The 72089-nt window shown below is 34.4% G+C and overlaps 2 pseudogenes; both read left to right on the top strand.

The window, feature by feature from the left end:
• The first annotated feature begins 31876 nt into the window (after window positions 1-31876).
• Window positions 31877-59337, top strand: LOC149549161 (E3 ubiquitin ligase BIG BROTHER-related-like; annotated as a pseudogene).
• Window positions 59338-64166: 4829 nt separating this feature from the next.
• Window positions 64167-67570, top strand: LOC149549160 (E3 ubiquitin ligase BIG BROTHER-related-like; annotated as a pseudogene).
• Window positions 67571-72089: the final 4519 nt, after the last annotated feature.

Raw genomic sequence — 72089 nt, 5'->3', positions numbered from 1 at the left:
ACCTAAGTTTAATGGTTATTGCATTAATTGCAGCAAGTATGGACATCAAGAATATGAGTGTAGATCAAAGATTAATAAGACATTGGTTGCACCTAGATTTTAAGGTTATTGCTATACTTGTTATAAGTAAGGTGACAACACACAATATTGTAGACCTAATGTAAAAAATAGTTGGACACCTAAGAGTCAAAGCAATGCAACTAGGAAGGGTAATGCAATAAATTTGGATTACAACACTTAGGTCACTTGTCAGTTATGTGCAAGGTGTGGACATATTGCAAAAAAGATTGCAAGAACACATTTTAGAGGAAGGTCTAGAAATTGGAAGAACTTTGGTCTAGTATGCTTTCACTTTTAGAAGGTTGGTCATGTAAGAAGATATTGTAGGAACCGAGCATCAACACCCAATTATGAAAAGAACCATGGAAAAGTAAAACTAAATATTGAAGAAGTCAGAAGCCAAATGAATCAAACCTGGAAGAATAAATGTGAAGGAAGCATCAGTTCAAATTAAGTAGTTGTGATCACCCAATCCAATGGATCAAGTGATTCTAGCACCACAAACTAAAATAAATAAGTAATTATGCAACTATATATTAAACTATCAAATTATACAATAAGTTCATAAGGTTGAAAGTGTAAAAGTCCAAATTACCATAAGACTATATGCATAAGGATAGATTTGTAGTATCAACCAAGTGAATATGTTTGAGTACTAAGCTGCAAAGTCAGTAATGGCTGAGTGTCAGTATTGAAGGATAAAATTGTTAAGTGATTGAGTAAACTGTTTAATAATGACTGAGTCACGGTATTGGCCAATTATAAATTGAAGTCTTACTATTAAGTTTTGTAGTTTTGGCTAAGACAACTTGTATTTCACTCACTATAGGTATAGAACATTAGTAGGCCCTAAAGTCACATTTTTGACCCATATATCAAAGTTTATTCCACATGTTGATCAGTTTACATTCAATTTTTCAAAATAGAATTAATTATGGGCTATTTTTATTTATGGTTGAGCAAGTGTGATAAGATCATAGTGTGTGCCATCAACATTGGAAGCATATTCATGAGAAGTTGTGTTGAAGCCAAGTGAAGAAGAATTTTGTGAGATCAAACCCTAAGAGATATTACATCATCTAGTTTGTTAGTTGTAGAGAATAAGATGGAATCAATGGAAGAAAATATTAATAATATTGAATTGATTAGAAATAAAGTATGTAAGCCACCAAAATTTAAGGCATATCTTGAGATTATAGCAAAGGGAGATTCTACTGGATCCCTCTCCTTGTTCTCGTCAAGAGTTATTTTGATCTATGATGTGTGATCATGTTATGTGTTCAATATTAAAGAGGTTGGAGATTTTAAATTGAGAAATATGCATCTGACACAAGGAGGGTCTAAAAATCTAGGGCCAGAGGCACACCTAACTTTCCAAACACCTTGTTGAGTAAACACAATGAAAGAAAACAACACAGAGAAAAACACCAAAGAGAGAAGGAATGACAAAAAATTTATTCATTCATCCAATTATTAGCATACATTCCCAACTATAAGGCCTTCTGGTTTATAGCCAAATACAAAATATAACTTCAAATTCATGATCCAACTTTAAACTTGCTCCTCCAGGAACATATTCCTAAACTCTTTAAGTCCTACAAAACCTAATCCTAAAAACCCTTATTTATACTTTCTAAAACATCTTACAAAAGATTCTCGATCATTACATAATAGAAAGGTCAACCTTAAAATTGTCTATACACATCCTAAGACAAGATCCTAACATTAAATTCATGATACAAATTAAATACATAAGTCATCTCAAACTAAGAACCAATCATAGAAAAACTCAGTCAAAGAAGGAATCAAGCATCATCAAATATCAGGTTTACTCAGCACATGAAAGAACACTTAGCCAACACTAGACAACTCGATACATACAAGAACTCGACAAAGATTGCAACTTGGTAGCAAGTGGAACTCAACAATAACTAGCAATCAGTAGTAACTAATAGAATGAACAAAATTAGTAGGATTACAAGGCAACCTAGGATGTTCCTACATCAGACAACCTTAGATGAATCCAACTCAGATTGAGAAATCCATGTAGCATCTTCAACTGGCATGTTCATCCACTTCACTAAATATTCATAGTAATCTTTTCCTCTTGTGCTTTTACCAACTCTCGAATCCAATATATGTTGAACCTCTTCAATCTATTTCTTCGGATAATAATCTAGTACAACAACTTCATCATCTAACTCATGATGCTTATTTAAATCAGAAACATTGAATATAGGAGATATATCCATGTCATCAAGAAACTTAATTTCATAAGCATTACCAATGTCAAACTTCCTCAAGATCTTACAAGGTCCAAACTTCTTCATTATCAACTTATTGTATGTTCCAACTAGAAATCTTCCTTTCTTCAAATGATCCATCACCTCATCACCAACATCAAAAATATGATGTCTCTTAGACTTATCAGTATTGTCCTTACACTTTTGATTACTTTGTTCCAACCTCAACTTCACTTCATCATGTAAATACTTCATAAAACTAGAAAATTCTTCCCCTTTAGCACTTTTCTTCTCTTCACTAGAAACATCCCTCAAATTTGATAGTCCTCTAGGTTGCATTCCAATAACATTCTTAAAAGATGTTTTTCTCATACTCCTAGTCACAAAATTATTATATGAAAACTCAGCTCAGCGATACCATATCCCAATTACTCAACTTATCTCCAACTAAACATCTCAACAAATTACCCAAGCTTCTATTCACAACCATTGTCTATCCATCTTTCTATGAATGGAATGTAGAACTAAACTTCAAATCAGTATCATGTTCTTCTACAAAGTTCTCCAAAAGTAACCAACAAACTTCTTGTCTTTGTCAAAAATAACAATTCTTGGGAATCCATGCAATCTAACAATCTCTTTGAAGAAAATCTTAGCAACACAAACAACATTTGATGTCATCTTACATGGTATGAAATGTGTCATTTTATGAAATCTATCCACAATAAAAAAATATGGAATCATACTCTCTTTCTATCTTAGGTAATCCAAGAACAAAATCCATACGAATGTCACTCCAAGGTTTCTTGAGAATAGAAATAGGTGTATATAATCTAGTATCCTAACTTATTCCTTTTGAAACTTGACAATTTCCAAAACTCCTTAAAAAATTTTGAACATCCTTATATGTATGTGGCAAATAGTACTTATCCTTAAGAAAACTCAATGTCTTATCAATTCTAAAATGTCCATCTAATTCACCACAATGCTTTTCCTTGATCAAATTAACTCTCATAACCTCTTGGTATACACAACTGAATTCCTTTGAAAAACATATCTTCTTGAATGAAATATTCATCATAATTACTCATTTGACTTCATAGATTTGGTGCTCTTCACTCTCTCCATGCCTCAAAAATGCCAGGTTCAATATCATACAACTCCTTCATTTCATCAAAACCAAGAACTTCAACCATCATCTTGGTCAACAAAGAACATCTTTTTCTGAATGCATCAACAACTTGGTTAGTAACTCCATTTATCACACATGTGAAAATCTACAAGTATTCTACCCACTTCATATGTCTCTAATTAAAATTATGTTGAATTCCCAAATACTGTAAAGCTTTATGATCAGTATACAACACAAACTCCTTAAGGATCAAATAATTTCTTCACTTCTTCAAGGCATAAACAATAACATAAAATTCTTGGAAATACACGAATACTTCATGTTAGCATCATTCAACTTCTTGGTAAAGAAAGCAACAGGTTTCCCTTCTTAACTCAACACAACTCCTAGTGCACTACCACTTGCATCACATTCAACTTGAGATACCTTATTGAAATCAAGAAACAAGCTAAACCATGAAATGATCTTACCTCACTCATTCTCAAGTGTAGACCATTCCAAAATTTCTTTGACCTTATCAAGATCCATTCTCAAACCATTAGTTGAGATCACAAATCCAAAATACACAATCTCCTCTTGCATAAAGGAACAATTTTTCAAATTAATTAGTAGTTTTTCCTCTTTTAATTTCTAAAATACTTGACTAACATGCTCAAGATGTTCATTCTTATTCTTACTGAATATCATAATATCATCCAAGTAAACAATCACAAACTTACCCAAAACTCTCTTGAGACCTTCATTCATCAACCTCATGAAAGTAATAGGTGCATTAATCAAACCAAAAGGCATAACCAACCATTCATACAAACCATCTTTTTTCTTGAAAGTAGTCCTCCCTTCATCACCTTCTCTGATTTTAATCTGATGATAATCACTCTTCAAATCAATCTTGGTAAAGTAGTTTTCTCCACCCAAACAATCCATTATGCCATCCATCCTTGGCATAAGAAACCTATGTTTCACTATGATCTTGTTAATAGCTCTAGAATCAGTGCACATTCTCCATTATCCATTCTTCTTAGGTACCAATACAGAAGGTATAGCACATGGACTCAAACTTTCTCTGATCAAACCTTTTTGCAACAACTCTTGCACTTGTCTATTAAATTATTCATTCGCTATAGGTATCAACCTATATGGTGCTTTATTCTATAAAATATATCCAGGAATTAGATCCATACAAGACTTATACTCCTTGCTAGTGGTTAATCATCGTGTATATCCTCTAAAACAATCTCTTTATACTCATTTAGAAAGCTTTCAATTTTTTCTAGCATTCAACTAATACTATCAATTTCTATTGTCACTCGGCATTAAACATTTTCTTCTACTTGACTACTATCTATCACTAAATTATCAGTATACTCTATAATTTTTCCATTACTACCATAACTTGGCCCTCTAATAATTATTAAAAAACAAACTTGGTTCTTTTTTATTTCCTTCTTGATTTTATTTCCACTGACCATGCAAAGTCTTACAACAGTACAATTGATCTCATCAAGAGACCGAATCAAAGGTGTCAATGTATCCATATCTTCATTCATCCAAATAATATATTGATTTGATCTTCCATCATACATAGAATGTTTATCATATTTCCAAGGTTTTCCCAACAAAATATGACAACAATCCATAGGCATAATATCACACAAAACTTCATCAGAATAATATCCAAATTTAATTTCACAACACATTGTTCACTTACCAATATCTTATGCTCATCCCTAATCCATGAAACATGATAGGGTTTAGGATGCTTCAGTCTCTACAACCACAACTTTGTAACCAATTCCTTTGATGCCAAATTTTCTAAACTTCTACTATTAATGATCACTTTTTATTATTTCCTAGCTATCTTATATTGGGTCTTGAAAAGACTTCTCCTATGAATAGGTTCTTATCCTCAATTTTCTCACTACACAAAGTTCTTCTCACCATCAAATTTTATCCAACCTTAGGATCACTCTGAGGGTGCATAGATTCACCTTGTGTCACAAAATTTGTGTTACCACTTTAATTTTCACCAAACTATCTACATATAAAGGATCTATGCCCTTCTTTTCCACATCTAAAACAATTACCATGAAATCCTCCTCTAGAATAAGAATTACCTTTTCCTCGATAAGAACTAGTACCTCCTCGATAAGAATTGCCACCTTTCCTCTTGGTCTTGCCTTTGTCATCACTTTTCTACTCAGTTTTTCCCTTATCTTGCACAAGATTATCAGATCTACCACTTTCTCTATAAGATTTGCCTATGAATCTCTATAATATACCACCCACTAGTACATTAGGCCCCCATTTTTTACCAAATTTTTTGACCAAAGGCCTATTTGGGTTGTTAAATTCTTTTTTTTTGAAAAAATGGGCCTGATATGGTCGAAATTTTGACCAAATTTTGACAATGGTAAAATTGTTTAAATTTCGACCTTCAGAACATAAGAACAAAGGTCACGACAATATTAATTTTGTTTTGGGGTGCAGCATGACTGCAATGGGTGGGAGTTTGGTGCAAGGTCAATAGGAGAGGAAAAAGGAGGTAAGAATCTAGTCATTAGATATCATTCCAAGTTTGTTATCTATCAAAAAGTTGCAGAGGTAGATTCCAAAGCTATTCAATGCTTTTACATTTTCTCTTTCTCTTCTACTCATCGCAATTTTAAAAATGGAGCCACTGTTAATTCGTTCAGGTCACAAAGTTGTTTTATAGATGATGTTTAGGTTTAGGGTTAGCATATATTTAAGTGCAAGGATAAAGCTATGGAAAATTTATATTTCTGATATAATGCACTATTCATTTTTTGTATTTCTTTTGCATGCAAGGAATCTTGAGATGTCTTGGTGTTGGAAAACTCTGGATCGGAAACAAAGAATGTAATATGCCATAGCTACTCCCATTTTCTTTTTCACTCAAATTAGTAGCATTACCTCTAACAAAATTTGATCTAGACCCATTCACATGGGTTTGTGGCCATTTTACTATAGATTTCTTTGCAAGACATTAAACAAGAACTCAATCTTTGGAAGGATTGATATATTGTAGAACATCTGTATCTGCATTCCTTTCCTCTTCATTCCAGTAGTTTATTTTCATCTTTTTGTATGGCTTGCATCCACAACATGACCTTGTTGAGTTAGGAGTATTTTTCACTACTTTATTTAAAGAAGAAAGGAGGCTTAGCTTGCAAATTTTCAAAATAACTTCATTGTAGAGTTTGGAGCCCCAACAATGTAAATACTATGAGGAAACTATACGAGATGCATTGTTATAAGTTATACAAGCTTTCCTGGTGCAATCTAGAAGTACCATTTTAAGGAACTATTTCTCCAAAATAGAAAATGTAATGTAGTGATTCTAGCAGATGACGTGCAGATGGGTATGCTTGTGTGGGAGAAAAAAGAAGAAGAAAAGAAGCAATTTGCTTTATCATATCTGGCTAAAGACATAGCTCATACTCTTGAAGCTATGTTATATTCTCTCATAGATAGTCTTGCTATAAATAATTATTCATTTTTTCCCTTATGCTTGTGCTTTGAATGATTAGGAGTAGCATGTATCTTGTTGATGTTTCAAACTGCTAAAACTATCAAGCAACAAAATGCTTAATATCACAGTGAAATGACTCACACAATCTAGGGATTAGCCAATTCCCAATATCAACTATATGAATGAATCACTATAACCAAACTTCAATAAAACCAAACGATGGTTTCCTACTCTTCTGGCTCTGCTAAACCAAGGTGGGTTTACCTAGGGATAATTCTAATGCATCTGTGTATGAAATTATCTTAGTTTCATTCTGATTCTCATCTATTACCTTCACATACATACATAGCTCACTTCAATTTTTCAATGATCTCAAACTTATACACATCCCTTATCAGTAGATCTAGTCATAATTCTCCTAAAATTTACAAATATTCTTGGAAATAACAACTATCTAAGACTCATGAATTGGATATAAATGAGTTGAGACCAACATTTATAATTCTTGAATAAGATTGAAATAATTTTGATTTTATAAGATGACTTGATATGCAGTAGCAGAATTCATCCTTATTTACTTGTAATTTATAGGACCAGCGCCTTATCCATTGGGCAAGAAATTGACTATTGGGAGGAGATCTAATTCAAATAATTTGTATAAGAATTAATCAATTGCAATCACCCATCTCCATTCTTATGCAATATCCCTTTTGTGAACTCATAAACCCTACTGATTTACTGAAGCATTTATATAATTGGTTGAATTAAAAGCAACAATAAAACCAACATACAACCCGTCCAGACTGCATTCAGCCAAATAAACCTTATTTAAATGGCTTCAAAGTAAACAAACCCATAAACTAGAGACAAAAATTGATGACACAGATATAGTGTAAATACCCTATTGTATTATCCTTTTCATTTGACTAATACAATAACCAATAGAAAACCAATTGAATGCCCATAATAGATTTCCATTTCTGTCATTTCAATTTTCTTATCAAAAAGTACAATGGAAGCAAACTCAAAACCCTTGCATACTATTGGACCGACTGTATATGTACTCTTCCTGAAAGAAAACAAAAAATTACACAAGTCTTGGACCATCACAATGCCTTGAACACTCATTTATATAGATATGAGTTGTAACAAGCAAAGGGAAAATGTGATTGATAGGTGTCCAAGGAACAAAACATTACAAAAAAGACAAAAAGGTCACAACAAAATTCCAGGTGTATCAAATATTCTTTTAGGTAGGCCCATTCCTATTACTACTGTACTTATCAACTTCTAATCTATCTCTCATTGTTTTGGATCCTCATAATACGTGGCTACCAGGCTAGCCAATGAGGGGTGATCTTGTGATGCCTTCAGATCAGTTTGTTCTTGTGGGTTTTCACTACTTTCACCTTGAGCAGGCACTATTTCCTTTTCACTTTCTTCTTCCTTCAATTCTAGTGATGATGTGTCAATGACTTGCACCTCATCTTCCTATTCCCTATCATTATCTAAACTGCCTTCCTCCAACGGCTGGTCCGAAGGAATATCTACCATCCATGTGTTAAATTGTATGTCATCCAACTAGCTAAACCATAGGATATCATCTTGTTTCTTTAATATATAATTAGCCTCCTTTTCAAAACCAACAAATTCTTGCCTCAAAGAATAAAAAAAAACTAGACTTTAACCAATTCCTTTATCGTGGTGGCCCACTAGGCATGCCCCTTTTCATAAACAACTTTATTTATCCTTATGTAGAAAAGGTCATCCAGTTCTTTACTCCATTCATCCTTATTTTTCAATTGGTTCTTTCTATCCAAAGCACAAGGAAATAGATCACATTTTTAATTCTTGTATTTATTCAAATAAGAAACAATTTTTAGTTGCAAAGCAACTCTCCTATTATCAAAATTCGTCAAGTCATTAGCAATAACATATAATTTTTCAATATGGTCATTTGAAGACCTTATAATTGAATAACATAAAAGGGTGATTTCTTTTTCCCCTTTTCTCCACTTGTTAACAATAGGCTTGAGGATTTCATCATGGGTTTTTAGTTGCTCCCATATACTTATTACTCTTACCAACTGATCAAAAAACAAGGACCATTCAATCTTATCTACCAAATACATTAGGGCCTTTCTAAGCTTATCCTAATATTGCATATTTAACTCTACATGTAAAGCCCATAGCTTCTTTTCTTCTTCTTCAAAATCCTCAGCTATATAATATTCTAGCCTTTGAGGTGTGTCTGGTAGTTCTACAAGGGGGGTGGATTTAAAAGGTTCCACTAGAGGATGAGGGTATGTTGTTCTTGGCCTTGTGGACTTCCCCATTACCTTGTTTTCAAGTTTAATTCTCCTTTTTACCTCCCTATTATAGGCCTCAAGAAGTTTTTCATATTTACCTTGTAACTCAGACATGGCCTATTCCTCCTTCTTTGCAATATCCAAAAGAAACTTGGAAGATTCCACATTCCAAGATGTTTCCTGCACATGTGAGGTATCAACAACTCTTCTCACAATTAAGCTTCCCATCAAGACAGAGTCATCTGATTGTGATGATGTGGCTCTAGATCCTCTTCTCAGTGACCAACTAACCAATGTAGCTTGATCTTCAACAAATGCAGTTCCTTGAAAGTTCTCTTTATTCTAGTCTTGCAAAGCCAATTTATTTGAAACAGAACTAAAAACTAAAGCATCAGCAATATCCCAATTTGGCAACAATAAAATGTTAGATGCCTTGACCATTTTCCTCCCTTCCTCAGGGCTTATGTTCTACAATTATTTTATCATTTCTTCTTTAGTTTGGTTCTGAATGGAAGTTTCATCCATTTTTGGATGCTCTGTTTTCATCTTTTTACATTTCTCCTCAAAAATGTTCATGTTTGCCCTCCATGCAAACTGTTGAAAAGCCCTAGATTTAACAAAACTGTCATCAATCAAAAATTTATGACTTGCCTGCTCTAACATAGGGTCCAATTCCCTGCCACTATAATCTGCTATAGTTAGATCCAAACTTGGGAGGAAAGGTTCTGGAGGGTTACCCTCATCTAATTCTTCTTGAGTAATAAAAATACCTCCATGTGATCCCATCTGTTCGATCTGTTCACTAGTGAGATGTTCTTCTCCAATCCTCAAAGGGGACTAAGTGGGTGAATATTCCTCAACTTGAGGCCTTTTTTCTGTTATTACCTTCTATCTCTTAGGACTAGGCTCATCAGGTCTCTCCTCTTGGGTTATACTAGTGGATCCTTTTATTTGTTTTCCCTTATCTATAGGAACCCTTTTATTCTAAATTATAGTATACCTAGGCCTCTTTTGTACAATTATTTTACCAGCTCCCATATTTGGATCAGGATAGGAATCAATAAAAATTTATTTCTTTTCATTCATGACTTCCATTATTTCAGGGAAGGTATTCATGAGTTTACTTAATTTGTCAGCCTCTGTAATAGCATTATCTAAAGGATCATATTTATTATCAAAACAATGAATGAATTCTAAGACCCGAGAATAAACTCTCCACTTTTCCTTTTTAGTTTCCTACTCTTGCAATGAGAGTTCATTCCTTATAATGTCCTCTAGAGAATAAGATTCGTGCTTGATCAGTCCCAACTTGATTCTATGCCTCAACATCTGATTGAAAAATCCCTCAAAATCACAAAAATGGGGATGAGAGAGAGCCATCATTTACTGCTCCAAAATTTTATGCAAAAAGAGCCATCCCCCTTTTGTAATCACAAACTAATGGGCCACTGTGTAGGTAGGGAAAATTGACCCTAATTGCCTTTTCAACAAAAACATTTCTTCAACTCCCCCTAACTACCACAAAACTTCAGCTACTCCTACCTTCAAAGGTACTTGGTAAGGAAAAACATGAGGACTCCCTTTAAAACCATATATTCTAAAAATAGTAGAAATAGAGTAAGCGATGATATCTCCCCAATTATGTGAAACTTTCAAGTCATGGGGGTTATCCATAGGCCTAATGAGACTCATTAGTGCTTTAGGGATTTTGGGATTGTCACTCAATATAAGGCACCTTAGCTTAGAAGAAAAATATCTATCAAATCTGACAAAACTAGCATTACTTGCATCCCAGGTCATATCTGCACTCCACAACTGGACTAGCACTATTTCCCCATTCTCATCTCTGTTTAGTTCCATCTCATTACCAAAATATGTCACTCTTTTGAACAAAAACATATGCATTAATAGAGAGTAGTGACCAAAAGTTTTTTCCACCTCACCCTTCGCAATCCCAACTAAACCAATGTGAATTTCTTCAGCCAAAAAGGAAGCAAAATAAAAAATAACATCTACACCGAAGGAAGCAATCTAAACCATCATGTACATGAAACCAATGGGCATAAGTTCTTGCTCATCTTCACCAAAAACTTGGCATAAGGTCCTGTATATCTCTACAGCCCGGGAAGTAAAAAGACTCTTCTTAAAAGACTCTTCTTAAAAGGCTCTCTAGAGGCTGCAGTAATTATTGGCAAAGTTCCTATTGTACCAATATGTGCCCTCAGTGCACCTCCCCTGATTACATCCTTCTTTGCTTTATATTCATTCTCAAATTCTAGTAGATTGATTTGAACATGGTAATCTGATAATGGTTCCAGGTGAAAAACCTCTCTAATTTCTTCAGGAGTAATCGAGACAAGAGGCACACCATCCTTTCTTCTTACAACCCTAATGGCTTGGTCATAATTCTTAGCAATGGCTTCAAGCAAATCATAATCCATCAAAACACTTGGGACTACTAACTTTCCCAAATCAAAATTCCAGACATTAGCATGCGGGGCAAATAACTTCCTTTCTGAAAACCACTTTTTAAATAGGATAAGACCAATTTGAGTAGTTGTTGCATCCCTTACCCAATTCCCCTTTTCATATAGACCATCCAAAATTTTAAGCCTAGGGTTTAAGGAAATCAATTTTTCAACTTGTGCAAGCTCTACAATAGACTCTGGGAGTAATTCTAATAAATCATCATGGACATTCCTATCCATATAGTTAATTTGCCTAGAAAATGGCTTCTTAGGAGGCATTTTGATAGTATTGAGAGAATTGCAATTCCACAGAGGTTATAGTATGAGTACTTACTTGACTTGTTGTGATATGAATACTTACTTACTTGACTTGTATGAGTACTTACTTGACTTGCTGAACTTGTTCTTCTCTGAACCTCTGTAATTGATCTCGAACAACTGAGGAATAGTTTTCATGTTCTTACCAAGCTTAACACGATGAAATCAATAGGCTCTTGTGCTCAAAAAATCTACAATCTTTGTTTGCGTGGGACTGGAATTAATGAAAATCTCTTGTATTATACTCTATTTTTTCCACACATGAAGGTTTCATTTATCATAAATACATAGGACAAAAAAATAGAGTGGCATTCCTTTTTCTTTTTTAAACTTGCACTGTTGATCCATGAAAAATCCTACGACCTGGGAATGACAACTAGGCTAACTTAGCTTTCTTCTTAACACATTGGTAGTCAAACCAATGAAATACCTCCATCTATACCTTTCCTTCAAGGCTAGCACTTCAAACTAGGCCCATGGATGACCACGAACATGTGTCATCAACTCGCTAACTCATTATACATAACTCTCGAGCACCTTTCCACAACGAGCTAGCAATAACCATTGATCTTACTTTAATCATGTGGCAGATAATTGAAACAACCTTTAAGAACATAATGGTGGGTCCCTTGCTCGTTAACTCGCTATACTTATTTATTGCACATCTCCTCATAGTGAGTTAATGAGCATCGTCGATCTAGATTTGATCTTGTGGTCAACAATTTACTGCAATAGTGGTGGGCCACCACTCACCAACTCACTATACATAACTTCCAAGCACTTCTTCATAGTGAGCTAATGATGGCCTTTGATCCTGGCTTGATCTTATGATCATAAATATTTGTACTTTATACACGGGAAGTGGGTCCATGATACCGTTGTCACTAAGCTAGCTCAACATGCTGGCACATATATATATTTTTAAATCTCTTGATGACATCACATGTCTTGGGCCTCATCGTGTTTATGACTTTCAGGTGGGTCGTTATGTCACTACCAGCAAAAAAAAACAACAATCTAGCTAGTGACATGGTGGGCTCTGACGAATCAAAGTTTTCTGGCTCAAAGATATTTCAACAGGATGCCACCATGTAATTTGATCTGCATAGCTCAACCTTATCACCTCACTCATTCAGGGCTCACCTTTGAGGATTTTTTAGTTACATTACCATTTTTTGAGCAATAGGTACATCGCTATTGGCATAAAAAACCACAAATCTGGCTAGCAATATGGCGAGTTTCGGTAAGCACTTTAAAAACAATGCCTGGAAAAAGAAACTACAAAAGACAATAACCTCTAGAGGGACAAAAGTGAAATGTGCACCATATCTTCCTTGGGATCCTCAAAATTACTTCTGATCTCAGAAAGATGCCATCTTTGTAAAATTTGGGCATTCGCTATATCACCATCGGCAAGTCACAAGTGTTTTTAGTTAGCGACTTGGCAAATTGTTGGATAAAATTAAACTCTGGTGACACCACTTGCAAATATTTCCACGTGCCTTTCTTCTTGAAACTAACTGGTCTGGGACATAGTACATGGTCAATAGATCTTCCCGCCAACACATTTTACGGCACCAGACTCCACTTTTCAATATCACACATAATTCTCCGATGGTCGCTACCTTGCTATGCATAACATAGGAGCATCTTGCCATAGAAAACATACGACAACCATAGATTCAAATCAGATCAGATGACAAGATTAAAACCCCTTTTTCAAAAGACTTAACAATGGTGATCAAGCAGGCAGGAAAAGAATATTCGCTCCTTGTTGTTTGTTTTTTTTTTTTTTTAAATTTTCACACCAGGAAAAACTTAAAAGGACAAACCTAAGGCTTTTCACAAATTTTTCAAAGGTATCGAAATATACTATGCCAAAATCTAAAGCCCTATGACTTATTAGAAACTTCTCATCTAACTTTTTTTATGATCCTAAGAAAATTTGATTCGCAAAAAAATAGACCAACATATCTGATGTACTCATTAAAAGATACTTTGTCCTCAATTGAGGGATCATTTTTGTACAATTTAATGTGATAGCACACAAATTGTATTGCACATTTATCTGCTAGATGTTGGGTACGTTGATTTGACATAATAAATTAGTGGCTGCTAGTTTTGACAGATTCAAACTTGTGAAAAAAATTCTAGAAAACATTTTTACTATCCAACATAGTTAACCTGAGAAACTAGCAACTCCATGGATATATCCACACAACCTCTGTAAGTTTTTTATATGAATAGCTATGGGTATTCTGTTTAAATTTTCAAACTTAGTGCCATCGACTTAAGTAGTCCTTGATATGCTCTACTGATAAGTAAATGAGTCACTACTGATATGTAAGACATGGAAACAAATAGATTCTTATTATGGGTTGGTGTATTTATTGCTTCTGGGCACTAACATACTGTAGATCTTTACTTTTGCATTAGAAACCTTGTGACTATTAAGCAGTACAAACTTAATACTTTTAGTACCTGGATTAGTGAGATCAAGAATGCTTTCGAGCACAGATCTAGGTCATTTCTTGATTTCCAACACTTCAACTATTTTTTGTCAAATTTTCACATAACTCTTGTATCACTTCCAGTCCTCCAGGAAAATTCCTGTTTACTTTGTGTTCTTGTGTTGTAACTTTTTAAGCTAAGCCAAAGCTTTTTGATGTCCAAGTTTCAGGCTTGCATGCTTATTTGTTCTATGAGATACATTATATGATCTTTTTCCTGTTGACATGATGAATTTTGAAGAATGCACTGGTTTAGGTCTAGCCTTTTTTCGTACTTCATTCCTGCATTTGTAGAAATGTTTCTTTCATATTGTTACTTGAATTTGTAATAGTAGCTTGGATAGTTATGGACATTTTAATCTATAAAATATATACCCCCACTTGGGTCTACTCACCATGTCATCATTCTAGAAAGTTAATTTACAACAAGGTAGTGCATTGTAACATTGTGAGGCCTTAGTTTTATTTGTTGTTTTAATATAGAATTGCAAATAGACAATAGCTTGGGAATAGTAAATAGTTTCTAGCTATTGCTTCCAAGTTCAATGACCCTTCTCATGTTTGTAGTTGTATCTAATTCCAAGAACTGCCCCATAAACTTATGAGTCAATAAAAAAAACTCATCAAATCAAGCTTAGTGTTATTCTTAATTGTAACAACAACCATTTAGGCCAACTATTCGTAAACTACATATTGATATTTGGTTCAAACCGAATAGTTTGGATGGTGAATCTGATAATGTTTTTATGGTTGTAGAATTAGAACTCATTTTTAGCACATCCTTGCTCAAAATAGTTTCCACAAAAATTAAGATCCACCAAATATTCTACACGTCAAAATAGAAAACAATCAAATGACGCTAGTTGTGCACACCATGTTTACTTTGGTTCTAATTATCTTCCTACCAAATAATAGTATAGGGCTTTTCTATAAAACAATGCTACTAGCTGCCACATTTCTAAAATGATCAACTAAATGCCACTTGTTAGATTGTGGTGACTGATCAGGAAAGTACTGTACATACTTCATAAATAGTGGCCGACATGGTAGCCAACATATTATGGCTGACATATGGCCGAAATGTTATAACCCTAAAGCAGTTTAATACTTTTATAAAAGGGCTTAGGGTTGGGTATTTTTTATTATGTTGTGATGTGAAATTGGTTCTTACGGCGGTATTGAGCTTAAAGGATTACAGATTGTAATCAGGTTGTAATCACTGGATTGTAATAAGATCAGACTTGCTGTTTGGTGGACGTAGCTCAGGGATTGGGTGAACCATGTTAAATCTTGGTGCTTTGTGTTCATTTCTATGTGTTCTATTATTTTTCTGTTATTGGTTATATTTGCATGTAGTTTTTATTTCTGTTTGTGGTTTATCCTAACAAGTGGTATCAGAGCGAGGTTGTCTTTCAGTTATCCTCTGCAGGAAAGTCTCACGGTTAAGTGGGAGTCTCACAATTGAGTGGGAGCAATGGCAGATGAGGGTAAGTTGAGGGTTGATAGGTTTAATGGGTAGAACTTCCAATTATGGAAGATGCAAATGGAAGACTATCTATATCAGAAGGATTTATGGAAGCCGTTGGAAGGCAAAGCCAAGAATTAGGGAACTATGTTAGAGGCTGAATGGGATCTCTTGGACAGAAAGGCACTCGAAAGCATTCGATTATGCTTGGCACCATCAGTGGCATTTAATATTACAAAAGCAAAGATGACAGAAGATTTGATGAAAACCCTAGCAAAACTGTATGAAAAGCCCTCTGCTTCAAACAAGGTATTTCTCATGAAGTGTTTATTTAATATGAAAATGGCAGAAGGTGGATCTGTTGTAGATCATTTAAATGAGTTTAATACTATTACTAGTCAATTATCTTCTATGGGTATCAATTTTGATGAAGAGATTAGGGCTCTCTTGATTTTTTGTTCTTTACGTGAAAGCTGGAATGGCTTGGTAATGGCTATGAGTAATTATGTTCCTAGATCTAGTACCCTAAAATATGATGATGTGATCGGTGTTATTTTAAGTGAGGAAACTCATAGGAAATCCTCAGGTGGATCTACATCAGGAAGTGCTTTAAATGCACAAAGCAGGGGTAGAATGACTGAAAGAGGAAGTAACTTTGGAAATCATGGGAAATCAAGAGGAAAGTCAAAGGGGAAGAGGTCTCAATCGAGAGGACCAAATGATTGCTGGTACTATGGGAAACCAGGGCACAAAAAGAAAGATTGCTAGAATCGAAAGAAAAATGAAGGAGATAAATCAGATGGAGACAAGGAGGCAAATGTGGTAAGTAACAAATCCGAAGAGGATGCTTTGCTTCTATCTTTAGAGAGTGTTGATGATTCATGGGTTTTAGATTCTGGTGCTTCATTTCGTGCTACACCTCATAGAGGTTATTTCATTGATTATGTCCAAGGGGATTTTGGGCTTCTTTATTTGGGGGATAATGAACCCTGTCAAATTGTTGGAAAGGGAAAAATTAAGATTAAGTTGCAGAATGGGAATCATTGGCTACTACATGAGGTAAGACATGTTCCAAAACTAAGTAGGAATTTAATTTCAGCAGGGCAACTCGATGATGAGGGTTGTGTAGTTACTTTTAATGATAAAAATTGGAAGGTTTCAAAAGGTTCCCTTGTAGTAGAAAAAGGTGTGAAAGTAGGCACCTTATATCTTTGTACAGGTCATATTGTTCCTTCTACTTTGATTGTTTCAGAGAAAAATGAATGTTCAAGAACAATTGCTGCAGTTGAGCAGGGAGAACAAATAGCTGTTGTAGATTCTGATATAGCACTGTGGCACAATACACTTGGGCACATGAGTGAGAAAGGTATGAAAGTACTTCATTCAAAGAAAGTTTTACCAAGTTTGAAATGTGCGAATATGGATTTCTGTGAAAGTTGTGTGTATGGAAAACAAAAGAGAGTGAGTTTTGTAAAGACAGGGAAGGAAAACAAAAAGGAGAAATTAGAGCTTGTGCATACAGATGTATGGGGACCAACCCAGGTATCTTCCCTTGGTGGATCTCATTATTATGTTACATTTATTGATGATGCAACTAGAAAAGTATGGGTTTATTTCCTTAGACAAAAATTTGATGTATTTCAAACTTTTAAGAAATGGAAATGCTTGGTTGAAAATGAGACTGGTAAGAAATTAAAATATCTCAGATCTGATAATGGTGGTGAGTATTGTAGTCATGAATTTGAAGATTATTGCTCCACTAATGGTATTTGTAGATAGAAAACTATTCCAAGGACTCCACAAGAAAATGGAGTGGCTGAACGCATGAACAGGACTATAATGGAGTGTGCAAGGAGCATGAGGTTACATGCTGGGTTGCCCTTACACATGTGGGTGGAGGTTATCAATACTATAGTATATTTGATTAATAGAGGTTCCTCTACTCCTTTGGGCTGTGGTATTCTAGAGGAAGCATGGACTGGTAAGAAGGTGAGTTATTCTTTTCTCAAGACCTTTGGTTGTGAAGCTTTTGCTCATATAGACTCTGAAAATAGAACCAAGCTAGAAGCTAAATCAAAGAAATGTGTCTTTGTTGGATATGGCATTAATGAATTTGGTTATAGGCTTTGGGATTTTGAAAATCTTAAAATTGTTAGAAGTTGGGATGTCATATTCAATGAGAAAGTGTTGTACAAAGATCTATTGCAGCAACATGAGAAGAAAGAAGTTGATTATGTAGTGCTGGATGATACTCCAAAAGTTGATGTTCCAACCATTCCTCATGATGTGCAACAACTGCAACAACAAATACCACACACACCAATAAATGTTAGATGGTCAACAAAGAAAATTAGACCTCCACAAAGGTTTTATCCCTCTTTGTATTCTATTTTACTTACTGATGTTGGTGAGCTTGAAAGTTACGATGAAGGTGTGCAGGTGGATACTAAGATTCAGTGGGAGTCTACAATGAAAGAGGAAATGGACTCTTTGCTGAAAAATAAGACATGGGATTTGTGCAAGTTTCCTGTGGGTAAAAAGGCTTTACAGAATAAGTGGGTTTATAGGTTGAAAGAAGAGGAAGGAGGTAAGAAAAGATTTAAGGCCAGGTTAGTTCTAAAAAGATTTGCACAAAAAAAGGGAATTGATTTTGATGAGATATTTTCTCCTGTTGTTAAAATGACTTCTATTCGTACTATTTTAAGTCTTGTGGCTACTGAAGATTTGAATTTAGAGCAGATCGATGTTAAAACAACCTTTCTTCATGGTGATTTGGATGAAGAAATATATATGGCTCAACCACAGGGTTTTGAGGTCAAAGGTAAGGAGAACTTAGTGTGCAAATTGAAGAAAAGTTTATATGGCTTGAAGCAAGTACCTCGGCAATGGTATCTGAAATTTGCAAGTTTTATGCATGAGCATGGATATAACAGGTGTCATTCAGATTATTGTGTTTATTTTAAGAGGTTGGATGATAATAGCTACATTATTTTATGTCTATATGTTGATTATATGCTTATAGCTGGGTCTAACATGGATCATATTAAGGGCCTAAAATGCCAGTTATCACATGCATTTGCTATGAAGGATTTGGGGGTAGCAAAACAAATCCTTGGTATGAATATTTGAAGAGATAGGAAGAATAGAACCTTGACGCTATCTCAGGCTGATTATGTTGAGAAGGTGTTGCAATGTTTCTGTATGGAGAATGCTAAATCTGTTAGCACACCTTTACCTAGTCATTTGAAATTGACTAAGGAGATGTGTCCCAAGACATAGGAAGAGGAGGATAAGATGTCCAAGGTACCCTATGCTTCAGCTGTAGGAAGTTCGATGTATGTTATGGTATGCACTAGGCCAAATATTGCACATACAGTGGGAGTCATTAGTAGGTATATTAGTCATCCAGGATTTGAGCATTGGAATGCTGTCAAGTGGATTCTCAAATATTTGAGAGGGACATCTAATAAATTTTTACACTTTGGGGGCTCTACTACTAATTTAAGGGGCTATGTTGACTCAGATTTGGCAGGGGATATTGATACCAGGTGGAGTACTATAGGTTATGTCTTTACTATTGGTGGGGCAGCGGTGAGCTGGGTTTCTAGGTTACAAAAGATTAATGCTTTATCCACTACAGAGGTAGAGTATGTTGCTACTATAGAGGTAGCCAAGGAGATGATATGGCTTCAGTTCTTCTTGGAAGAATTGGGACATCCTTAGAAGGATAATTATTTGTTTACAGATAGTCAAAGTGTCATTCATCTTGCTAAGAATTCAGCTTTGCATTCTAATACCAAACACATACAGTTGTGGTACCATTTCATTTGGTTAGTTTTGGAGGATGGATAGTTAAAGCTAGAGAAGATACATACCAATGACAATCTAGCAGATATGTTGACAAAAGTTGTAACAAGGGAGAAGCTGAACTCCTCTTCAGCTTCGGTTGGTCTTTTAGACTGAATATGAATAAAAGAACAACAGAGTCTAGGGTGATTTGATCTAGTGGGAGCCCCATGTGGTAGTGGTATTGCTACAGGATCAGTCTCCAAGTGGGAGATTGTTGTTTAGTGTGGAGCCTGATCAGTCCCTAAGTGGGAGATTGTTAGATTGTGGTGACTGATCAGGAAAGTACTGTACATAAAAAAAAATTTGGGCCTAGGCCGACATGGTAGCTGACATATTATGGCCAACATATGGCCGACATGTTATAACCCTAAAGAAATTTAATACTTGTATAAAAGGGCTTAGGGTTGGGTATTTTTTATTATGTTGTGATGCAAAATTGGTTCTTGCGGTGGTATTGAGCTGTAAGGGATTACAGATTGTAATCAGGTTGTAATCACTGGATTGTAATAAGATCAGACTTGCTGTTTGGTGGACGTAGCCCAGGGATTGGGTGAACCATGTTAAAACTTGGTACTTTGTGTTCATTTTTTGTGTGTTCTATTATTTTTCTGTTATTGGTTATATTTGCATGTAGTTTTTATTTCTATCCGTGGTTTATCCTAACACCACTATCAACTATACTTTTGCACCTATGCTTGGTGCAAGCACTAGTATACAGTACTTAAGATACCACTAAATATCTAAATCATTGTTTTTCAAAGAAGCTGTAAGGCATAATTCAAGTGAATTTAAATACTTGAGGCAATTCCTGAGTGCAGATGTTTTAATTCCTTAGTGTCAAAACTTGAATATATTTCATGCTTATCATTTCCTCTAGCAATTCTTACATAAAACATCATTAAAATAATTGTTCCCTTTGACAGCATCAAAGAGTGTGTATATATAATATTTTTGAAGTCGTTTTGTGCTAAATGAACCTTTTGTGATCAAGTCTTGTAAATATCTTGGTTGGTACAACTGCAGATTTCTTACTAGCTTTGTACTAGTACCCAAGATTAACATTGATGACATTAGTAGAATTCCAAGTTTTGCTCTTGTATTCTTATTAATTGTACTTGATTGTTGAATATGTTAAAGAAGAAACAAATGCCAGTTAATTTACATACTAGAGCTGACCTGAATTGCTTGATGTATTTTTTAAATGTTGAGATGCATATACTAAGAATTTTTTGTTGTTGCAGGCCAAGCCACAGCTGATAGATAGGTCAAAGCTTCCAACTATTGTGGATCCTGTGATTAAAGAGTTGCTGAACTTGAAATATCTTCAGCAAGTATTGCAAAATATTTCTTTTGAAGGGAATTGACATTATTTTTAAAAATACATTCAATTTATACAATTTTACTCATGTTTTGGTGGATAAAAACTTAACGTTCTTCCACATTTCTTGCCCATTTTATTTCATATCTGAAATAAGACATAATCTTGCCATTTTCCAATAGCTAAATGTCTTTAACTGTGATTGGAATTTGGCATAAAATATATTTTTAAGGTTAGATTGTCAACTAGTTCTGGTTGATCACCATTTGAAAATTAGAGGTGCTAATCCTTTCATTGAAGAGAAAATTTATAGTGCACTACATATCAGCACACTTACCCAAAAAAGTTGGGCCAAACGTTTGATTATCTAGATTGAAAGTCATTGTCCACTTCATAATCTTAGCAAGAAGAACACCATAAGCAATTGTGAACCAAGTATTTATGATGAAGCAAGAAGGAAAGAAAAATGAAAAAATGTGTTGAGTCGAGAGATAGACATTGGAAAGAAAGCCATTGATTATAAAAAGTATTAAGATCAAGTTTAAAAATAATGTTTTAATTGACAAGCACAAAGCAAGATTAGTAGCTAAAGAGCAACAAATTTTCCTTGTACATCCGTGCACTATCTCCATGATTCCATGTTTGGTCCTTAGCCTCTTTGCAATAACCACATGATCAATGATTGCCAAATAGTGCCAACATACTATGTGGAAAGGCCCTTTCTAGATCATATTTCAATGCAACAATTTATCAAATGATGGCACTTTGAGGGGACAATGATCATCTTCAATCGTGTGACTTTGGCTCATTGCTTCAAATTTATTAGAGGATATTATCATTTTATAGGTACTTCTTCATATGCTGCCAAATTACTATAATCATGTTCATACTTATGAAAGCACATTGATCACTAAATGTTTTGGTCTACATAGTATCAAAGTAGTAGGAGGACAAAATGTATTTTCTATACTGTCTTACTCCGTTTTCTATTTAATCATTGACATAATATGTCAATTTTTGGTAACTAGATGTTATTTTTAAAATTAAACATGGTGAGTGGGCTTAAAGTGGTAACTTGGTGGGGCAAGTTGGTGAGCCAACTTAGCAAGGCCACTTAGAGATGTGACATGGCGAGCTGACTTGGTGAGCAAGCTCGATGAGCAAACCTCAAGAGTGACCTTGATGAGGCACTTTGGTGGGGTGACTTGATGACCAAACTCAAAGAGTCAACTTGGCGAGCATACTTGCACTAGTACATTTGGGTTCAATTTTTGACCTTTATTGGTCGAATTTTCGACCCAATTTTTGACCAAATTCAACCAACCCATTGTTGAAATTTTTTTTGCTTGAAATTTTGATCAACTCATTGGTACATGGTTTTTCTCAATTGCATAACTAATTATATATTCTTCATATTAGTTATTGTTGATGTTTTTGCAGCATTCTATAAAATAGTTCACATGTCTTGCCTATGATACGACATTTTACATGCATCCTACTCTCTCTCATTCGGCTAATGATGGATTACATAGAGTGATCTGAAACCATGATGCTAAAAAACACACAATCAAATCTAAAATGAACTTGCACTACAAATGGATTGTGGAAATATGATATTGGTAAAATTGCACGCATGTCTACAAGGACAATCACAACTTAAACATATATTTGTCTTGGTAGACATGCATGTAAAATTAACAATATCAAATTTCCATAATCCATTTGTAGTGCAAGTTCATTTTGGATTTGATTGTGTGTGTTTTTTAGAATCATGGTTTCAGATCACTTTGTGTAATCCATCATCAGCTAGATGAGAGAGTGTAGGATGCATGTAAAATGTTGTATCATAGGCAAGACATGTGAACTGTTTTATAGAATGCCTGAAAAAAATTTACACCTTCTTGTTGGTGGAAATTTCCACCTTCATTGGTCGAAATTTCCACCGACGCTTGGGTTTTTTTGACCTTTGTTGGTGGAAATTTCCACCAATGCTTAAATTTTTTTCAACCTTTGTTGGTGGAAATTTCCACCAACACCTAAACTTTTTTCTACCTTTGTGTGTCAAAATTTCCACCTTCATTGGTTGAAATTTCCACCAACGCTTTTTTTTTTTTCTACCTTTTATTGGTCAAAATTTCCACCAACGCCAATAATTTTTTCTACCTTTATTGGTCAAAATTTCCACCAATGTGCAATTTTTTTCTACCTTTACTGGTCAAAATTTTGACCTTCATTGGTCAAAATTTTGACCAATTCGTACATGACCTTAGACAATGGCTTGTTGGGTTTTTGACCAATAGATTGGTCAAAATTTTGACCAACTAGTGAGTTGGTCAAAATTTTGACCAAAAAAAATCGACCAATGGGTTAGTCAAATTTGATCAAAATTTGGTCAAAAATTGGGTCGAAAATTTGACCAATAAAGGTCAAAAATTGAACCCAAATGTACTAGTGATCTCTACCTCTTTTTATTTTCCATCCTTCTTTGTTAAGATCTCCTCAACTTTCAAGGCATATTGATATGCTTCTTCCACACTTTCTAATTTCACAAAACTTATCTCTTCTTGAATTCTGGATCTCAATCCATTTAGATACCTTGCAACTTTCTCAACTTCATCATCCATGTGTCTAGATGTGATATCTAATCTATAGAATTCCTCAATATAATCTTTCACATTCATGTCCTTTTGTCTCAAATTTTGCATTTTTCACAACAAGATAAGTTGGTAATCAGTAGGAAGGAATTTCTTCTTCACCTTGTTCACCATTTTCAACTAGTTCCTTGTCTTCTCTTTTCCTCTTCTTTTTATATCAGTTTGCAAATGCTCCCACCATAGTGAGGCATTACCTTTCAACCTAGTGACTACAATCTTCACCTTCCTATTATCAAGAGTGTCTTCAAACTCAAATAAATTCTCCATAGCTCAGAGATCCAATCCAACACAATGTTGGTGTCCAATTTTCCATCATAAGGAATGACTTCCATGATAGGCTTTGAATATGCCCTAGACAAAAATCTCAACAATATTTCCTCATCTTGATCTTCCTAAGGTTATGGATTAGGGTTTGGTGGCATTTCTTTATCATCACTAATGTCATCAAGATGTGCTCTTCTCCTCTAGGTTGTCTCCACATTTTCTAATATGGCTGCAACTTTCCTCAACATATCCATAGTAGTAGTGTCAAAATTTCTTCTTCCTCAAACCATCTTTATAAATACGTTCTTGCAAGATCATAACTCTCTACAAGTTATAGGTCAAATCTATAAATCTTCCTTCCTACAACAAAATTCAACTTAGGGCTCTACATGATCCAACCTCCACAAGGAAGAACCTCAAGCTCTGATACCACCTGATGCAAGGAGGATCTAAAAAGCTAGGGCTAGAGGCACACCTAACTTTCCAAACACCTTGTTGAGAAAAAACAATAGAAGAAAACAACATATAGAACAACACCAAGGAGAGAAGGAATAATAAATATTTTTATTGACTCGTCTAATTATCAGTAGACATGCCCAACTGTAAGGCCTTCTGGGTTATGGCCAAATACAAAATATAACTTCAAATCCATGATCCAACTCTAAACTTGCTCCTCTATGAACATCTTCCTTGAACTCTCTAAGTCCTACCTAACCTAAACCTAAACACCCTTATTTATACTTGCCAAAATGGCTTGCAAAAGATTCTAGATCATTACATAATAGAAAGGTCAACCTTAAAATGGTATGCACACATCCCAAGACAATATCCTAAAACTAAATTTATGAAAAAATAAATACATGAGTGAGATCAAACTAAGAACCAATAAAAAATAAACTAATTCAAAGAAGGAACCAAGCATCATCAAATATCAGGTTCACTTGGCACATAAAGGAACACTTAGCCAACACTGGATAGCTTGGCACATACAAGAACTTAGCAATGACTGCAATTTGATAGCAACTGTAACTTGACAATAACTAATACTTGGCAATTACTAGAACTCAACAGTAACTAGAAGAATGAACAAAATTAACAAGATTACAAGGTAACCCAAGATGCTCCTACATCAGTATGATAAGTTGTGTGTAGATGAAAAATTAGAGGATGAACGCAAACATATTATTGATAAAGGGCCTACTCATAACTTAAACTTCCTAAGGTTTTTCAAGATTGATTGGATTAATATTGTGTTGAGCTAAGTTCATGATATGAAGTTATGGTTGGAAGAAGAACCAATTGAGATCACAAGGCAGATCATTCATCATGTCACTGCCTATCTTGTTACAGACAAGGTTAAAACTATTTGATGCTAGAGAAAGGAGGTTATTGAGTTAAAACTATTTGATGCTAGAGAAAGGAAGTTATTGAGACTAACACTTTGGAAAAGTGAAACAACCATGAAATATTAATTTCAACCATTAAAGATGTAGAGATTGATTTTGCAATTAGAGTTATTGCACACAAGTTCTAGAAATCTAGCTGACTAGAAAATGGTCCTTGTGTAGTTATAAATGTTTTATAGAAGATTGTGAAAAAGGATCAAATTTATGATCTTGTAATCCTAAAATTGAATCAATTGGCTAAGAACCTTGAGAGCATCAGGAAGGTGAAGAATAGTATGTATAAATTCGGTTCTTTAGTTGTTTATATATTTTTTATGTTAAAAATTATTTTCCTACCATAGGAAAAGTAACCTAGAGTAAGAAGAAACCAGCCAAAGAAAAAATCAATGAATTTACATGTCAATTGGATGATAATTTTGAAGAATTCATGGATGGATACTTTGAGGAGTTTAAGAAAAAGATGAAGAATAGGACAAGGGTTCCCAAATCCTTGGTGGACAAATCCTATGATGACATTTGTTTCTTAGTCGATACATATAAAACATATGTTCTGGTAGTCATCCCTAGAATTGTGTGATTAATACCATTATCCTATGATATTAACATTGATGAGGCTAATACAGGTATTATAGCATTATTAGATGAGATAATTGACAAAGATGTCAAGCCATTTGGAATATATTAGACTACCAAGGTAAAGATCACAATAGAGATAAATATTCTGAAGATCAATAAGAGGAAATGAATGATAGAAATCCTTGAGAGAACATTTGGAGAAGGAGTAGATCAAGAGAAACCATTGAATATTAATGAGGGAAAAGGTGAAGACTTTTCTAGTGATGAAGTGGAAGGAAATGGAGAAGAAGAAATAGAAAACAAACTATGCCTACCAAGACATAGGGAAGTAAAAACATATAGATTAAAAAGAATTTCCCTACAACAGAAAGAGTTATAAGGAAAAGGAAAATGGAATCTACCACAGAAGTGGTTAAGCCTAAGAAAGAAGTAGCTAAAGTTACTATGCTTGCTAAAGGAAAGATCCTGACAAAGAGGAAAACCATCACAAAAGAACTAAAGATGAGTAATTCCATAAAGAAGTAGAGAAGAAGGGTATAATGCCAAAGGACAATGATAAAGAAGAAGAAAATAATAAGTTAGATGATACTAGACATTTTAGAATTTCAATGTATAATCCACCATAGATAATTGATGAATATTGTGATAATATTAGGGGGAGTGCAACTATGGCAAGGTCTAAGTATATAAAGTATGATAAATTGAATATAGCAAATAAGGACAAGGTTGAATAAGTGGTTTTTGATATGATGGACAATTCAAAATATATGTCATTCAAATTAGGTAACCTCATACCTAATGAATTATATGGGAAGATATATGAAATATGGTAGTATGTAGTGAATACCAAGAGAGAAATCAAAGAAGGCACATTTGCCCATATTATGCCCGAGCTAAGTTGGAAAAAAATTTCTAAAGCTATGAGTGAGAACAATAACAATTTTTTTCCTAAAAGAAGAGAATATTTTATTTTGAAAACTAAAATAGAAAATATAGTAGAGGAAAGAAAATTCATATGGAAGAAAATATATGGACTAATGATAGATGATGACAAGAAAGATGAGGATGGGAAAATTGAGCCTAAAAAAGGTAGAGTTGGATAACACAGAGGATATCTATGATGATCCAATAGACACAATAAATATGGCTCAACAAGATGAAGGACAAACTAACATAGTTGTAATTGAAGATGAACTAGAGGTCAACCTAGCAAAGGATATGAAACAAGAAGAAAATATCATGGCTGAACTTGAACTCAAGAGTGAAGGTCATGTGTTGACCAAGCCAGAGAAAGAGGAAACTCCAACATCTAAGTAAGTTCATGGAATCTTTTTGAATCATAGCCCTATCATATAACAAGACAAATATTATCCAAAGATTGATGCATAGGTAAGAACATAACAATTAGATTAAGTGTTAATCTCATACTAATTTTGAAATATGAATGACAATACACTTAAGTCATTTTCTTAGTTCATGTTGAACAAGTTATGTATGTCAAGCATAAGTTGTCAGATAGTGTATGCTGAGAAATGTATACAATATGTGCCAAGTAACTAGTAAGTGCAGAGTCACTCAAGTGTTGAGTAGATAGATGATGTTGAGTGATTTAGATGTCGTGTGATCAATGGATGGCGAGTCATTTAGAGGCCAAGTTACAACATTGAAGATATAGTGGATGTCGAGCATCAGATACTTCAAGTGCCAAGTAAATAGTTTTGGACATAGTTGTTTGTAATGGCACAAACTTCTATGTAAGCCATTTTTTAGCCAACTTAAGGATTGTTTTGCAATTCTAGATGATAAGGGCAAATCTATATTGAGGATCCCCATGTAGCACATGCAACCAATCAGTTGAAGGGATGGATTAAGTGGAAAAATGGGTGAATCAAAATTGTTGATTCATACCTAGCCCTAACTCACCTAAGTCTTCATAAGGAGGAAAAAACCCTAAAAGAAAGAGAGAGAGGAAGAAGTGAAGAGAGAAGTTTACATGTGCAAATAGAGCATTCATGGTGGCAAAGGAGTTGTGAATTAAGATACATTGTAGAATCAATTAAAGGAGAATACAGGAAAGGAGTTAGAGGATAAAATGTATACATTTGATCAAAGAGGATCAAGAACACATCAAGAAAGAGTTGATCTATTATCTAGCAACAAAGTACTAACTATAGGATCATTATTGAAACATTCTAGTAGGTGAATCAATCAAATCTCTTACCAAAGTAGTCCTAACAAGATGTTGTAGATCCTTTAATAGGATGCTTACTTTGTTGTAAGTTTTAAGTCCTTTAATCAATAACACTTCTAATAAGGTATTAAAATCCTTCAACAGGGTAAGATCTAACAATATTGTAAGCCTTTAATAGGGTAGAACATAGTTTTTGATCAAATATTGTAGCCTTCATTGGATACACTTTATTACTATAGAAGTGAAGATTTGTGGGTGTCATCCCCACCCTAGTTTTACCTTCTCATTGGAGGGTTTCTGGGTAACCAAATATCTTGTGTATATATGTGTTGAATATTATTTGCTTTCATGCTATGGATGGATATGTTTAGCTAGCTATTTCAATTTACATGAAAATTGTGAGATGGATGTATGATGAATGTTTTAAGGGTTAAATTTTTGAAGGACTAATTCACTCCTCCTCCCCCCTACCCCCTTAGAGTTTACTTTCCCTATTATATTTCCAACAATTGGTATCAGAGCATAGTTGTCTGGAAAGGAAAGCTTTGAAACTTTGAGGAAAGATCTTGAAGATGGAAGTCTACAAGTTGGGAAAGACTATTAAGAATTATAATATTAAAATCTAGCTTTCCCTACATCAGCTAAATGAAGAAAGAGATGAGTTGAAGTGCTCACTAAAGAGAAGGAAAGAGATAGCTATGGAAGAGAATGACACATGTTACCAAGAGATTGATACAATTGAATTGTTTGTAGATGGAAAAACAAGTGAATTTGATGCAACAGTTACAAATCTAATGGAAAAGAATGGAGCCCTAACTAAAGAGGTCAGAAATATTAAGATAGAACAAGAAGTCCAATCAGTATTTCTACGTGAAGTGACTGAGCAGAAAAATAAAGTTGAAGAAGACAAAGTCATGATTGAAGATGACAAGAGGTTATTGACCAATAGATTAGAAGAGAAAACAGATGAGGTGAATAGGATTGCTCACATACAATTGAAAACATTGAATCAAATGATGATTTCTAATCATGAATTGAATGGAAAGGATATTGAGATCACAACACTAAAGTTGCAAAAAGAATAACTAAAAAATGATCTAAAAAGAGGAAAAGAATTTGATGAAAGTTTCAACAGACCCAGTGAAGCCATCAAGTACTTTGAGCAATTGATGAGATCTCCCAGATCTAACAGTGATACTACTGGATTGGGTTACACTAGCACTAAAGAAGGAGAATCATCTAAAAGTGGTGAACAAAGAAGCAAAAAAGGTAAGAACTACAAACCTACTTGTCATAATTGTGGAAAGATAGGTCATACATAAAATGTTTATAGGAGTGACAATGCAAATCAAAACACTAAGAAGAAATTCATGGGTAACTATCACAAATGAAATAATCAAGGACATTAGGCACATGAATGCAAGACCAAGATGTCAAGCACACAAAGATTTCAAGGTTACTTCTACAACTGTAAGAAGTATGGGCATAGAGAATATGAGTGCAGATCAAAGCCTAACTGGTCATCAAAAAATAAAGCTAAGGTAATCCATACTAGTAGATCCTAAAATTGGGATTACAATACAAGTTATAGTTGTCACTATTGTCAAAAGTATGTACATGTTGTTGAGAATTGCATTAGAAAACATTTTAGAAGTGACTATAATATATGGTTGAGTCAAACTATAGGTTTTTGTTGTTTGAAGACTAGTCACATTAGCATAAATTGTCCAACAAGGTCAAAAGCACCTAGCAGTGAATTCAATAAAAGAAAAGGAAATGTTGATGTTGGAGAAGTCAATGTGTATATGAACAAGACATGGAAGAAGAAGGAAGATTTTAGTACATCAAGTTCAGATGGGATCACTTCATCTAATGGATCAAGTGATCACACCATCCCCAACTAGGCAATCAAGAGGTATGTATGGGACTGATATTTTAAAGTTCAATTATACATTAGTTCCAAGAATTCAGCTTTGAAAAGATCATATATGCATGAAGTAAGATGCAAAGTATTAGTTAGAACTTAGAAGAAATCTATAAGTTTTCATGTTATTGCCAAGATGAAAAGCTTCACTATGGTTGTCAAGTGAAAGTTTAGTTGTTGTCAAGCTATTAAAGGTGAGAGTGTTGGTTGAGTTTAATGTGGTTGTCGAGTGTGGTTGGAATTACATGGAAGAAAAGTGATTCAAAATTTCTATTGGACCTGAGCTTACAATTGTGTAAGTACTAAGCATTTATTATGAAGCTTCAAGGGATGTATGGTCAATTTTTGACTCATTTGCAATTATTCAAGATTGAAGAGAGCAAAAAGAGCATACGGAAAATTGGAAAAATCAATTCAAGTATATTCATACTAAATTAAATTGCTACTCAACACCATACATCAAAATTTTCAAGGTATTTATCATGTGTCAAGCTATGTTGTTTGAATTTATGAAAAACTTAGTTATTATGGCATCTAACTCTGCTGCTGCTATGGTTAAGGAAGGAAAGGAAGCTTTAAGTTTTCAATTGATGAGAAATGAGATCAAACAACCAATTTTTAGAGCTATTCTTGATATTTCTTATAAAGGAGACCCATCTAGTGTGTTACTTATGATACCACCATAAGTCTTAATGATACAATATATAAGGTGTTGTTGCACTTGTAAGGTAGTAAGCATTGGAGACATGGAAATAAGAGACTTATATAGAAACTTGTGTGAGAATTGATTATTCAAAGAGGAAAACAAGGTTGTAAAGAGACAAGGGTTAAAACGTGCCCTAGATTTTCCTAACATATTCAAGACAGAGTGGATTAAGATTGTGCTTAGTAGAATTCATGATAACTCTGTATGGTTGGAGGATGGCCCTATAAAAATAACAATGAGGATTATTCATAAAGTGACAAGGTATCCAACCCTAGATAGACCTAAGACTGAGTGATACAAAAGAGGCAATTAAGAAGAATATAGGGGCACTATGGAACAAGAGAAAAATGACCATAGACATAATTACCGATCGCCTAATTGCATTTGTAGTGAGAGTTATTGCATATAAATTCTTTCAATCGATTGAATAGTGTACCATGTATGGATATGGATTTGGGTTATAAGATAGTAAAGAAAGACCATTCTTATGACCTTACCAAGTTACAACTTCAGTAGTTATCAAAAAACTTAGGAGCCATAAGAAAGACAAAAAGTGCACAATGAAAATTTGGTTCAACACTTTTTTGTATTATTTTCTATATTCAAAACACTTTTCCCACATTTGGAAAAGTAGCTTGGAAGACTAATAGGTCGGTTGCAGTGCAGATTAGTGAATTTATAGAGCAACTTGGAGATAATTTTGAGACTATGATGATTACCTATTTTGAAGAATTTGAGAAGTCAATGAAAGAAAGACTGGGGATTCTAGTGTTACTAGTAGAGAAGCATTTCAACCATGTTTTTTTTCTAGTTGATGTTGATTTCACTTATATCCAAGCTATTGTTGCAAAGGTGAGATGGTTCAAGCCATTACCTTATGAGATTAATGTGGATGAGGTATCTACAACCATCACTACTTTACTAGTAGAGGAAATAGATAAGAATACTACTAAATTTGGAAATTATGATGTATAAAATTCAAATATCATAATGGACTTGAAGAAAACTTCTATGATGAGGAAGAAGAACAAGATTGTTAAGAAGCCTAAGGAAGAATTTGGTGAAGAAGTAGAAGGAGATGAAGAAGAAGAAGATGATGAAGATACATCTATTCAAGCACCACTTTCTCTCACACAGGGTCAAGGTAAGGACCAAGGAGAAGAAGGAACATAATTTATTGAAGGTGTTGAGGGAGAAGAAGCCAATGAAGCACCTATTTCTGCAGAAGAAAAGAAGAGAAAAGAAAAGAAGCTATTAATAATAAAACCCAAAATGATTGTGAAACCTTCACAAAAAAAAAAGCCTATAGTTCTTGTCACCAGGGGTAGCACAAGAGCTACTACTAAGAAGACTTAGGAAGTTCAAAATCCTAAAGGCAAGAGAGCTAGCACATCTATAAAAGAAGATGAACCTGAGCACAAACAAAGAAGGAAATATATTGCCCTAGCTAAATTAGATGAAGAGAGGGCTGAGTCAAATGACAACAACCAATTCAAAGTGGTAAGTCATAGTCCCTCTTTTGATTTGGACAAATTGTGTGAAAATATCAAGAATAATTTTTATTTAAGTGGATTTACACATGTTGAATTTGATAAACTTGGGAAGATAGAAATTAATAATGTAGAAGAATCTGTATATGCCATGATGGCAATATTTAAGAAGACTCTAATTGATATTACCAACTCTTTACCCAAGAGCCTATATGACAGAGTTGAGCAAAGGTGGCAATATAGTCTCACAAGTGAAAGAATTATTAGAGAGACTACACTTGCAAGAGTGATGCTAGACATGGACAAATTTGAAATGACAAAGGCTATTAACAAGTATAAGGGAAGATTTTCTCCAAAATACCAAGCCTTTAATATTTTACTAAACAAAATTATAAGAGGTTGTTCAGTAGATCACACATGTATGGAAAGTGATTTATGGGATAGCAACATAAAAGGCTATTGAGAAAGCACCTAAGGAAGTAGGTGAAGACAAACAAGAACAAGAGGCAGTTGAAGTAACAAATGATGAATCTATATGGGAAGTTCATGAGGAAGGCACTATAGAGGCAAGAGTTGAGGAAGAGAAACAACAAGACCAGAATGTATTGGAAGTACATATGTCAAGTGTTAGTCCACAAGTAAATACAATAAAGATTGATGATGTCTCTAGCAATACCATTTAGAACATCAATCCCCTAACAAAGGAGGATATGTAGAAGGTATTGACTAATTCCACCACCAAAGCACAACTATGTAGTCATCCTATTTTGGTGAGTGTGGATGAGATTGAGAAGGCATAATTGGCATCTGTTGGGGAGAAAACACAAGCATTATCCATTTCCCCCTCTCAATCTATGAAAGTGAAATCTATAATATCTATTGTAGTATACCAATGGAAGGACATTTTGACTTCCAATGTCAACCCTATGGTACAAAATGTCTCATTTCAAAAAAAAATTGTTAGCAAAAGGTCAATTAGCATCTTTACAAGCTCAAGATGCAAATATTAGGGTTACATTGATCAGCATCCATCCATGTTAACCCCTCACATGGAGGTATTACACAAGGAACTAGCCTATACAAAAACATTGATGAAGAAAGATCCCCATCTTTCTACTCATGAAGGCCTAGTCACCCTTGCTATCAAGTTGGACATTCAGATAGAATCTCTAGAGGTAGCATGTGACAACGGGGATGTAATACTGAAGATTACGATGCAGGTCCATAAATCATTCTTGGAAAAATACATAATTTATTTACCACCCATGACATAAGTGTCAAAAGGGGAAGACCAAAGAAAGGGGAAGAGTGAATGAAAGCATAGAATAATTTTTGGGGCAAACTATAGAAATAGTGACTATAAAATTATAGTCAGCACAATAGATCTACTAGGCAAGAGTATTCAATTTTAGATTTAGAATAGAACAATAAACTCAAGGGGAGTTATAGAATTTTGAGGTATGACTGATAATTCATAAGTTTTCTAAAATTTTGAAGTTTTGAAATTTTGTAAGCCAAGTACTAAATTGACATTATCTAAGTTATACTCAAGAGCTATGGTTATTCATTAATGACCAGGTTTTTTTGCCACTCATGTCAAAGGGGGTCAAATTGGTTTTAACATATGATTAATAATACACTTAAGTCATTTTCTTAGTTCATGTCAAACAAGTAATGTATGTCAAGCATGTATGCCGAGCAAGTTATATAGTATGTGTTAAGTAACTAGTAAATGCTAAGTCACTCAAGTTCCAAGAAGAAAAATGATGCTAAGTGGTTTAGATGTCAAGTTAACAATGGATGCTAAGTAATTTAGAGGCTGAGTTATAGCATTGAAGATATAGTGGATTTTGAGCATCAGACACTTCAAGTGTTGGGTCAATAGTTTTGGACATGGTTGTTTGTAATGGCACAAAATTCTATGTACACCATTTTTTAGTTGACTTAAGGATTGTTTTGTGATTCTAGATGATAAGGAAAAATCTATATTAAGGATCCCTGTGTGGTACATGCAATCAATCAGTTGAAGGGATGGATTAGGTGGGAAAATGGGTGAATTACAAAGAGCTTATCTATTATCTAGCAGCAAAGTGCTAACCATAGGATCATTGTTGAAATATTCTAGCAGGTGAATTAGTCAAATCTCTTAATAGAGTAGTCCTAACAAGATGTTGTACATCCTTTAATAGGATGCTTACTTTGTTGTAAGGTTTAAGTCCTTTAATCAAGCACACTTCTAATAGGGTATTGAAATCCTGTAATAGGGTAAGATCTAACAATCGTGTAAGCCTTTAATAGGGAAGACCTTTCATAGGGTAGATTGTAGTTTATGATCAAACATTGCAACCTTCATTGGATACACTTTATTATTATAGTAGTGAAGATTGGTGGGTGTCATCCCTACCCCAGTTTTACCTTCTCATTGAAGGATTTCTAGGTAACCAAATATCTTGTGTCATATACGTGTTGAATGTTATTTGCTTTCATGTTATGGATGGATATGTTTAGCTGGCTATTTTAGTTTACATGCAAATTGTGAGATGGATGTGTGGTGAATGTTTTAAGGATTAAATTTTTGAAGGACTGATTCATCCCCCCCTCTCAGATTTTACTTTCCTTGTTGTATTTCCAACATTCAGCACCTATTATTTTTACTATTCCTATTATTTCACTTAGTCTAGATGTTATTCAAGGTGGTGTCAATGTGAGTTAAGTTGAGAAATAGATTCATTCATCTAATGAAGGTGATAGTACCCTAAGAAAAGAATAGGAGTATGACACAAAGAAGGAAATGATGATGTAAATATAGAGGTGAGAAGGTTGAAAAGAGTCAAGATGATAAATTAGATCTATCTTTTACTAGTGATAGACTAATTGCCTCAAGACCTCTAAGTGAGGGAGAAAAAGAGGCTTGACAATAGAGTTCTACCAGTAAACTCAAAATTGGTGATGATAGATAAAATAAGGATGAATCTATACAATAATAGAAAGATAGATTAAAATTGTTGAGAATCTTAATGACCCTAATATAGATCATGTAGTGGTCAAAAAGGAAGTTTGAGAATAGAGTATTAGAGAAAGTTGCAACTAAAATTGCACTTAAAAAGTTTAAACTCACCACTCTTTTTGCCAATTTCGAATAGTTAGTGAATAATGAAAATAAATTATTTTACAAACTATGTGATGTCCCATCATTTACAAAATAAATTAGGGAGAAGATGGAAAAAATTGATGCAGATCTACATAAGTGTGGTAAGGATTTAAACTTGTGTTGAACTTCTAGCTCAGTATATTTTTTGAAGATCATATTTTTGCAAGGGAAGAAATAAGTTATTGCATATGGAATGCAACTTTAGATGAGAATTCACGTCTATTAAAGAATTAGTATTACCTCAGTTGGAGGCAATGCAAATGTATCTACAGGTTGACAAGGACCTTATTCAAAGTCAACAATTATCTATAGCTAATAATATGGTACACCTTGCATCTAGATTGGAATTAAAAAGACAAGTTCTTTAGACACTCGAGAAAAAATGGGAAAAAAATGGCTATTATATTACGTTTACACCACCCATTTTTGAATGCATTTGATATAATCCTTGGTCCACAATTGAATGTCACTACTCAAAATAAGTGACAAAAATAAGGGCAAAATAATGTTGATGATCAAGTATGAAGGGGAAATGTAAATGATATGTATATTATGACTTGGAAGCATAAGGGGGAATGGGTATACATATATTGTATTGGAGTAATAAGGAGACATATTTCATTGATTTTATTAATGTGATGCTAAATAAAAAGATTTTGGAAAAGATTTTGAAAATGATCAAGCTACAGGTATGGAGCACACCCCAAGGGGGAGCAAAAAATTTAAAATTTTGGTAAGTCAATTTTTTTAGCATGATATTTTTTGTCCACTAATGCTAAAGGGAGAGATTATTGACCCTAAAAGAGTTCTTGGTATTTTCTACTAGTGCAAAATACTTATTCATTCACAAGGTAGAGTTGATTGGTCAACATTGTGAGTGAGCCACAATGAAGGTCGAGCTATAAAGAGGAGTGCACAAGTTTAATATGTGTTGAGAATTCAATATTCATCGAGCATACAATGGTTGTCGATCTATGCAGAAGGCAACATAAAATATAATCCAAGTGTTATATGAGATAAGTCTTCTAGAGAGAAAATAGTTTAAGTCGAGCATGCTACATATCAAGGATCAACAGGAAGAATCAAGCACAAGTGAGCGTCAAGGGTAATGTGTGTTGAGTTATGTAGTTTGAGTATATGAGTTAGGAATGACACAAAATCTTATGTAAACCATTTTTCCAAGCATGAAACATGTTTCTACGATCAAGGAAAAGTTTAAAGAAGTTATTTATGCCTATAATTCTACATCACTAATCCCTATACAGTGTGAAGAACCAATCAAAAAATTGGAAATCTTAAGCAGAAAATTGATGAATGAGAATTGTTGATTTCATTCTAGAAGTTTCATAACATGGTTACTTAAGTAGGCTTTCATGATTGAATTAAGTTAGAGAGTTGTTGTAATATGGAAGAATTTATGTTTCAAAGTTGAATGAGAATTGATGAGTTGTGAAGGACTAAAGGCTAGTGAGCATTGTAGTGAGGAGTTATTGCAGATCAATCATAGTGAGTTGATAAGATATTGAAAATATAAGATCCATTATCGGCAATTGAGTGCATACTAAAGGACCAAGATATTGTTTCATTCTAATCAATGTATCAAGTGAATCTATTAATAGAGTGGTCTTAAGAGATCTATTATAAAATCTCCTAATAGAGTTGTGAGGCCTGACCCTGACCCATCATAGCATAATAGTTTATTTGTATTTTAGATACTTTATATTTTGAGACCTTGTTATATGTTGGAATTATTTGGATGGTTATTCAGACTATTGGACACAATGTGATGTTTTCTCTATGATGGTTAGGACTTATTATGATGATTGATAATTATTTATATTGATGTGCATGTTGCTTATTTTATTTATAGATACAGAGTCATGTTTCTAATACTAATGATAGATGAAAATTATATGTTATTTATTTGATAATGCACATTGGATTAGAAATGGAAAATATTATTGGAATTTGATTGAGAAAAGCTCTATGTGATGATTCAATTATAAATATAGAATTGATTTAGGATCTAAACATGTATGTGATTTATCTATCTTAGACTACTAATATGTGGTTTAAGTGTGCAAGAAATAACCATGGTAAAATTGGAGAACCAAGACCAAGCCTTTGTATTAGCTAAGAATGTCAAGGTTAAATCTAATGAAGAGATATGAATCTCATTGTCAAGTTTTTTACTTTGTGAACTTATTATGAATGAATATTTAGATTAGACACAATGTGTAAAAATTGATTTTCCACTTATAATGTAAAGTGTATATTTTATAGTGTCCCTTGACACTTTTAATGTTATGTGTATAAGTGGAAAGTCAAATTGAGATATTAGCAAAATAAACCTAGCCTTAATTTTAACCAATTAGAAATGTTTAAGTTATATCATGTTGCATAATGTTGTCATGTTAAGGCTTCAATTAGGTGAAATTAGAATTTTAAGTTAAGGGTGACTTTAGAGGGTGTTATTAGAGACCTTGGCTATTCTTTTAATAAAATTAAGTTACCTACATGTCAGTACTATATGTTAGGGCTCTAATTTTTACCTTATTAATGTAAAATTCACTTTTATGACCCTTTTAAAACCCCATTTACCAAGTTTTGACAAAATTGGAGTTATCTCAACCAGTGTCACATTTTCTCTACTCTTAGTTGGAGTTTCATTCAAGGCGTAATAGGTAGAATAAGAGTAGAAGCTGAGATTCCTATTAGATTGGAATTTGAAATTAGTGTGGTTGTTCACCCACTCTCTAGTTTTAGAGATCTCGTGGAATTTGGAGTTTTTCAAGTAAGAAAAATGGATAGCTCTTCTCAAATTGTTCATTTTCCATAGATTTGGATTAAAGTTGGTGAATTTTCCCATGGAATAAATCTCAAGTATATGAGTGCTTTCATTCTATGAATGTAGCAAGAAATATATGTGAATACATATCTGTATTGTATAATATGTCCATATTCTGTGGTATTGGATATGCTTAATTTTCTTTACTTGTTTTCTATTTTGATTTTTGCAAGCATGATGTTCATGGATTTGGAAGGACATCACTCACCTTGGGAAGGGAAGAAGTGTCCTTTAGGTGAAGGGGTTAGTTGGGTCTTTCCTTGAGTGTAGAGTCTCTTCTCTAGAAGGAAGAGGGACAAGCATGAAAGTATGGGCTTCATGTGCCGATACAATGTTTTACACTTTGGGGAAGATATGGGGAGAATTTTTGTGAAATATGGTATTTGTTTTGTATGTCTTGTGAAGGGAAATTTGATTTCTTTATTTGTCTTATCCTCATGGTTTAGGCACAACTTCACCCATCTCATTAGTTGCTATGGTAACCTTTTGTCTAGGCTCAAAATGGCAGTTAAATGTTGTATCCTATAATTTTTGTATTGTTATTTGTGCTTGATTATTATCCAATTGGTCTTGGTTCTCCAAGCTTGGTGGGTGGTCTAACAGAGACCTAGGTTGGGAGGTGAGATCTCCATGGTTTGATTGTTGTTTCTATAGGTTTCAAAGTGGATTTGTGTTGAAGAAAAAGCTTGGAAGATTGCATTCTATGTTGAAGTTTTCAAGATGAAATATATTGAGTCCTTGTAAATTTAATGTATTGTAAAAGATCATCAGTTGATCCTCATTTTTGTAATTGTGATTTGATGAGATATTCCAAGATAAATTATAATAGTAAAAGTAAAAATTAAATGTTTTATATGCATTTCACTCTAAATGTTTTCTTGAAAATGGCTTAAATGTTATTTGATATAATAGTAAAAACTTGAAATTGAATTGATATGAATTCTTAATATTTTTAGAAAAAAAAATGGTATGTATTGTGAATGTCTAGTTCAAAATCTAGGCATGACAAGAGTACTCACTTAATTATGAAGTTCAAATACTTTTGTAAAGGTAGACTTAATAGGTTTTCATTCTTTTAACAAAGTAGGCCCCTGACATGTAGATCATTAGAAGTGATCAAATTATAGCCCTAATAGGCAATTTGCTACTACAATAGTAAAGATTTTGTGGGTGTCATCCCCACCACAATTTTACCTTCACCTTGGAGGGTTTCCGCATTACCAAATCTTGTGTTAGGTGTTGTTTACTTTCTTATGTGTTTTGATCATGCTAGTAGATGTTAGATCTAGTATTTCATATTATTACATGATTTTGCATTATTAAGGTTATGAGAAGTTGGTGAATTATGTTTAGTGTGGTTTATGTTTGAAGTGGTAAAAGCTGTTGACATCTTGATTCACCCCCCACACCCCCCCCCCCCCCCACCCAAAAAAAAAAAAAAAAAATCTCATTCCCATTAGATTTCCAACAAACTAAAAGTTACTAAATTTATTGGACTTAAAAAAAAAAAATTAGCTATCATGATGTTGATTTTCAAAAGTCCTAATAAGTTTCTAAATGTTGTTCTTGTAGACTACAACAATTAGATTCATTTATGTAACCACTTAAATTTATATGAACTATTTAATTAACCAATTCTCACATTTGAAAGCAATACATTTACATCTCATTCTATTTTTCCAAAATAGGAATTAAATATAGAAACATTAAAAATACTTTGAATAAGAACATATTTCTCTTTGCAAGATGATTTTACCTAATTCAAATAAATTAATAATAAGCACTAACTTTTCCATTTCAAGTGAGCAATCCCGACTTCATTTATATCAAGAAAGAAACCTTTCAGCATAAGATGGATAAAAAAATCTCTATATCAAACTTCTTAACATAAAAGAGAATAAATTATACAACATATTCATGTTCATAGTACAAATTTTCCCTTTTTCCATTCTTCTAATACCCTCCCAAATTACATCACTTATTCTTGAATTTTCATATATAACATTATACATTTTGGCTCTCCAATTTACATTGATTTTAGATGAAATTTGAAGTAACAAAAAGATATTTACATCTTCTTCTAGGATTGACTTGAAACATGAACTAATCTTTAAAATGATTTATCACCCAACCACGTGGACTATAAATGAGCGCTCCCCCAAGCTAGGAGATGAGACCACGATCCACATGGGTTCTAAGATAATATAAGTTTTTAGATCACCCTTACCAAAAATATTAAAATTCTTTCACATAGGCTTCCAAAGGAAACTATACTAGAGTAAGGGCTTATATTGTGACTAGGTGAGTTTCATCACTCTTTCCTTAGAGTTGGGGTTAATATCCTAAACTAAAAATGTCATGTCACTCTCAGGCCTTCTACAAGATGACATGTAGTCCCAATATCTCTTATCTTCATTAGTGTTTTAATCACAAAGCTCTAGTAACCCATTTATTTAATTAAATTTTCCACTTGATTACAAAATCGCATATAGAATTAGCCTACTTGGTGCCCTATTCTCTACTAAATAGGATACTCTAGTGACCACTTATGGGTCCTTACATACATGGTGAGCCACTCACCCAAGATACCTAATCCTACTCCTCAACAATCCATAAGGAAGGTTATGAAGGTCTTTATTAAGGTGACACATCATTAGGTCTACCCACAATCTTAACCCTTCCATCTAGGGTATTCAAGACACATTTAGGAAAGAAAGACATATTATAGCAATTCAATATTTAGAATGCACTACAAGACAATATTATATTAAGAATCCACACACTTGTCCTTTATTAGACCATCACTACATAAGAAAGCATACAATAAAACTTACTAAAGCATTTCAAGATTAACATATGGGAACTAGGGTCCTCTAGCAACCATAAAAACCTCTACATCACACAAGCCAAACAAATAGGAAGACTCTAGGTGTAACACCCTGCCAATGAGCCTAAGATAAATTAACCTATAATGTCACTAAGTTTGCTAAACATTTTTTTTGAGAGATTAAAACAATCAAGAGATAACAAAGAAAAAGTAATAATTGACATACATGCATAAGAAATTTACATTAGTAGTAACTGTATATGAGCAATGTTAGTATGCTAATAGAAACCAAATTTAAATAAAACTTCTACAAACTAAACAAAATTCATAAACTTCAAGATAGACTAAAATGAACTCTCAATTGAGAATATGAGCCATTAATGGACTCTCTCAATAAGAAGCTCTCTTGTTGAGTAGCTTTATCTAAATGGAAAGGATGTATGCTCAATATGCTTCCAAAGGCTTCAATGGATGATTGTGGATTTTTAGTGTGGATAGATGGCTTTAGTATGGATTTGGCTCTCAAAATAGCATTATAACTTTACTTCATGGATTGTGTTATTTTGAAAAGGGGAAGGATCCAATTTATAGGCAAGAGGCTTGAGGGATTGAGGGCTAAGATGCAAGGATGGCAAAAAGCTCATGGAGGGATTAGATTTCATGAGAGGAGAGCACATGGATTGTGCTTCCTTACAACCAATCAAGGAGTGACACATGTCACATGGTGAGAGGATGGAGGAAAGGGGAAGGATGAGTCAACAAAGGAGGCTCAAGGGATAACTTTGTAAGAACATTTATGACTTTGTGGGCTTTATAAAGTTTTGTGGTTGAAGATATTTGTGAGAGATACCATGAAATTCGAATTTGAGGGTTTAGGGAGGTTTTAAGCTTGCTTAGGGTTGTAAAAATGATTAGAGGAAGGGTTAGAGATGGCTTAGGACTAGGCAAGTGGATGGCAAGTGAATTGCAATTAATGAGGGTGGGTGAAGGAGAGATATTTGTTAACTTTGGCTTGAGTTAGCAAGTCTTAACCCATGTTTAGGGAATGTGACAAGGTTAGGAGGGGATTAGGATTAGGGTTAAAGACATCTTCTAGAAGAGTCTAGGATTTGGATGAGGATGAAGACTTTCTAGAAGAGTCTAGAACTTCCTAGGATAAGAATGAAGACTTTCTAGAAGAGTCTAGAACTTCTTAGGATGAGGATAAATTAGATTTTTAGAAAATAAATAAAGTTTTATTTATTTCAAGGGTTTGGGTTGAGGAGATATTTATTAAAACTTTTTTAATAAACATGAGGATTAATATCTAATCTTAATTAAATATTTTGAGTTGGGATTAGGGGTAGGAAATGATGGGATTAGCCTTTAATTAAAATTAAAGAAGGATTAGAAGATTTTGGAAGAGGTTAGTGGTCTTAAGGAAATTGGCCAAGTTTTGGGCAAAAAATAATTTTTTTATTTATTTTGGGTTTTTTGGTCAATTTATTAATTAAATAATTAATAAATAAGGAAATAATGTTTAAATAAGATTTAAACATTTTTGGGAGGGATTCCTTAATTAAATATTTTTAATTAAGATAAAGGGATTTAATGGCATAAAAATTAATTAATTAATTAATTAAATAATTAATTAATAAATGATGATGTCATCAGGACTTTTTCAGAAAATAAAAATACTTTATTTTCTAAAGGTTTTTAGGTGTCTACATTTTGCCCCTCTTTGATGTGATGCCGCAAGTGGCATGGCATCAAAGATAAGAAAATAAGATGCCCAAGGCTAGAGCAGAAGAGGAGAGAATGGACTGTGAGATGCCCCCTCAAGAAGGTAGCGGGGAGAGAAAGCGAAGCTCGATGACTTCTTCAAAAGTACAAGAATCTTGGATGAGCAAGAAAACTCAGATTGGCAAAGAGAAGGGGCTGAATTAGCTCAAACTCTCACTATGGGAGAATGATAAAGGAGAATCAGATGCAGAAGAGGAAGCAAGCTTAAGACTTTAGGGAAGGTGGAGGATGAAGGAGCAGAGCACTATAAAAAGGAATCCAGGATAGGGAGATGGATGAGGGGATTATAAAGTTGATGCAACAGGATTTCAAAGAGTCAGATTGGTGGAAGATGGGTTTCGGAGATCCCTAGGACTAGGATTGTGGATCTCAAAAGATGAGGCTTGGTGGATTGATTTGGATTGGTGGATCCCTAAGACTAGGATTGTGGATCCCTAAAGCTAAAGGTGAGGAGTGATTCAAAGAGATACTGATGCATAAGCTGGGGTAGGAGAGATGGATGCTAGATAGGAATGGGGAATAATGGAGATGAAAGAAAACCATTGAAGCTTTTTGAGCGGGGGGATACTTCAAAGAGAAGTACCACCATGTAGTTGAGCACTAGATTTGCTATAGGACTATTGGTTAATTGCAAAGGTTACCAAGAACATCAAGGCCTTTTCACCAACTGTCTAGAGGACTGACAAACTGACTCAAAACAAACACGCAAGGATTGCCCCAGTATCACACATGAATCTCAGAGGAAGCAGTATGGAAATGACACTGGGTAACCCACAAGCAAAAAAGAAAACAAGAAAAAGACATGATCAAGACCTTACTCTCTAATTGCCCCATTCGCAGCATACCATGATATGGAAGATCATGGTAACCTTGAGGAGGGAACAAGGAGATTGCTTGGAAAAGATACTTCAAGACCCAAAAGGGAAGATCCCAAATCAAAAGAAAGTGAAAATCTAAAAGAGAGCCATTTGCCAACGAGATGGGTAGGACAAGGTACTAACGGACCAAGATCAGACATGAGGAAAGATATATCCTGTAAGGACCTATCGGAGAGCACTGAAGCTGGTGGATTTGGATGAGTGATGTGTCTAGCAAGCTGAACTAAGAAAGATAACACTTTGGTGACAGGAAATCTAGCTAAAGGATGCATTGGAATAGCTAACCAAGATGTACGATGGGTGCAAGATGCTGATCAAGGACAAACTGACACGAACACTGGATAGATACAATGGTACTAAGCTAAAGAGGATGTACAAGTTGACAGACCAAGATATTTACAAGCGGGCTAATCAAGATATGGTACAAGCTAACAAACCAATGATATGTATGATACAAATGGATAAAAGCTCAGGATGAGAGGATAGCGGGATAGCTCGATTTTGTGTAACATGTAGAAACTAAGGATGAGGTGATAGCATAAGATATGGATTTGGAAGGATGCATCCAATGATGATGATAGATGTGCGACCAAGGATGGGGACAATGCTAAGGTTGGTGGTAGTTGAGCTGATAGATAGTGCTAGAGTGAATGGCTAATGAGAGGATGACATTGGATTTGCATGAGGATAGCCTAGAGCGAGGTACCAATGACAAGGGAGGATGGACAAGACAAGATCTCCAAGGAATACAGTGCCCCCAGTTAGAAGATGACATGAGAAATGAGGTCTTACGATGGATGTGATAGGATTGAAGCTAGGATGGAAAAGCTGAAGGTGCTAGGGAGATGGATGATAACTAGGATGATGGGGTGAGGTTGCAGAAGATAAGTGGATAGTGATAGATAAAAGCTAGAGGATGAAAGATAGGTGGATAGTGATAGATAAAAGCTGGAGGATGAAAGATAGGTGGATAAATTGGAATATGGAGCTAGATGGCAAGATGTGACCAAAAGCATGAGGATGATAGGCTAAGCCGAGGATGGCTAGATTATGCATGATGCTTGTTTGCCAAGTTTTCATCATGGTACTTGTCCAAGGTGCTTGAATTGCCAAGTTTTCACCAGTGGACGCTTTTTTTTTTCTTTTTTTTCTTTTTTTGACTTTTTGACTTTTGAACTTAGCTGGAATGATTTTGTCTTTCTTCAGCTATTTTGGCTTTTTTGGGATTTTTCACTGGCTGTTGGAATGTTCAATTTTGTTGCTAGTTGTTGGTACACCAGATGTGTGATTTATGCAATAGATTGGATTAGATGGGATTGATGATAGGAGATGGAGGGATGAAAAGGTTGGAAAGGAGCATGATATGGGGATGCTTGCAAGAGCAACATTGGCACACGTTGGGACAGGTGTGAAAAGAGCATATGGGGGATAGATGGTAGATGCGGGCATGATGGAGGATTTGTGGAAGCGTGCTTGGGGATATAGGCACCCAAGATGGAGTTAGGAGATGGGGGACATGAGTCACTAGATGGGGGATTAGCAATGGTGGATGCCATTATGCATTGGGTTTCAACTTTTTTCTTGGGGATCCACATGGTTTTGGATTTTCTTTTCATAGGCTTTTGCATTGTTTTGCATTCTTTGATTGGATTTTGCCTTTTTGGAGTATGTCTTTTAGAATAGACATATGATTGCCTAGGATGTGGATTTTTAGCTTTATGCATTTTGAAGTTGGAATTTACATTGTTGTGGTAAGCTTTGGGAAGATGATTAGGAGAAGCTTTGTGAGATGGAGAGGATATGAAAGAGCATGTAGGGGGATGATGATGGATGATGTGCGTTGATATGTGCCTTTGTTGATCTTGCATAGGAATGGATGGAATAGGATTTCTATGATGGCTAATAGGAGGATGGAGGATGGTAGATTTTGGGACATAGGGACCCAAAATGGATTTAGCGGATGAAGGGGGGATATGGTAGGTTGTTTTGGGTTTCAAAGATGGTGGAGAGGGGATGACATAAGATTTCTTGAAGGAGTGATGGGAGGCTGGCATGGTGGGCTTGGAGATAGGCTTGGTTTGGGGGTGTGGTGTACCAACACCTTTAGATGGTGAGCCTTTGGATACATATCCAAGACCATGAAATCCTAGATTTTTTTGTGCAATAATAGGCTCTCTGATTCCTTGCTCTTGTGGTCCTAAACCTTGACCTTGATAATTCCATCGATTGAGCATTTGAACAAGCTGAGAAAACTTTTTGCTTGCAAAAAATGGTAGAAGTGATTTATTAGGTGTATTGCAATGGGGAGATACTGTTCTTAATTCTTCTGCTGAGAGAGGGCCACCGTGGATGAATGTAAGTGAACCAAGAGGGTAGATTATAGATGGTGGAATAGCTTGGATAGGTGGCAAGATGGAAGCATGGAACGGGGGAGATGGAAGGATAGGATCTTGGTGTAGCTGGTGGGATGACAAGATATCTTGTATTGGAGGAGATATGGCTTGAGGTTTTGGAGATGGAGGAGATGGTGACTGCACTATGGATGGAAGACATGGTACGATGATATCTTCATTTATGCTTTGGGGGATGTCAACATGCTTTTGGGCAGGATCTTGATAGGATTGGTTTGGAGTGGATGGTGCGATAGGAGGTGAAGGGATGGATTCTTCAAAGGCAGTGGATGGATAGATGGGAGATTCAGTAGTGGAGATGGGTGAGTAGAAGATGGATGCATAAGGGTCATTACAAGAGATTTGGGAAATGCTTGGAGGTGATGTGGATAGGATTTGGAGGGATTTGATAGGTGGTGGGATTTTGATGCTTGCGGGAAGTGGAAGGATTTTAAGATATTTGATGGATGGTATGGGGATGATAGCTATGGGAGATGGAGGTGATATTATAGATGGGGAAGCTTCATCACTGACTACTTCACATGGTTGGATTAGATGACATGGCTTATCGACTGTTGGAGGCGACTTTTCTTGTATTTCCTCTAGGAGATTCCTTGGAGACTCGTGTGTCAAAGGTGGAGGTAGATTGACAGGAATAGCTAGTGTGATGGGGGTGGAATATTGGAAGCTTGGTTGATGGGGTGATGGAGGGGAAGCTGGAATATTGGATGGCATGACTAGATAGTTTGGAATAACTCTTGGATTTTGGGGGATGCTTGGGGAAATGTTTCTAAGGCTTTCAATATACCCATCATAGTCAACAAGATTTTCATCATCATTAGAATAGGAGGTGGCGGGAGCAAGGACAATGCGACCAAACACATCATGATAGGATTGGTACTTCATGCTTTGATGATGAGTTTGATGGGGATGGGGTCTTGCATATGGATGAACACGGACGCTCATGGTTGGATTTGGATTAAGCACAGATTTTGGATTGGCTAATGAAAGATTTCCTAGGGAGAGTCAAAGCTGTATGACAGACCTAAGGAGGATTGGCTGGAGATTTTTGGCTTTCTTGTGGGTGGAAGACTTCAAGGGTATGCTATCAAAAAGTGAGAGTTTTTCTTTCCTATGTGCAGGATTCGTGGTGATTATGTCAACTTAAGGATAGACTAGTGATCGTATGGAATGACACGAGATTGACCACTTGTGGATCCCAACCTTTAGCTCAAGGTGATGAGGGATACAAGTGACAAAGCTAGATTACCCTAGACAATGCTCTATCAAAGGGATAACCTTGGTGAGATTGGTTGATTGGTAGGATTGATTGGATAGAAAAATCTAGCAAAGTGACAACAACTCTTTAAAGGCTTGGGTGATTTTGGATTGGGTTGCTAGCTGGCTGGGGGGATGATTTGGATGGACTTTGGATTTGGGATTGTTCTAAGGAAAATAACTAGATAGATTCGATTGCATCGGGGGAGCTTGGATGATTTTCTGATAAGGCAGTGACTACGCTAAGTATGCCTTGAGCTGGGAGATTTTTGCTTTTCTGGGATTTCGACCAAAATTGGCAAACATTCATTCAAAAGCTATGAACAAACAAGCAGACAAAAGTTTTGAGCAAGCACGTCAAACACACCAACATCTTAGGAAGCTTTCTACAAGGATGAAATTTGGTTTAGCTAGGGAGTCCTTGATATACACAAGCTACGTGAGGCCCAAATCTGTAGATGAAACCAAAAAGATGTCACACAACCGAGAGGAGCGGTAACCCACTTCTCCTCTTTCACTTCTCAAGGGTATAAAGTTCCTTGAGGCTTAGCCCGAGTGACAAAATTTTGATCCCAAGAGAGGTGTCTTTGGATTCACCTCCTGATCTTTATACTCTGTCAGAACGCTAGAGTTGAGGTCATCCCAAGGGGTGATGAAATCTCCAAGCAGGCCTCCTAAAAAGCTAAGACAAGATTTTGGATCCTAATCTTATGCACCCAAGATGGCCTCGAAAGACGACAAGGGGAGAGAAGACTTGGATGATCTTGGGCTTAAAAACACGCTTGTTCTTTTACCAACTGACGCTTAAGTTTTCTGATCAGACTTTGCAAGCACTCATGTTTAAGATACAATGTTTATTCCAACTTTGAAGCGTCGACAAAAATAAAATTTATTGAAGAATGCGAACAAGAAGAAAAGTTAGGGTCAACAAGAAGGTAAACCTGTGTGCTCGGAGGCCCTCCACGTCAAGTATCGATTGATTTTTCTTTAAGACATTCAAGATTGAGTGTGAGTTTATTTTAAGCCCAAAACAAAGGTGTGTGAGATTCAATTTCAAGCACGTGCCCGGAGGCCCTCCACATCAAGATTTGTCCAAATTTTTATGCCCAAATGAAGTGTGAGCAAGATTAATGCGCATTCAAGGAATTTTCTAACTTAGAAAAACCACTAAAAACCCAAGTGAGTGGAGTTTGATTTGCGTGGAGCACTTAACACCCTCTTAGGTGGACCCATCCCCATAGATGGCATTGAGATTGCAACCAATGGTTAAATTGATGGGTGATTAAAGAGGGTGAGTCCAACGACAAACTCACTCAAAGAATTTTTATTTGTTTTTATAACTTAAAAGATTACAAAAATGTAGATTCTTTTTATGCTCCAAAAGATGATTATTTGATCTATGGCATTCAAGTTTGGATTTGTTATTTTAATCATGCATTCATAAAAAAAACAAACTTTGATTTTAATCTATGGCACTCAAGAGTGATTTTAGCAACATGCATTCAAAGACAAGTGATTAAACATTCAAGTTTTTTCCTTTGAGCATTCAAGATTGAGATTTTGTGTGTTGTTTTAAGAACTTTGAAGTGTTTTGTTTTAACCTTAGATCATTCAAGAATTTTTTTAGACTCAAAAGTGAAAATGACTCTTTGGACTTTGCTTTTCATTCAAGATTCTGTGTTCTAGTTTGCATGTTTTAATCCCAAAAATGATATTCCTAGATTGTTTTGATGCATGAAAAACCTAAGAAACATTCAAGATTTTGCAACAAGACATTTGTTTGGAACAAATAACAAAACTTTTAGGAAAATTTTTGGCAACCATTTAGGACTCTTAGTTTTCATGAGATTTTTAAAAGAACTTTAAAATATTTGCAAATGAGGTTCATTTTATCCTTGATTGATGCTTTGAGTTTGATTTAGATTTTAGTGTGCACTTAGTGTTGATTTTGAACCTTTTGAAATGGAAACTTGAAGTTCTTTTTAAATTCTCAAAAATGAAGTGTTCCTAACTTTGCATGAATGCATCTAAAACCTTGATGTTGCAAGGATGCAAATGATTGGATTGGTTTAGTTTCACTTGTTAAAAGTTTTTTTTTTTTTTGCAAATTTTTAATTTTTTAATGGATTTAAGTATGATTTGGGGGTTCATTTTAAACACTAAAAAGAGGTGTGTATGATTTTGCTTCCTTAAAAAAAAATGGCCAAGATCTCCCACAAGAAAAAGAAGAAGAAGTAGATGGAATAAGAAGAATATAGACAAGAAGAGGAAGAAGAATTCCAAGTGCTTTGTCCACCTATAAGCTTGAAAAATTTGCAAATACTATGAGATAGACTATGAGTTCCTTTTTCTTCTTCATGCTCATGTGGACCTACAAAACCAATTTAGACAATCCTACCAATCACAAAAACAAGCAAAATTAGCCAAAATTAGCAAATGACATACAAAACTTGACTAAAAAAACTAATGAAGGTGACCCATGCGGGGTCCCACTGGGCATGCCAAAATGTATATGAGCAATGTTAGTATGCTAATAGAAACCAAATTTAAATAAAGATTCTACAAACTAAAAAAAATTCATAAACTTCAAGATAGAATAAGATGAACTCTCAATTGAGAATATGAGCCATTAATGGACTCTCTCAATAAGAAGCTCTCTTGTTGAGTAGCTTTATCTAAATGGATAGGATGTATGCTCAATATGCTTCCAAAGGCTTCAATGGATGATTGTGGATTTTTAGTGTGGATATATGGCTTTAGTATGGATTTGGCTCTCAAAATAGCATTATAACTTTACTTCATGGATTGTGTTATTTTGCAAAGGGGAAGGATCCAATTTATAGGCAAGAGGCTTGAGGGATTGAGGGCTAAGATGCAAGGATGGGAAAAAGCTCATGGAGGGCTTAGATTGCATGAGAGGAGAGCACATGGATTGTGTTTCCTTACAACCAATCAAGGAGTGACACATGTCACATGGTGAGAGGATGGAGGAAAGTGGAAGGATGAGTCAACAAAGGAGGCTCAAGGGATAAAATCTTCATAAAGACCCTTCATAAGTGCTTTGTAAGAACATTTATGACTTTGTGGGCTTTATAAAGTTTTGTGGTTGAAGATATTTGTGAGAGATACCATGAAATTTGAATTTGAGGGTTTAGGGAGGTTTTAAGCTTTCTTAGGGTTGTAAAAATGATTAGAGGAAGGGTTAGAGATGGCTTAGGACTAGGCAAGTGGATGGCAAGTGGATTGCAATTAATGAGGGTGGGTGAAGGAGGAGATATTTGTTAACTTCGGCTTGAGTTAGAAAGTCTTAACCCATGTTTAGGGAATGTGACAAGGTTAGGAGGGGATTAGGATTAGGGTTAAAGACATCTTCTAGAAGAGTCTAGGCTTTGGATGAGGATGAAGACTTTCTAGAAGAGTCTAGAACTTCCTAGGATAAGAATGAAGACTTTCTAGAAGAGTCTAGAACTTCTTAGGATGAGGATAAATTAGATTTTTAGGAAATAAATAAAGTTTTATTTATTTCAAGGGTTTGGGTTGAGGAGATATTTATTAAAACTTTTTTAATAAACATGAGGATTAATATTTAATCTTAATTAAATATTTTGAGTTGGGATTAGGGGTAGGAAATGATGGGATTAGCCTTTAATTAAAATTAAAGAAGGATTAGAAGATTTTGGAAGAGGTTAGTGGTCTTAAGGAAATTGGCCAAGTTTTGGGAAAAAAATAATTTTTTTATTTATTTTGGGTTTTTTGGTCAATTTATTAATTAAATAATTAATAAATAAAGAAATAATGTTTAAATAAGATTTAAACATTTTTGGGAGGGATTCCTTAATTAAATATTTTTAATTAAGATAAAAGGATTTAATGGCATAAAAATTAATTAATTAATTAAATAATTAATTAATTAATAAATGATGATGTCATCAAGACTTTTTCAAAAAATAAAAATACTTTATTTTCTAAAGGTTTTTAGGTGTCTACAGTAACATCTCTCTAGGGTTCCTTAATGTTGAATCACATATATATGTTTCATTACTTATTTAAGTTTTGTAATTTAAACAAAGTCCATGTCATAGAATAACCACATGTACAAAATCACATGAAAGAATATAAAAGTACATAAGATGCCACATTTCATAACCAAAATGCATGCTCATCCTCTACACATGTCGTAGGGTATGAAATACTAAAAGAATATATATCATGATAAGATACAATATCTTGTAGGATCTCAAATAATAGAAGTACAATATACAAGAATATGACCATAGAACTTAATCACGAGATAGGGAGAATAGAACAAATGCACAAGGTATACTCAGCATTGGCATCTAGCTGTCGGATCTCAATGGTATAAGAAACACTACCATCTGACCTCATGGAACCTAAATGTCCCACTTTGACTGTGCTAATGAGATAATTTCAAGCCTCAAATGGATAACAATCCAAAAGTCATAATAAAAATCTAGGTCAAGGAATCCTAATAGAAAAATATATCAAAGGTACCAAGTACACAAGTAACATCTAATTATGGAGGCAACAAAGATATGTAGGAAACCTAATATGCAAGTGGGGAAGTGTCATCACACAAGTCAACTCTAAGGTTGTCCTGGCAGTCTCTCAGGACCTCAACCCCCTAGTAACTCTATGTGGCATTAGTATCCTTTCTTAAAAATAAGGCAAGGTCACAACCATGCATCCTCTCTACTCCCATCCTAGCCTATACTAGCACTTGAGGCATGAGTGAGGTAATATACTGACTCTTTTTTATTCATTTTAATCCCATTAATGAAATGTTCTCACTTATTAATACAACTTAAAATGGGTAACCCAAGTGGTCTCTTTAAGGCTTCGATCTCCATTGCAAGCCACTTCCTAGCATACATATAGATAACCTACCCTAAGCTCATAAAAGTATGTCACATAAAAATCATAATATTCACCTTAGTCTGATACAAGAAACTAGAAAGCACCAATAGATAACTGATTGAAACCTCATAGGTTACATCACAAAAATCACTACACGTGAGCTTACAAAGAAGAATTGGATCTCATCATAGAAACACATGAATACATCACAATGGTTGGGAATTAAATAATTGTGACTAAATAACATCACATAAGAGCATTGTAAAAATAACTAGTTCCTAAGGCTTTGGTAAACATGCTTATCTGGTCAAATGACTAGGTTTCCTCAAAACCCATCACAAGATAAAACATGACATCTCAACAAGTTACACCACAAAAATCACAACATGAGCTTACAAAGAAGAATTGGAGCTCATCATAGAAACACATGAATACATCACAATGGTTGGGAATTAAATAATCATGACTAAATAACATCACATAAAAGCATCGTAAAAATAACTAGTTCCCAAGCCTCTGGTAAACATGCCTATCTGGTCAAACTACTAGGTTTCCTCAAAAACCATCACAAGATAAAACATGACATATCAACATACATTAAAAACAACTGTAGTTATCCAAGCATTTTAGTTTTTAATTTAATTTCATAAAATCTAATTTGAGTAAAGTTCAAGTTTTTTTTTTTACTACAATTATCCAATTGATAGTTTCCAGATTAATTTTATCACAAAATAAGTTTTTGTTTTTTTTCATAATCAAAGAATTCATGCTTCCAATGTATAGAATGAAGCATACTAACGATCTATTAGTTTTAACTCCCCAAAGATTAATACTTTCTTACATAGAAAATTTCTTGATTTAAACATAAATCTCATCTTTACAATATCAAAGAAGATTTATTTTAATTAACACTAAATGAAAATGATATTTTAAAAAATATATTAAATTCAATTTCATAAAAAAATAATATAATTAAAATTTAATTAACTAATTCTAATTTTAATTAAAACTATACTAAAATCCTTTTAAAATAATATTTTAAAAAAATTATAAAATAATAAGTATCTTTTTTTAAGGAAGTTTTTTATAAAAAAACCTTTAAAACAAAATACCATTTTAAGGGGATGACATCCAATAGCTTGCCAAGGGTAGTTGTTGCGCTACCCAGGGTAGTGATTTTTGTCCCTGGTTTCTTCAGCTTGCGTGCCAAAAAGGGATATGAGGTTGGGGAGGTAGTGCCCCCCTCCCCCCTAATTTTATATATATATATATATATATATATATATATAGATAGATAGATAGATAGATAGATAGATAGATAGATAGATAGATAGATAGATAGATAGATAGATAGATAGATAGATAGATAGATAGATATGGCCAACAAAGAAACCCATTATTACCATAGTAATAATTTCCTTACTGCTTGGCCAAAGAAAAGGATCAAAATCCTACAACAATGGATTGCTTAACCCAAGATTGGACATCTCAAGTGGTTCTTATCCAAATCATTTGGAGTCATTTAATTTATCAACCAAGGATGTAAACTTGAAATGGTGTTCACAAAATATATGCTTCAAACTTATCTCAACTTAAGAACTACTCTATAGAAATTCAAGTGCTTAAACTATAGGAATTTATGCTAAATTTGAGAACCAAATCTATTTTTAATAAAGCATGAAAATACAACTGAGAATTACTTCAACTACCTATGCTTCAAGAACAGTCCACTAATTCTATTATTAGTGCCTGCAGGAACAACAAAGTCTGCTTGGGTTCTACAAACTAAATATAATTTCTATGCTAGCTAATTAGTTCACTCCCTGTGTGGGCCCCCATAGAGAAGTGAAGTATAACAACTCAGAGATGGACACCTAAAATAATATTTTTATTCATAACAACAAAACGTGCATACTGATGAATAACATGATTATATTCAATACTTCAAAACTTAGCAACTTCTTCTTTATATTGAAAAATGACTGACTAAAACCTAGCACTACTAGAACACAGATTTCTAGTTATTTAGAACACAAACTAGGAAAAAAATTCCTAAATTCAAGACTCATCAACTACTAAAACAAATGATGTCATTAATTATTACAATATGCTCATTAATTTTGGTGCCAAATAGAATAGTAATTTAGGAGCTCATGACCCCTTAATTTCCTTTTCTCAGGGCTCGTCTATTAACGTGAGCAACCACTTTGACTCCCACTTGGTTGACTTAGCTTTGCATTTATATTTTCAAAATATTAGCACCTCCAAAAAAATGACATACATCAAGACTTATTCAAAACATGTTATCTAAATTAATTTACCCTATGTCACATTGCTGCAGGAGAACTACCCAACCTAGCTAAGGAACAAAAAGCATCATTCCAACTATTTTGTAATTAAATGACATATATTTTCACATCTTATTCATTTTAATCATGAAAAGTAATTATGCACACATTTGTCTAAAATCATCATAAACATCGTGTTCTTAAACATCAAATTCTTTTAGAGAGTTTGCAAATTAAAGTGAAAATGAAATGACAAAATAGACCATATTCTAGTCTCATCATTCCTCCCAACTAAAACTTTGACTTTTTCTCAAGAAAACATGAAATTTTTCACCCTCTTAAAGTCTAAGGCAACACTTTTTCGTTTATCCCCTATAGCAATGTTCCAATAAAAACCTTTACTCTCCCTGTACCTTTCCCATCTATGAAGCTCTTCTGTCATATCAAAATTCTCTAAATACTATTGATTAGCAAGCAATGGGGACAACAATAGTGGAGGCTAGAAAGTTAAAGGAATCCAATCATTTTTCCTTTCTTCCCCCAACTTGATATACTAAGGTCCCCACCGAGTGGCCATGATAAAATTTAGTAGAGAATGAGGTTCCCTCTTCTACAGCTCTTCACTCAACCCTATCCAGCACCATTGATTCACCTACTTTGCTACTAGAGGTTTGTTTTTGCCATAGCTTTATATTCCTAATAAATTGTTTCCCTTAAAGGAGGAATAATCCAAATTCTAGGCTTTGAGTAAGCAATTTTCAACCATTCATGGTACAGAGTTTTGGCATCTTTGGCCTCAGGCTTGAGAAAAAGGGCATCTCATACTCTAATTCCTTGTATTAATGGGCTTGGTTTTCCCTACTATTTTCATTTTGAATCCAAGACATCAATGCACTAATTTGAATATCACCCACATAAGGTAGACGGTTCCACTCTTAGTTATCAATGACTACTAAATTATGCAAAAAGAGTTCAGAGAGAAAATTTCTAATGGCTACAGGAGCAACATGAAAAGCTTGAAAGAATTCATGAGGGGTATTCAATGTTAAAAATTTACCCTGCATTACACAGGTCATCTGATAATTGACAAAGTATTCCTTCAAAAGGAGAGCATAAACAGGAGAAGGAGAGTGATAAGACATTAGTTCAAGAATCATGGTAGTGACTTTTGTAAGTTTACCACTTAATTGCTCAATCTCCTCATCCTTCTCAATCAATTCTTGAGTTTGATTGAAGATGGTTTTCTCTACTCTCTCTCTCTCTCTCTCTCTCTCTCTCTCTCTCTCTGTGTGTGTGTGTGTGTGTGTGTGTGTGTGTGTGTGTGTGTGTGTGTGTGTGTATATATTTATTTATTTATTTATTTATTTATATTTTTTCTATTCTTCCCTCTCTTGAATTAACTGATTAGATAACTGTGAAATAATGCTTAACAATGAAATAGTGGAACTAGGACAAAAAGTAACATGTGTCTTAGGTGAAGGATCAATAGGATCAGTTTGTTGGGCTACGAATGCTAAAGCATCAAGTCCTTGAGAAAGAATCTATTTAGCAACAGTGTTAACTACATCAAAATTTATTCCAACATCTTCTTCATGAAAATTTTCTCTTTGAGGTGGAGGAGAATCCGAAACTCCAATAGATACACTGTCATCATTGTCTAAATCTATGGAAATGATAGGTGGCTAGACAGAGGATGTTCCTGCTACAACAGGTACACATTTTGCACTTTCACCCTCTTCAATAATGGTCTTTTCTTTGTCAAAAAAAGAGGTTTGCTCTTTTTCACTAACTATATTTTCAGACATAGGGGATTGAAAAGACACACCCTCATCAGGTTTTATCGTCGATTGCCTTCTTCATGTTTTAGGCCTAAAGGGTACTTCTGCCACCTTTGATGTTGCAAGAGGTTATGGAGATGTTTCCTGTACATTCCCTATTTTCTTCTTATAAACCCTAGGAACTGCAAGAGAGCCAATATTTGGAGAAATTTTAACTTTCTTTATACCCTTATCAGATGTTGGTCTCGACCCAAAGGTAGAAGCTATGGGAGTGGAAATTGAGGTTCTCTATGACCTCCTGGGTCTTGTTGGGACTCAAAATTGAAGCCATGATTTTGTGTACCATTGAAAAAATTAAGCCCTATAAACGCTTTTTGATACATATGTGCCATATTGTCCTTTTGAGGCCTAAGAGGCGTTTAATGTTTCTAACACCTTGCTTTCAGTACACCTATGTGTTCCATGAAGATAAATTGTCATTCTGAGTCATTCTGTGAAGTCCCATTTTGAGCAATGTCCAAAGATGCATTTTTGCCCTAGTGCCAAATAGCGATAAAAGGCCATGTTTGCAATCGAATATTTCACATCAAGTTATGTTTCATGACTTTCTACTTTGGGAATATTTATTTTCCATACTAGAGAGCGTATGTTTTAGATATCGAGTTATTTTGAATCCATTTGACTAGCTTTTGAATCCCTCAAAGTTAGTCATTTATCGATGTCATGTTGATGTGATTTGTTTTGAATTCTGGGAAGCCCTATTTGACTTGTTATAACTTTGACCCAGTTGATAGAAATCAAAAAATTCCTTTTACATTATATTCTAGAGGTCAAAGACTTGTCGTGTTTCAATTTAGAGCTTATGAAAAATCCGTGTGATCAATTTTCAAATGCGATTCCAAATGCAATTTGTAACTTTTTAATAGTGTCAAGAAAGGTAGATTGGTCAATACCCTTGTTCGTAATGTCATATCTTGAAATCTGTGATAGATGAGATCAAGTGGATTGTACCACTATGTTCTACTCTAAAAATACTTTATGTGTACCAATTTTTAAATCTTGAAAAATCCATTTGCACACTTTCCCAAGTCCATTCCATTTGCAAAAATCTCTTTTCTGCTAGTGCTTTTAGTCTGCAAATTTGAGTAGTCCACTTTGACCGCTTTCCATTTGTGCCTAGTTATTCATCATGACCCCTAATTGAAGACTCATATTGTCCTCATGATAGTGAACCAAAGCCCCAATTTTCATGCCCCCAAATGTCAGTTTGCCCAATTTTCAAAACCAATTCTGAACACAATTTATTATTTTTTGACATGGTTTCTTGCAGGCAATTCTAAGAAGGCAACTTTGATAATCAATATCTTTTGATTGGGAATTCATCATGAGACAAGATTTAATGAAGTACAAGATTTTTGAACAAAGAATTAGTATGTTTGATTCCAGAGCCTAATTAGGTGATTTGGTCAGTTTTAAGACCAATCAAAGGACCTCCTGGCACAAAGTCAACAAGTTACAAGAAAGTGATAAAATGAGTTTTAATTGGCAGTTCAATGATGGATTTTGATTTGGATTTGTATCAGATGATTAATGGATAAATGTGATAGTTTAGTTGTTTGGAAATGAAAAAAAAAAAAGCTAGACCCACTTTTGGGGCTCGACCAATGGCATCAGGCCGAATGATATGGAGCGGATTGAATTTGTTTTGAGAAGTCAAAGTAATCTTAATATCTTGGATTATGAAATGAAAAGTTATGATGTTTCAATGTTCTCATTCATAACACAAATTTTTAAGATCCTTTGTTATCTAAAGTTTGGCCATTTCAAAAGTTCATTACAACATTTTGAAGCTACTTTTGTTTGTGGGAACATATGGTATGGAGGTCTAGATCATCAGATGATCTATGCATTGTCCCTAATGTCACTACAACCTAAGTTGAAGGGTTCAATGGATTGTTTTAGTGGTTCAGGTGATTACAAATTATAAGAGTAAGCTCTAAATATATAGGAATTTAGGTTTTCAACTAGGATTCCATGAAAAATGAGAATTGGTTACTTATGTGTAAAGAATGTTTTTTTTATGATAAAACAAAAGAAACACATGATGTAAAAGAGAATAGACAAGTGTCATAGCTAGAAACATCTATAAGTCTGAGTTGGATTTATCATTAGAACAATCTTCAAGATAAAAATTTACCTCCCATAGCCAAGAACATTCAAACATGGCTCTTGCTTGGGCTTTGCAAGAATAGGAATAGGCATATATGCTACTCAACCTGAATTCAGAATCTAGTGACCATGAAAAATTTGAAAGTGGTAGTTATGAACATGAAGACTATATCAATGATGGTGGTGAGAATGATGAGCTTGATGCCATTGCTGATGAACTTGAAGCTCATGCATTGATTGATGATCCAAATGAAGAAATTGATCCTTCATGATTTGACAGTGATGAAGCTTATTAAAGGGTACTTTAGGATGTGGAATACTATGAAATGACTTCTCATATAATGGCTTTGGCTAATCGAGGTGATCGAGGGCAAGATGCTAATCCAGACAATATGTTGTATGAGGAACTAGTGGAACTAGGAGAAGTGGTTCAAACTAAAAGAAAAGGTGTGTCATATGTCATGTGAAATATGAAGAAGATGATACAATCTTGACACTTCCCTGCAAGCATTGGTACCATTCTGATTGCATCAAAGATTGGCTTAAAATAAATAAGATATGCCTAGTATATAGTGTAGCAGGGAAGTCTCCATTATACAAGAGGGTCTTTGTTTCCTTCAAGTTCACCTATTTTGAAAGAGTTGATCAATCATATCAAAAGAAATGCCTTGAAGAAATTTGTATGAGTGAAGAATGAAGATCATATTCCAATGAAGGAAGTTATAGCTTGTGAGATGAGACATCTAGAATGGCTTGACTCAAAGAAACCCTACATGTATTAGATTCAAAAATCAAGCATTGTTAATTTGTTTCTTTCCTCCAAGTATCATGCTATGGCCATGTCATCATAGATGTCAAAATGGAAAAGGCTCAAAAATGGCTCCAACAATTTTAGAGGAAATGTTGTGGTGAAAAAACTTTAACCCCTTTCTCTCCCAAATCGCAAGAATTAAACAAGATTTCTAGATGGATTCCATACATCAAAGAGTATATGAAAGGGAAAGCCACAAACCAAAAAAGAACTCAAAAGGAAGGGAGCATTCATGTTGGATGTGCATTATTTTTTAGGCAATGGAAACCAAAGGGGGAGTTGTTTGGAGTAGTCAATATTCAGGATGACTAGCTATTTGAGGCAGGAGTGGAGTAGATAAGCAAAAAAATGTACTTTAAGGCAAAGCTAGAGATGGACTCAATTTTGGAGGTTACAAAGGTTGATGGATCAACTACGAAGAAAGTGGACCTATAATAGATTGAATCAAAGAAGGAGATTGAGTTCACTAGGATAGAGCAAAAGCTCTTGAAGAAAATGGAGATCAATGAAGTGGTAAAAATTTGAGAATGAACAAAGTGAGGGAAAGTGTAAGATGAAGAAAACAAGAAAAGTGGTGTCAAAGAAGGAATCTAACCCCAACACCATTATTGAGGGTGAAAAGGAGAGTCGTTGATGTTGAATCAAAGGAAATGTGCAAGCAACCCACTAAGTGTTGCAGGGACTTCCTACAATGCAAACACAAATTCACAAATTTTTGTATTGCCAAATATGTTTCTAGCTAGAATTGTACCTCCACTTTTGCCAAGAAATATTTCTAGTTCACCTTGATCAGTCATGGAAAACATAGCCAAAATAAAAAACAATGCAAAGCATTTAGTCCCATATTGCTCGTGTAGGGGATGTTTTTAGTCTCTAAATACAATTTCACACACTTCTCAAGTGTCTACAATATGTGTGCCTTTTAGAAGGCAAGGCTCATGCGTAGGGACCCCACCCATGGATAGCCAACTGGCACAAAAATTGAGGAATTTTTGACCAAGTGCACTAACAAAGAAAATGCCAAAAAAATTGCTAAAATCTAGTGGTCACCATGTGACCACTGGAAAATGAGAGGTTTTCCAGCAAGCAACATGGTGACCTCCTAGAAAACCATAAAAATTTGGTGAGATTATGGGGCCCACTTGGATGGAGGTGGCGTGGTGATGTAGAAACTAGGTGCTGTGGAAGTGACATGTCAGGCTAACTTTAAAAAATTAGAAATTGACACATGGTAGATGCTTCAGACATAGCATGCTTTTCGAGGTGCTAAGGTGGCAGGAGAAGACACATGTCACGTGGTCACTATTTTGTGATGGCATGGCACGATGCTGACTCATAATGCAACATGGTGACTAGTGACGTGGTGGACATGTGGCAACCACATGGCATGTGATAGCCACGTGGCATATGTTAGCCAACTGTGCAAAATTAGGCCAATTAGGAATTGACACATGTCACTAACGGTCAATGAGGTTTCACCCATAGTGTAAAGGGAGGGAAATTTCAAAAGGCATAAAAAATTAATTATTTTTAATATTTCCTCTTAAAGGATATGTGCACGAATTCTAAATAACTTTTTCTTTAATCCTATAGTTTTAACTTTAGAAAATGAAAAAATTCTTGCATAAAAATTTAAAATAAAGTGCAATCTTGAGGATATAGCACGAGCTTGATTTTCAAATCAAGATTCTAGGAGTTCCCAATAAGAAAATATAGGCATATTATATATCACCAAAACCAAGAGAAGACCAAATTTCCAATTTTGGAGTTTGTTTTTGCACAGGAAGTCATTGGTTCAAGTTATAGGTAGAAATGTAAAATTTGGGCCTTCTTAGTGAAATGTGTGAAAATTGAAAATACAGTTATAGGCATGGCAAAAACACATGGTAAAAGGTCTATTGAGTTAATTTTGAGGATATTATGCCATTCTAGTATAATTTGGAACTAATTTTCAGTTGTAAGGGATATTTATTTTTTCAGCTATGATGAATTTTGGGATTGAAGTTGGAGTCATGATTAAAGAATCAGATCTTTTTGGAATGAAAAGAGAAAAAAGAAAATATCTCTTGGTTTGGATGGAATTCTTTCATCCTATATATGTAATTTTTCTCTTTCATTTTAGGGGTTGGAAGAAGAGGGAAAAGTTAGGATTTGGAAATTGAAGCTGAAATGGTTTATGGAATTGATGAAGTTTGAATGGAAAGTATTTGGGATGTGCTAGTTCCATACCATGAAGCTATGCTTTGGCTATGATACCTTCTTCCCATCCCATCAGTTTCTCATTCCCACCATTTTCTCTCTTGTATGACATCATATGTATATTGTACAGTCTAGTTTATTAGGTATTTTGTGAGTCAATTTTATGCTTTTTCATGTATTATTTCAAGGAAATCAATACAAAGAACAATAGTTGTTGAGTTTCATTTTAAATTGTGTCTCCTTTCTCAATAATTTGTAATATTTTATGTTCTTTGAACAAAGAGCCTATATCATAGTTGCAGTCGCTTAAGGCTATGTGTTGTTTCATTATTGCTTATAATTCAAGGAATTGTGTAAATGATTCAGGGAAATCAGCAAGGCTGTAGGTTTATTTAGGAGGATATCAGGTAAGAATGAGATTTAGATTGAATATTTATATCCAATTTACAAGGTAAATGGATAGATCTGGAGTCTCAGCATAGGATATGTGTCTTAGATATCCAAAATGCATTAGAGAGATTTGTGAATTGCCTAATGGAGGAGGCACTGATCAACTACAAGATCATTAGTTTGTTATCCATACTTGGTTTTCATTCACTTTCCCCACCCACATGAAATCAAATCAAATTCAAATCATCTTTATATTTTATGTTGAAGAGCTAAAATAGAATTCCCTTACTCAGCTTATGAATTGCATTGTCTTGCATTTAGTTATTGTAGATCTCTATGATTGCATTAGTCATTAGAAGAACTGAGGGTTTCATCTAATATTAATAGATTCAAGCATATGTTTAGCACTAGTACCATATGAGTGAATCTGAGGTACACACACCTAGGTTTTGCAGACCCTAAAGTAGAAGAAGGGTCTAGCCTTATAATTGGCCCGATGTCTAAAAGGGTATGTTGAAGATGAGAGTTAGCTACCCTTAGATGTATCTTGTTCTCATCAGTGTAATTTTAAATTTGTATCATTTTAAAACACCAAAAAAATGGTGACTCTGGTGAGGAGATAAGATGGCAATAAACCTTGTTAAAAGGACAAGAATATTTGGTGTTAATTGAATATTTCAATCCTAGATTCAGTATGGTTTTGCCCATATGAGTCACCAACATAATGGAAAATCTATTGGGGATTGTATTGAATCTAAATGATAGAAAAACCTTGAGAATTTGAAGAAGATTCAATACAATAGGAAGAATTTGCTACAGCAGTAAGGTTGGGAGGTGTTTTCTCTTTCTTTGTTGAAGTTTTGTTTTCCCTAGTTAAGCTTTATTCATGGATAGAAATATGTTGTAAATTTGGATGTAAATTGTGATCTATGATTTTTATAAGTATATCTTCAATCAATTCATTTTTGGCAAGTGTCGTTGAGAAAGTTTAGAGTCAAGAATGGATTTATGAAGTGTATTTTCTTTTCAAGGTGTTAATGATTTGCAAGTTTCCCCTACATTGAAGGTCTGGTTCATATTTTTCAAGTGACAAATTATGTTTTATTTCTCACAAAGTGTGAGTGGTGACTTTCAATCTCTGTACCAATTTGTTCCTAGTTGATTTCATTGCAATATTTTGAAGGATTTTTAGTTGTAAGGGAAGATCTAAAGCTTTTGATAGTCCCTTGAAAAGGAAATTTTGAATTCTTGATAAGTTTTTGAAGTGTTGTTTGCAATCTACTATTATAAAAAGGAGAAATGTAAAAATTAAAGCATAGCAATGATTTCTTTATCCTCTCTCAAGGAGGTGGTGGCTCTACAATGTTTTTATCAATCATGTGAAAGATTTTTAGTATGCACCCATGTCAAAATAACAGATCAAAATCTTGCATCGACACTTGAGGTATTTTGGTTTTCATGTTTTCTTTTCATGGAAGTCAAATGTAAAAAACATGGTTGCCTCTATTTAGTGATTTTCAGCACTAAAATAAAGAGGTATAAATTTTATTTCAAGATGGAGTCAGATCTTAGATCTGAGATCAGTTTTCCAAGTTTTGAAAGTTTAGAGACTATAAGTAACAACATTGTTATGTTAAATAAGTTGATCTACAAAAAGATTGTCAATGTTATAAGAATTGAAGTAGGAAGTACTCAAGGTCTAAATGTCAAACAATATTATCTAAGGCTTAAGTCAATAATCAACAAGATGCCTTTTCATTCTAGACTTGAGGAATCTTCCCTACCTAATGTTTTCCTTGATGTTTTAGTGCCTAATTTAGTTAATTGGCCAACACCTATAAGATTAAAAAGGTTTTTTTAAGTTGAAAGATTCATTGAGGAGATGGAAAGTGATAAGTATGGAGTTCATGATATATCTCCTAATGATAATAAAGGGTGTGTTGAAAGTCAAGGTAGCAATGAATATAATGAATCTATATAGAGAGATGATTTGTCTTCCGAATCTAAAGAGATGGATTCAAATGTTAATGAATCAAATAATTACAATCAGCATAAGGAAGATGGATATGAAAGTGAAAGTAAACTTTGTGATAGTGAATATGAAGTTAAAGAAAGTTATAACAGTAATGGAGGTAGTGCTTGACATAATAAGAATGAATATTATAATAATTTTGATTTTTCAGATTGTTATACTAATGATTTTGCTATTGTGAATTCTTTATGTCATTCGGATAATAATCATAGCTAGGAGAAGATTTGTGAGGCAATCTTCTTGAGCCCCAATGAAATTTCAGCTTTGTTGGCTCATGATTTTGAAAAGCATGTAAGTGTTTCTGAGGATGCTCATAGTTTCCTTCATAATGTTTCTTCATTTAGTCAAGTTACTTACCCAAATTTTGATTAGGAAAGATATATATATGATAGTACCTCAAATGTCTTTACACATGATGACTTTTTGGATGCAGGGGATGTTAGTGAAGGGAAGTTTGATGCTGTTTCAAATTCTTCTCATGTTGGTTTTGCTACAATATGTTTTGATGTTTCATGTGATGAAGACAAAAACAATGAAAGTTGTCAATTTGATTATGGTTTTTCTTTATGTGCTGATAAGTCTTGTAGAGATAAGTTCAAGGTTCACTCTAACATTTTGTTAAATGAAGAAAATGATTACATTTAGTATAGTGTAGATCAAAACTTTTAGAATAAGTTTTCATGCTTGGTGACTAATCAGTTGTTTGATTCTGAAGAGGTTTTAGCAAAAAGTAAATCTAATTTAATGAGTAATATGATTGCTAGTAGGCAACGGTTAGATTTCATAAACTCTTCATACCAAGTTACACAAGATGAATTGCAAAATCTTGACACTTGCAACTTGTTGAACAAAGTAGAATATGAATTATTCCTATTTCCACTCAATAGCATGCAATAGTCATATGTGGATGACAGTTTTCAAAATGATTCTAGTTTACATGAGTATTCTAATTTTTTTTTTCATAGTGAGTATGATATAGAAGTTAATGTTAATTTGTACATGCACTATGAGAATGAAGGTGTGAATTTAGTTTTACCAAGTGTTTTGTTTCAAGATGCTAATTTGATTGGTGAAACTGATAGATGAGATTTTTCTACCTTACCTCAAGAAGATGTCAATGAGAATCAGGTGTATGATAGAGCTAAGGAGTTTTGAAAACTTTTTGGTGGCCTGAGGCCATTGTTTGTACATAATAGGAGTAGTTGTTCTTGCTTTCAATAAAGTTGTTGGAGAGAATTTTTTTGGTAATGGTATGCTTTTTCCAAAGATCTAAATCCTTTCCATGCTTGCAAGGGACATGCATCCCTAGATAGAGCCACTATTGGGACTCAAAATTGAATCCTTGACTTTGAGTACCATTGAAAAAATTAAGCCCTATAAATGTTTTTTGATGCATATGTACCTGGTTGTCCATTTGATTCCTAAGAGGTGTTTAATATTTCTAACACCTTGATTTCAGTATCCCTCTATGTTACATGAAGATAAATTGTCATTCTGAGTCATTCTATGAAGTCCCATTTTGAGTAATGTCCAAATCTACATTTTTGCCCTAGTGTCAAACAGTGATACAAGGCCATGTTTGCAATTAAATATCTCACATAAAGTTACATTTAATTACTTTCTTCTTTGGGAATATTTAGTTTCCATGCCAAAGAGCCTATGTTTCAAATATCAAGTCATTTTGAATCTGTTTCACTAGGTTTTCAATCCCTCAAAGTTGGCCATTTATCGATGTCATGCTTATGTGAATTATTCTAAATTTTGGGAAGCCTTGTTTGACTTGTTATAAATTTGACCTAGTTGACCAAAATGAAAAAATTCATTTTACATTGCATTCTAGAGTCAGATACTTTCCATGTTTCAATTTAGAGCTTATGACAAATCCGTTTGATTAGTTTTCAAACATGATTCCAAATGCAATTTATAACTTTTTACTAGTGTCAAGAAAGGCAGATTGGTCAGTACCCATATTCATAATGTCATCTCTAAAAAATTGTTATAGAAGAGATCAAATGGATTGTACCTCTATGTTCTACTCTGAAAATGCTTTTAGTGTATCAATTTCCAAATCTTGACGAATCCATCTACACACTTTCCTAGGTCCATTCCATTTGCAAAAACTACTTTTCTGCTAGTGCTTTTAGTCTAAAAATTTGAGTAGGCCATTTTTACCGCTTTCCATTTGTTCTCAGTTATTTGTAATGAGGCCTAATCATAGATTCATATTTCCTCATGACAGTGAACCAATGCCCCAGTTTTTGTACCCCCAAATGTCAGTTTGCCTAGTTTTCAAAGCCAATTTCGAATGAGATTTATTATTTTCTAACATGTTTTCTTGCATGCAATTTCAAGAAGGAAACTTTGATAGTCAATATCTTTTGATTGGGAATTTTTCATGAGATGAGATTCGATAGAGTACAAGATTATTGAACAAAGAATCGGTATGTTCGATTCCAGAGCTTGATTAGGCGATTTGGTCAATTTTTAAGACTAGTCAAAGGACCTACTACCACAAAGTTGACAAGTTGCAAGAAAGTGACAAAATGAGTTTTAATTGTTAGTTCAATGATGGATTTTGATTTGGATATGTATTAGCTGATTAATGGATAAATGTGATAGTTCAATTGTTTGGAAACAAATAAAAAATTAGCCAGACCCACTTTTGGGGCCCGACTAATGGCATCAGGCCGAATGATATGGAGTGGATTGAAATATTTTTGAGAAGTCAAAGTAATCTTAATATCATGGATTATGAAATATAAAGTTATGATGTTTCAATGTTCCCTTTTAAGATCCTTTGTTATCTAAAGTTCAACCATTTCAAAAGTTTATTACAACATTATGAAGCTACTCTTGTTTGTGGGAACATATGGTATGGAGGTCCACATCATCAGATGACCTGTGCATCATCCCTAATGTCAATACAACCTAAGCTTAAGGGTTCAATGAATTGTTTTAGTGGTTCATACTCCAAATGAATGAAAAATCTAGTGACCATGAAACATCTAAAAGTGGAAATTATGAACATGAAGACTATATCAATAATGGTGGTGAGAATGATGAGCTTGATGCTATTACTGATGAACTTGAAGCTCATGCATTGGTTGATGATCCAAATGAAGAAATTGATCCTTCATTATTTAACAGGGATGAAGCTTGTGCAAAGGCACTTTAGGATGGGAAAGACCATGAAATGACTACTCATATGATTGCTTTGGCTAATTAGGGTGATCAATTGCAAGATGTTGATCTAGAAAATATGTTGTATGAGGAACTAGTAGCACTAAGAGAAGTGGTTGGGACTAAAAGAAAAGTTGTATCATATGTCATGTGAAATATGAAGAAGATGATACAATATTGACACTTACCTACAAGCATTGGTACCATTCTTATTGCATCAAATATTGGCTTACAATAAATAAGATATGCCTTGTATGTAGTGTGGCGAGGAAGTCTCCATTACACAAGAGGGTCTTTGTTTCCTTCAAGTTCACCTAGTTTGAAAGAGTTGATTAATCATATCAAAAGAGATGCCTTGAAGAAATTCAGATGAGTGAAGAATGAAGATCATATTCCAATGAAGGAAGTTGTAGCTTGTGAGATAGAGACATCTAGAATGGCTTGACTCAAAGAAATCCCATATGTATTAGATTCAAAAATTGAGCATTGTTAATGTGCTACCTTCCTCCAAGTATCATGCTATGGCCATGTCACCACAGATGTCAAAATAGAAAAGGCGCAAAAATGACTCCAACATTTTCAGAGGAAATGTTGTGGTAAAAAAACTTTAACCCCTTTCTCTCCCAAATTGCAAGAGTCAAACAAGATTTCCAAATGGATTACATACATCAAAGAGTATATGAAAGGAAAAGCTACAGGCCAAAGAAGAACTCCATATGAAGGGAACATTCAGTTTTGATGTGTATTATTTTCCAGGCAATGGAAACCAAAGGGGGAGTTTTTTGGAGCAGTCAATGTTAAGTACAACCAACTATCTATGGCAGGAGTGGAGTAGATAAGCAGGAAAATGTACCGATGGAAAAGCTAGAGATGGACTCAATTTTGGAGGTTGCAAAGGCCGATGACTCAACTACGAAGAAAGTGGAGGTACAATAGAATGAATTAGAGAAGGAGATTGAGGTCACTATGATAGAGAAAAAGCTCTTGAAGAAAATGGAGATCAATGAAGTGGTAAAAAATTGAGAATGAAAAAAGCAAGGGCAAGTGTAAGAGGAGGAAAAAAAGAAAAGTGGTGTCAAAGAAGGAATCCAACCCCAACACCATTGTTGAGGGTGAAAAGGAGAGCTGCTTGTCTTGAATTAAAGGAAATGTACAGTCAGCCCACTAAGTGTTGCAGGGACTTCCTACAATGCAAACACAGGTTTTAAAAATGATGTATTGCCAAATATGTTTCCAGATGGCATCACACCTCCACTTTTTCCAAGAAATATTTCTAGTTTGCCTTGATCAATCATTGAAAAAATAGCTAGAGGAAAAAACAATGCAAAGCGGTTAGTCCCATATTTCTTGTGTAGGGGACTTTTTAAGTCTCTAAATACAATTCCACACACTTTTGAAGTGTCTACAATATGTGTGTCTTTTAGAAGGCAAGGCTCATGCATAGGGACCCTGCCTGTGGACAGCCAGTTGGAGCAAAAATTGAGAAATTTTTTACCATGTGCATTGATGGAGAAAGTGCAAGAAAAACTTGCTAGAATCTAGTGGTCACCATATCGCCACCAAAAAATGGGAGGTTTTCTAGCAAGCGACATGGAAACATCCCAAAAAACCATAGAAATTTGGCAAGATTGTGGGGCCCACTTGGATGGAGGTGGTGCAGTGATGTGACAACTAGGAGCTGTGATGGTGATGTGTTAAGATGAGGTTGACAAATCAAAAATTGACACATGGAAGAGGCTTCAAATATAGCACGCTTCTTAAGGTGTTGAGGTGGTGAACATGTGGCAAACATGTGGCATGTGTCAGCCAACTATGCAAAATCTAGCCAATCAAAAATTGACACATGTCACCAGCAGTCAACTAGGTTTGACTCAGAGTGAAAAGGGAGGGAAATTTCAAAATGCATAAAAAATTAATTATTTTTAATATTTCCTTTTAAAAGATAAGTGTAGGAATTTTAAATAAGTTTTTCTTTAATCCTAAATTTTTAACTTTAGAAAATGAAAAATTCTTGCATAAAATTTAAAATTAATGCAGTGTTGAGGATATAGCAAGAGCCTGATTTTCAAATCAAGATTCTGGGAGTTCCTAATAAGAAAATATAGGCATATTATATATCGTTAGAGCCAAGAGAAGATGAAATTTATGATTTTGGAGTTTGTTTTCAATAGGAAATCACTGGTTCAAGTTATAAGTAGAAATGTAAAATTTGGCCCTTCTTAAATTGAAAATATAGTTACACGCATGGTAAAAACACATGGTAAAAGGTTTTTTGGGTTAATTTTGAGGATATTATGCCATTCTAGTATAATTTGGCTCTAATATTTAGTTGTAAGTGATATTTTTTTTTCTAGCTGTGATAAATTTTAGGATCGAAGTTGGAGACATGATTGAAGAATCAGATCTTTTTGGAATGAAAAGAGAAAAAAGAAAATATCTCTTGGTTTGGATGGAATTCTTTCATCCTATATATGTAATTTTTCTCTTTCATTTTAGGGGTTGGAAGAAGAGGGAAAAGTTAGGAGTTGGAAATTGAAGCAGAAATGGTTTATGGAATTGATGAAGTCTGAATGGAAAGTATCTCGGATGTGTTGGTTCTAGACCATGAAGCTATGCTTTGGTTGTGATACCCTCTTCCCATCCCATTAGTTTCTAATTTGCACCATTTTCTCTCTTGTATGATAGCATATATATATTGCACAATCTAGTTTATTAGGTATTTTATGAGTCAATTTAGTGCATTTTCATGTATTATTTCAAGGAAATCAATACAAAGAACAATAGGTGTTAAGTTTGATTTTAAATCTTGTCTCCTTTTTCAGTGATTTGTAATGTTTTATGATCTTTGAACAAAGAGCCTAGATCATAGTTGTAGTCCCTTAAGGCTATATGTTGTTTCATTGTTGCTTATAATTCAAAGAATTGTGTAAATGCTTTAGGAAAATCAATAGGGTTGCACGTTTATTGAGGAGGATATCAGGTAAGAATGAGATTTAGATTGAACATTATATCCAATTTGCAAGGTAAATGGATAGATTTGGAGTCTTGGCATAGGATATGTGTCTTAGATATTCAAAATGCATGAGAGAGTTTTCTGAATTGCCCAATGGAGGAGGCACTGATCAGCTACATGATCATTAGTTTGTTATCCAAACTTGGTTTTCATCAACTTTCCCCACCCACATAAAATCAAATAAAATTTAAATAATCTTTATGTTTTATGTTGAGGAGCTAAAATAAAAATCCCTTGCTTAGCTTATGAATTGCATTGTCTTGCATTTAGCTATTATAGATCTATGTGATTGTATGAGTCATTAGGAGAATTAAGGGTTTCATCTACTATTAATAGATTCAAGAATACGTTTAGCACTAGTACCATATGAGTGAGTTTGAGGTACACCCACCTAGGTTTTGCAGAGCCTGAAGTAGAAGAAGGGTCTAGCCTTATAGTTGGCCCGATGTCTGAAAGGGTATGTTAAAAATGGGAGTTAGCTGCCCTTAGATGTATCTTGTTCTCATTGGGGTAATTTGAAACTTGTAGCATTTCAAAATAGCAACAGGTCTGGTTGAGGAAGAGCCAGGGTTTACAAAGTTTTCTTGAGGTTCTCTTTCCTCTTCATCTTTCTCTATAGGTTGCCTAATAGGGTTTTGTACTATGCTTTCAAAAAAATCATCCCAAGATATCCCAGGTTGTTCCCTAAGGGCTTTTTCTATGATGAGCTTAATAAAATAGTGATGTGAAACATCCTTTGGGTTCATTTTTGTACTGCAGTGCTCTTTTTAACAAAATGTGATACATAAAATGAGGAACATTCTAAGGGTAGTCATTATATCTTAGGCAGCTCAAAAATTTTAAATGCATGGCATGCAAATATGAATGTCTCTCCTCATAAGTAAAATATCTCACAATATAAGTAGCACATTCGTTAAATGGTGCTGATAAAGATGTGTAGATTGTGTCACCCAAAAAAACAATGTACTTAGACTTAGACACAGGATTGCCCTTATACCTCTGGATGCTCCTGCATCAGACACCCAGGGTAGATTGAAAAGTGACCCTGTCACTTTATGGATGGTAGAGGAAATCCCAAATGGGAAACCTCAGCTGCTGAAATCCAAGTTGAGTCCTCGATCGCTCATCCTTTCCATTTGACCAAATACTCTTCATACTGCCTGTTTCTGGTACTCCTACCCACACGATGATCTAGAATGTCTTCTATCTCCTCCTTCTTAGAAGCAGGAATTGGACATGGCTCTAACACCAGCTCATCATGAGCACCATCATGATACTCTGTTAAATCTGCAATGTTGAAAATGGGAGAAATGTGAATACCATCTGGAAGCTCCACTTCATATGCATTTCCTGAGTCATGTTTCTTCAAAATTTTGCAGGGGCCAAATTTCTTCATTTTCAGCTTGTTGTAAGTACTGGCTGGAAATCTTTCTTTTCGTAAGTGCACCATGACTAGATCCCCTACTTGGAATTCCTTATGTCTTCTCCTTTGATCAGCCCTAGCTTTATATTCTTGATTCATCTTGGTAATGTGTACTTGAACCTCCTCATGTAGATGCTTGATATGTTCAGCAAATTCTTCTACTTCAGCACTTGTCCTCTCCCCTTGCTCTATCTTCCTCAATTCTGGTGCAGTCCTTGGGCTATTCCCATATACAATTTGGAATGGTGATTTTCAAGTACTCCTATTTATAGAGTTATTATAAGAAAATTCTGCTTGTGGTAGAATCAAATCGCATCCCTTGGGCTTATCCCCAACTAAACATCTCAACAAGTTGCCCAAACTTCTATTTACCACTTCTGTTTGACCATTAGTCTGCGGGT

The sequence above is a fragment of the Cupressus sempervirens genome, chromosome 7, assembly GCF_028749045.1.
Source record: "Cupressus sempervirens isolate cs-2001-9-10 chromosome 7, ASM2874904v1, whole genome shotgun sequence".
Classification (NCBI taxonomy): Eukaryota; Viridiplantae; Streptophyta; class Pinopsida; order Cupressales; family Cupressaceae; genus Cupressus; species Cupressus sempervirens.
Note: the sequence above shows the minus strand (reverse complement) of the source record. Positions and strands in the feature narration are given on the sequence as shown.